The following is a 72,089-nucleotide window of genomic DNA, read 5'->3' as shown; positions in this document are numbered from 1 at the left end:
GCTCCTTTATTTGTAACTATGATTCAAATACTAGGGAATTAGCCACCCATCAACCAACTTTTAGCCTCTCTTTATAGGTTTCAAATTAGTCCGCTAACCTTGACATGTAAGATAGTTATCTCATCAATATGCCTAAAGATAATAAGGTTTAATCTTATTTAGATTAACCTTATTTTTAAACTCCACTCCCTACAAAACTTCTAGCCACATGCTCTGGACTTTATTTTCTTGATTCTAACTATTTTGTAGGGGCCATCCCACTTAGGCTCTAGTTTCCTAGGAAACAACTCCCTACGTGCATCATAGTATAAAACTAACTGCAATTTCTTCAAGGTATACTTCTTTGCTTTTAAATCACGAAGTTGCTTCATTCGACACTTAGCTACCTCCTGATGTAACAAATTCTTTAATCTAAGCTCATCAAGGTGTGCTAAATTCATAAAGTGCTCAAAGAGTGCATCTTCGTTCCCCAAAGAATGGTTAATAGCAAATCTTATAGTCAATAGCTTGATTTCTAAGGGTAGTATGCACTCCTTATTGTAAACTAACTTGAAGGGGGTGTGACCAGTAGCTTGCTTATAGGTTGTATTATAGGCCCGCACAGCCACATATACTTCTTATCCCAATCTCATTTCTTCTCAGATACTATCTTCGATAGAATAACCACAAGCTGTTTATTTGGTACTTTCAACCTGCCCATTCACCTATGGATTATAACGTGTCATTTTATCATGTTTAATATGCCATGCATCAGTCAGGCTCTTAATCACCTTATTCAAAAAATGGATTCCGTTTTTTGACACTAACTCCTTTGCCAAAACAAATCGGCAGATAATCTACTCAAGCAAGAAGCTAGCAATCTCCTTTGCATCATTTTTCCTCGTCAATTATGCTTCTGACCCCTTTGTAAAATAATCAATTACCACTATGATATACCTCTTCTGTGCAGAGGATGACAGGGTAGTAGGACCCATGAAATCGATGCCCCTCTTCTTGAATAGTAGTATAGCCATAGTAGGAGATGGCAAGCAGTCCCTATTCTCCCTATTATCATGTCTTTGACATACACATCTCTTGACATATGCAAATGCATCCTAGAAAATGGAAGGCTACCAATATTTGGCTCTTAAATCGTTTTGTGTAGTCAACTTTCCAACAAAGTGTCCTCCACAAGCGGAGTCATGACACTCTTCCAAGATAAACAGAACCTCATTAGGCATAACACATCGACAATAATCATCATTAACCCCCTGCAAATATAATATGTGTGCAATCAAGGCAAATTTCAAAGCTTACTATTTAATTTTCCTATTCTCAACCTTTGACAAAGCAGCTCTAGTCTCTCCTATAGATAGATAGTGTGATATGATAGTATACCAGGATGGAATGGACACCGTATCAATTTTGAATAGACCCTCAAGGTCATTACCTTCAGCCAAAATTTGCTTTGGCTCCCCGAAATCCACAAGATATTCAATGATGCCTTGCAAGTTCAGTGGCTTACTCTTGATTTCATAGTCAAACTCCTACAAAGGGATTAACCACTTTGCCAGGCAGTTAAGCAACTGCAACTTATTCATCAATAGCCTCAATCCCTCCGCCTTCATATAAAATACCACCTTCTCATAGAGAATGTAATGCTTTAATTTCTTTATCGCAAATACCATCCCAAGGCACATCTTCTCCATGTAGATATAATTAATCTCAGATATCCCCAATTTATAGCTAGCAAATGCAATTGGATGATACCACTTCTTCTCCCAAATCTAGGCTAAATAGCAATAGAGTTGATGCTATGCATTGTATTGCCGAAATTATATAGAAGACCTCACCTCTTTTGGGTGCTTTCAAGGCTGGTTCTTTTACTAATTCCTACTTTACATCCTCAAAGGATACTTCACATGGGTCTTTTCAAACAAACCGACAGTTAAAAGATAGTAGATTCATCAGTGGCAATGTCCCCTTTGCCAGTGCATTGATAAATCTTTGATAGTATCCCAATGATGATAGAAAACTATGGACTTCTTTAGGAGTACATGGCGGACTCATAACGACAATAACATTTAACTTTTCAAGATCAATCACAATACTAGCCGAGCTAACCACATGGCCCAATAGTAATCCATAGGGCACTCCATAGATACACTTTCAGACAAGATTGTGGGAGAGAAGGAAGGAGTCTCACTTGTAGCTTTCTTGCTTGCACAATGGGGGAATACACACAAAGGTGGAGGCTGAAAACAGTTTTTCTCTTCTTAGTTGTGTAAGCCAAAAAGAACTCAAATACAAAGAAATAGAAGAACCCTATATATGGGTCTCAAACCAAACTCAAATAACTAAGGTGGCATACTAACTGAGCCACGAACTAGAGTAGATAAGGATAGCTGTCATCTAGCTATTATTCATGGGCGGTGTACCAACCGCATCTGCAAACTGACAAGTGGTGACATAAATGCACAACGGTCACCCTGGCATATCACGAGTGGAGCTCGATATCTCAACACTCCCCCTCGAGCTCAATCCCAATTCCTGCACACCAAGCAAGTCTCTGAACTTACGTAGCTTCTCTGTGCCCAATGCCTTCGTAAATATGTCAGCTACCTGATCCTCTGTGCTGACATAAACTAGATCAATAAGACCTAGTAAAACCCTCTCCCGCACATAGTGATAATGCACCTCAATGTGCTTTGTTCTAGCATGATAGACTGGGTTATTTGCCAAGTGTATACTACTCATGTTGTCACAATAAATGACAACTGGCCCATCTGTAGGTTGATGCATATCATAAAGTAGCTTATGCAACCAAGCTACCTCACATGCAGCCATTGCTACGCCCCTATACTCAGCCTCTGTGCTCGACAAGGCAACTGTAGGCTGTTTCTTGCTGCTCCAAGTGACTGCAACACTCCCAAAAGAGAACACATATCCACTGGTAGATCGTCTATCAGAAATACTACCAGCCCAATCAGCATCAGTGTATCCATGCAACTGTATCTGAACCCCAGTCTCATAAAGTAGTCCATACTGCAATGTGGACTTCACATACCTGAGTATGAGTCTAGCCGCATCCAAATGCGGTTTCCTTGGAGCCTGCATAAACTGACTTACCAATCCAACAGCATAGCTCAAATCTAGCCTGGTAATAGTCATATAAATCAAACTTCCTACTATGCGTCTGTACATAGTAGGGTCTTCCAAAAGCTCACTTGCATCTGCGCTCAGCTTCACATTCTGCTCCAAAGGAAGTGAAATAGGCTTACAGCCTGTCATCCCATATTTGGACAGCATGTCCAATCCACACTGCCTCTGTAAGAGCCATATCCCACTTGGTGATCTAATCACCTCAATGCCCAAGAAATAACGTAGCTCTCCCAAATCCTTCATCTCAAAATTCTGCTTCAATAGCATTTTCACATGAAGGATATCTTCATCACTGTCACCTGTGATAATCAAATTGTCAACATAAATGACAAGCAGCATAATACCTTTCTCTATTTTTCTCACATAAAGTGAGAAATCTGCCTTGGAAATCTGAAAGCCAATAGTGACAAGATACTGTCCTATCTTGTCAGACCATGCTCTAGGTGCTTGCTTCAAGCCATACAATGCTTTCTTCAACCTGCAAACAAACTCAGGATGAACAGCATGTACCTAACCTGGTGGCTGCTCCATATATACCTCTTCTTGCAAATCACCATGCAAGAAGGCATTCTTTACATCCATCTGATGTAAAGACCATTCCTTTGATGCAGCCATAGCAATGACTGCTCTTACGGTTGCCATCCTTGCAACCGAACTGAATGTTTCTTCATAATCAATACCATATGTTTGTGCATATCCCTTGACTACTAATCTTGCCTTGTATCTATTCACAGAACCATCTGCATTGTGCTTCACCTTATAAACCCACTTACAGCTAATTGCATTCTTACCTTTAGGCAAAGGTACCAATTCCCATGTAGCATTTGCTTCCAAGGCATCCATTTCTTCATCCATGGCTTTCTCCCATTTTTCTTTTCCCATAGCTTGCTCAAAAGAAGTGGGTTATGGTTCCTGTATCACTTTGACCATATAGGCATAGTGAATGGCTGTAAATCCATCATATTTCAGCCTATCCACAGGATACCTAGCTCTAGTAGATCTACGCAAAGTAGGTTCACTCCCAGGTGCTCTCAAAACATCCCTGGTCTTCCTTACTCCAGGTGTAACAATAGAAGGAATACCCAACTCATCATCAATGCTCTGTTCTGAGCCACTGGATTCACCATCCACATAAGAGTGACCTGCATTCACATCAAACATGGGCTGATCTACCTTCTCTTTTCCTTTTCATGATACCTGAATACCACTATCTACATTGCTTTGAGAAGATTCTCCTGATCTCAATCTGCCTGTCCATGGCGAAGAATGTGAACCATTGCTAGAAGACGTTCCAGGTCCACTAATATTTTGTGACTGCTGCTGTGAATTATGTGCAGCATTACCATTTTGTGCATCTACATCATCAATCACATTTACTGGTTTATACCAGCTACTCATCTCATCAAAAACAACATCTCTACTCACTATAAACTTACGAGTAGAAGGGTTATAGCATCTATACCCTTTCTGCTGTAGAGAGTAACCAATAAAGATGCACTTCTCAGCTTTTGGATCCAACTTGGATCTCAACTCATCTGGCACATGAACATAGGCAATGCAACCAAAGATCTTCAAATGAGAAATATCTGGTTTCCTACCAGTATACCTCTCCTCTGGAGTCATCCCATGTATTGCTGCAGTGGGAGTCCTGTTCATTATGTAGACTGCTGTAGCAACTGCTTCAGCCTAGTAAAAATCTAGCAAGTCTTTTTCATTGAGCATGGCACGAGATACCTCTCCAATATGCCTATTTTTCATTTTTGCAATTCCATTTTGTTGTGGGGTATGATTGCATGAATATTGCTGCTTTATGCCATGCTCCTGCAGGAACCTTGCAAACTCATTTGAGAGGTACTCTCCCCCTCCATCTGACCTTAGGCATTTTATTTGCAGACCTGTTTCTTTTTCAACCATAGCTTTAAGAGTTTTGAAATGCCCAAAAACTTCACTTTTCTTTTTCATAAAATACACCCAAACTTTTTTGCTATAGTCATCAATGAAAGTGAAAAAATAATGACAGCCTCCAAGAGATACAGCTTTAGTAGTCCACACATTAGAGTGGATTAATTCCAATGGCTTCTTACTCTCTTGAACATGTCTAGGAAATGGTTTCCTTGCCTGTTTTCCAAATTGACAGGCTTCACATACCTTATGCATTTCTGCAACCTTGAATTTAGGCAATCCTGCAACAATATTTTGGGCTTGTATTGATTTAAGTCGCTGTACATTAACATGACCAATGTGTTTATGTCAGATATCAATATTTGCAACTACATCAGTCCCATGTGCAAACATTGCTGCACTCAATTCAGACATGTCTGCATCCAACGTAAACATTCTGCCCTTCTTCTTTCCTTTTGCTATCAAGCGACCTTTATTTTTCATATCCTCAACAAAGCATCCATGAGGATTAAATCTGACCTGCAAGCCCTGCTCAACCATTTGACCAACAGAAACCAGATTCTTGGTGATATTCGGGACGTGAAATACATCGGACAGGTATTTCTTTTTCCCATCCTGCATAGACAAAGGAATTTTTCCAATCTGCACAATAGGATGTGCAGTATCATCACCAGTCTCCACAAATCCTGGTTTTTCCATTTTCCTTGCATCCTCCATCCATTCTGCATGACCTGTCATGTGGTTTGATGCACCTGGTCAACATACCATACATCGTTGCTTTCTTCTGCACTTGTCACAGAATTGTTCATGTGCTGCACCATAAACAAATGCTCATTTATGTCATCACCATGTCTACTAGAAGATGCATAATTCCCTTGTTGCAGTTTTCCATTCATGATGCCATTCTGCTTTTTATAGCAGTCTTTAGCCATATGACCCATTTTACCACAATAGTAGCATTCAACATTACTGTTTGCATTTTGGCCTCTTTGCCATCCACCACGAACTCTTTGGCTCCCCCTGCCTCTAGAGTTACCATGTCCTCCTCCATAGGACTGGTTTTCTTGAGTTTGCTGCATATTCTGATTTCTACCATGGCCTCCAGATCGGCCTCCTCTACCTCTGCCTCTACCTCTTCCAGCATTTGAGTAGAAGATAGCTTCTTTTGAAGTTCCTCCTGAAGAAGATGCACCACCATTTCTCTGCTCCTCAGAAATTAGAAGAGCAATCAACTCCTCAAAATCAGGAAATCTTTCATGGATGGAAATGGATGTTTGGAACTGTGCATAATCCTTTCCTAGACCATTCAAGGTCACAGAAACTAAATCATCTTCCATTGGCGACCCAATGGAAGCAAGTGCATCTGCAATCTTCTTCACCTTCATGTGGTAGTCATTGATGCTCATATTTTCTCTTTGCACATTGTGCAACTCTTGCTTGAGCTACATTTTCCTGGCTTGCGTATTTGTGCTATACATTTTTGATAGAGTATCCCATGCCTCCTTTGGCGTACTTGCATCCTGAATATGCACAATCATAGAGTCTGAAATACTGATAGACAGCCAGTACATAACCTTTCTGGCTCTCTCATGCCATGCTTTAAATGCCTGCATTTGCTGTTGATTGGGAACATTAGGAAGAACTGGTTCTTCTTCATTTCCTGCAACAAATTCCCAATATTCTTTTCCCATAAGGAAATTCGTCATTCTAAACTTCCATGCTTGGAAGTTGTTCTTGTCAAGCTTTTCAGTGACAATCTGTGAAAGAGAATCAGACGCCATTACAAAACACTGCAAAAAATTATGTCACTGGAAATAACACAGCTTCAGCCTCATAAGGGCAAATCTGCAAAACTGACGAAAGTGGTATTTGACCACACAGTCACTTCCTAGTTCGATTTTGCATCAACAGGCAACAGGGATGATTCCGTAACTCCCAATGTCTCTGCGCACAAGCATACGATGCAATTTCTACAGTAACTTTTCACCGACCTGTAGAACAGTGGTTGCACATCATAAAACTGGGCCTTTTCCTGAGTGCGTGCAGAAAACTTCCGCCTCCAAAACAGGCCCCGAAATGGCCTCAAATTAAAAAAACAGGGTCACCCAGGGGGCCTAAAGCCCTTTCCCGCAACATATACTGCCCTCTTGCTTCACCGCGAAGGGCGTCTCAACCTGAGACAATGCACTCTTGCAATTTCCGACTGTGCTACCTGCAGAGATCTACTCCCAAAACAGAAAATGAAAGCAACACTGCTCCTCTTACCAGAACACCGCGAACTTGGTATGCTTTCTTGAGCTCCTTACCACGAACAAGGCTCTGATACCAAGACAAGATTGTGGGAGAGAAGGAAGGAGTCTCACTTGTAGCTTTCTTGCTTGCACAATGGGGGAATACACACAAAGGTGGAGGCTGAAAACAGTTTTCCTCTTCTTAGTTGTGTAAGCAAAAAAGAACTCAAATACAAAGAAATAGAAGAACCCTATATATGGGTCTCAAACCAAACTCAAATAACTAAGGTGGCATACTAACTGAGCCACGAACTAGAGTAGATAAGGATAGCTGTCATCTAGCTATTATTCATGGGTGGTGTACCAACCGCATCTGCAACTGACAAGTGGTGACATAAATGCACAACGGTCACCCTGGCATATCACGAGTGGAGCTCGATATCTCAACACTTTCTTGGATTACGAGCAATGTAGAACTGCCTGCAACGCTCAAAATATTTTCTTAGAATAACTAGCTATCTCTTCTTTGTGGTGACTGTCCCGAGATCGTCAATGAAGATTTTCAACTCCTTTGGGAAAATATCACCAAAAGTCTTATCAGCTGTACATTGCCAAGAACCTGGCACATTGCATAACCCAAATGCCATAACATGATATGAAAAGGTACCAAATATAGTGATAAATATCATTTTCAACTTGTCTTCCTTTGCAATAGCCATTTGGTCATATCTAGCAAAGCAATCCATGAATGAATAGATATCTCTACCTACCAACTAATCCAGAATTAATCTGGTCAATAAATGGTAGCAGATAGTAATCTTTAACCGTTTGTTTATTGAGCTCTCTAAAATCTGCAAGGCTAGATTTGATTACTCTTCTTTTTCATAATAATTACTGGAAAACGCCACTCTGTGTGTTGTACAAGAAATATAAGGCTAGTCTTACACAATTTCTGCAGCTCCTCAATTAGTCTATCCCTTAGCTCAAGAGGCATACACTTCACTTTATGTCACATAAGGCAGCTACCTTCCTTCAAGGGAATGGTATGCACATCCAAATTGGGAGGAATACCCCTCAGCTCATCATAGCTCTAGGCAAAAATGTAACGAAATTCTTGGATCAAGGACATGTAGTCCTTTCTTTCTTCCAAATTGAGCATAGACCCTAATTTAATTGGTCATGGATTAGCCACAACGTACCAAGGTCCCAGGTCAATCACATCCGTGTCTCTTATTCTGACCTTCTATCATTCATTTAGAGTCACTTGGTAGACATCCTCTCTGTAGTAGTAGTGGACCCCTCTTTTGCTTTGTCACTTGACAAAGTCCCACTATTAGATGGCTCATCTAATGCATCTAATTCTGATGAAGATAAGGCTACTCTCTCACTTTGAGGAGGTTGAGAATATGCATCCATTATCACATGCCGGGCACATATGCCAAAAATCAAATGACCAGTGGGTATATCAACTTGATTACAAGATCCATGGCCTTCCTAACAATACTTGGTAGCTTGGCTGTCGTGCAAACATGATAACCCTAAAGTCCACAATGCATTCCACATTAGCAACAGTCACGTGGACTTTAGTAATGTAACCTTCAGGTTGTCTTAAACATTCATTATCCATTCGGGGAATTGTAGAGGCATCCTTTTGGATTTCCAGTCCTAATCTTTCCATCAGTTCTGAACTCATAATATTGATAGAGAATTCCGTGTCCACAATGGCATCTTCCACTAATATATGGTCAATATATGCAGCTACCCTTAGGCAATACTTTTCAATATGCTCAAACCAATCATTTTCCACTCGAGTTATTTCCAAGGGCTCAATAATATACCCAGTGTAAAGAATATTCTTGAACTCTTTACCCACTCTTAGAGATAACTTTTTCAACTGTAGGCAATTCATATCAGGTTGCTTTACCTCACAAAGAGAACTAAATCAAATTCATGATAGCTAGCAATGGTTCTCTTCTCCCACTAGACCATTCTTTCTCTTGGTCATTGAATAGGCTTTAATACTTCTTTCTTGGCTTTTACCTTCTTCTTTAGCAACACCTTATTGGGATCAACTTTGCTATCAATAGCATTAGGAAAAAAATGAACTCACAAATGGGCCTTTTAGCCCCCCCTCTCTCCTCCTTAAGACAAGGAAAAGATGAGAGAAGAATAGTAAAATAATCCTCCTCTCTCTCCACTTTTGCAATCTCATTTTGCCTTTTTTATATTATCTGCAAATATATACTCAGATTCCTTCTCTCTCCTCATTCAAGAAGTTTTTTTCAACCAAATTTTATATTAAAAAAGGAGTTAGCTACGGGAGTGTGGTGCTTTGTTTTCAATGCAAAATGATTAGTAGATACAAGGTAATTGATTTTTAATCGAGAACAAGGAAAATGAAATTTCGGAAGTTTTTTTAAAGATATTTTGGGGATTTTTTATATCCTAGCTTTTGGTTTTAAAAAAAACCAACTGGTCAAATTTTGTGTTTTTTGGAGATGTTTTTGGAGGCAAAATAGAAATATCTAAAATACGAAAAGACTTGGACATCCCTACCCTCTGATCTATTTTCCCCCATATCTATACTCTCTCATGGCTCTATTTGACCTCTTCTCTATGTTTATGCAACATTCATTAACATAGTGAATTACTTACACCCTCCTTTCCCTTGGCACCTTTGTGTGCCTCTCTGTGCATCTCCACTCTACCTCTTGTGACAACCAAGTAGGCTCCCCGTTTCTATTAATAGTAAAATGAATATAGGAAAGAAGGAGATGCATATTGAGGTAGAGATTGAATATGCCCCATTATTCAAAAGAACCCAGCATACTAGTGTCAACCCTCAGGTTTTGCAGAGTTACAGGCAAATGGGATTGAAACATGTGGATTTGTGGGTTGATGGGGGAATCTACCCAATTGACCGCTTAAAAACAATAGACCTCCAACTTTCTCAGAAATCACAAATTTGCTGAAGTATGTGTGCGAGGGTGAAAATGGGTTACTTGGTTATACTAGGCGGCTCAATGATCAGGCGTTCAAAGTATTTACAACTTGCCAAGCAACCATAAAAAATTGCCATGATGTGATCGTTGCACATCAACTTCATATACAATAGCTCATAGAACAAGTGGTACAATTGAATGACACTGTAATTCAACAAAATAATCAAATTATTTCAATGTAGGACACTATCCATGACATTGGTATCTCATATGAGGAGGCAAAGGTACAATTGGAAGACTTGAGAAAATCAATAGCAAGCTAACACATGAGCGCAAATGAAAGAATAAGCCAATCAATGAGTTAATTGTGAATAGTGGCCAGTGGAAGCGACGTATCAAAGCATGTAAGGTAGCTCAAAAAGAGAACCTAGGTGAGAATAAGGTTGGATCGTGTATTAGTAGATTGCTGAAGGCAAGTACACATAATATCTCATGCAATGTGTACCGAAAAGAAGTAATACGTATGGATACAAGTTACGTTATTGCTTATGCACAATCATAAGTACAATACTACACGTTGAATTATGTTAATATATGCGGATGTGTCATTCACATATCACACATTATTGTCACACTTACACAATCACAAGTGCAGTACTACACATTGAATTATGTTAATGTACGTGAATGCGTCATTCACGTACCACACATTATCGTCACACTTATACGAACCACACATTTATTTAATAAATATTTATTTGTAGGGACAAAGTAAAGTATCTTATATTCATCAAGAAAAATACATCTGATGGTTGTTAGTGATGGTAGATGCAAAAATCCGATAGCCAACAAGAACTCTCAATTGTTCCTTGGCTTTTTCATCGATGGAGAGGAGAGGCCAACTTCCGATGAAAATATAAATTCGTTCTTTGCTTCAAAAATGATGCGCTCCCCCTTCAACTCTTTCTCCAAGAGAAACGGATCCAACACTTTAGCGAGGTCGCCTAATATCACAAGCACACACATTGCTCCACCTCGCGTTTGATCAAACAAGTAAAGAAGCTTTGACCACTTGATTAGCACCACCTTCTCCAAGCTAGATGTCACATGTATCGCTCGAAAAGATCCAAACTTGGTCAAAGCTCCAATTTTCATGATTATTTCTTGCCCTCCTGATGAGCACTTCTTATGGAAGACCACCGAATCTGCAACAAGGTTACTGATATACTCCTTAAGAGCTGAATCCTTGCGTCGATCCACATGTCGAGCTCCTCCTTGCCTTGATGCAAACTCATGTATATATAGTATGTCCTGAATAACAAAGTCAAATCAAACAATATATTTAGCGACTAACCTAGAGTTATCAAAAAGTGATGAAACTTGATAGTAGGGTGCGTCAGGTCCCCCGGAGTCCACTGGAGTCCACCGGTGAAATCTTGGCCAAAAATCTTCGGACAGGAAAGCTGCAGGCATCATTTTTGGCCAAGATTTCACTGGTGGACTCCAAGGGACCGATGCACCCTACTATCAAGTTTCATTGCATAAAAATATATGGTAGTTAGAAATCTCACCTTCTCCAAATCATCTTGTATCTTCATTTCCTCGTGTGTCAGGGAGGCATCTCTTTGGGCAGAGGGATCTACAAACTCCTTGGTAGGAAGCTGGGGCCTTGGTCCGAACAAATCATGCTATAGTGCTTCAAATTCAACATCGGGCACAAGGTAATCTTCTTCAACCAAGGTAATATGCTCCTGTGCTACTATGATCTCACTCATAATATCTAAGCTTGTGCCATCATATCTTCCAATCTCTGCCATTGTTGGATGCACATCCATGTAATTAATTATAATCGATCATGTCTTCCATTGAATCCCTGACTAGGATACAAAATAACTCTTCTTCCTTCATTTTCGAGTATTGTAGTACATCTGATAGAAGTAAGTATTGTACATCATCTACTTCAATGGGTGTCAAGGAGGCAAGGTTGGGTTTGTCGACTTGTGGCTGTTCTGAAGAAGATGGCACCATGAGAGCCAACCCTTGCTCTGTCACCACTCGATGTTCCTCTTCAACATTTATGAGCTCTTCAATCGGTTCTTCTCCCGTGTATGTGATAGAAACAACCTATGGAGTTGTATCTTCATCACTCTCCTCCTCTAGGGGTGTATCCAATGCAAGGAAGTACATTGCCAATGCATAATCACACTCCACGAGATCCAAAGGTGATGTACCTGGTGCACTTCCCATGGGAACTGTGCATACTCTATGCAAAGGATCCACATGGGCCAAACACCTATTCACCACCTTTTGGTGATTCTTTCCTCGTGCCTGAAACACCATGAGCTGTTCCAGAGGCACCCAAGTCATGTCCAATCCCTCGATGGAGTATGTGCATGTAGCAATGGTGCTCATAAATTCTTCCAAAACCTGAAGGGGGGATCCAATGATGAGAGCACGCTTTCAAGGTTGAAGTTCTTAGAGAAAACCTAAAATATCTCGTTACCCTGGTTGGCAAAGATAGTCTCGTGGATCCACTCATCAAAGTGTACACGAGCATACATCGTAGTAAGGTAGGAGGGATGTGGTGGATATAAAGAGATGAAGAGAGAAAGTGTGAAATGAAACAATGAAATAAGAACTAAATTAGTTCCATCTTAAAAACCTTAAGTTTTAAACCATTAAGGGTTGTTCACATATGATATTTAGTTATGACTTTACTCTTTGTAAAGTTTACATGTATATGTAAATGTGTTGATGTGGAAAGTGTATAACAAGTGTATGATTTTGCATAAATACCATAATTTTTAAATATTACAAGTTTGTAAGCAACAATATTCTATTGGCCAAAAAAATCCAAAATTTTACAAGTGTTGGATATTACAACTTGTGGTGTTGGGATTTTTAGGGAGACTCTACAATTTTTAAAATATGTGGAGCCACACACTTTTCGCTAGTAACAGTTTCCTCAGATCGGCTTCCAATTTTCCTACCATCTAGTTTAAAATAGAAGACATCCACAGCTGCACTTTCACGCATGTCTTGATCAAGGCACAAACATTTACCCTTGAGTATCCTCCATCTACGATACTTGAACACTAGGCATAAAGTTTGTCGTGCAACAAAGTACCTATAATTGGAAAGGAAAGTTAGCCGATTCATCCCAAAGTAAGATAATAGTCAACTAAGAGAGAAAATTTTTACCTAAGAGCCATGTCCCTTGTTGTGACTCGACACTCCACTATGTCAGGACTGTGAGTTATTTTTTATGTCCAAGTTTTGCCTAGAATCCTTGTCACATAATCCTCTGATGTATTTTTTATGATGTACGTGCTTTTGGTACGTCTCAAACCCTTACATTCCTTGAATATGTGTGCAAAAATTGCAATTGGTATGAACTAGCTTAGATGTACATTCTTTGAGCCGGTGCTTAGCTTCATAGAATTCAATATGTCTGCTAAAATTTTTGTGCTACACATGTGCAAAATGTCGCTACTACACAATTGCCATTCTATGCTATTGAGATTTGATATGTGCATAGACTCAAGTGTTCCATATTCTCAACTCCCCTTGGGTAATATGTACTTGGAGTCATAGAAAAAAACAAGGTCCTCTACGAGTTGCTTAGTTGTACACCCCTCAAAGAGCAATCTACCAATTTCATGGTGGTAACACTTAAAAGAACCAATGAAACTCTCAACATTTTGCCACTCACAGCAATCCAAAGGGTATACTTCTATAAATACAAGACAAGTTGTTACATAGGTATCATGAAAGTTCTCATTCTCAATGAGTTGCAAATACTTACTGTTTGCAATGTTTCGTTGAAAGGGCACAGTGGGTGCAATGTGTATTTGTTTTTTCATGAATACATGTTGTACAAATGCATACATCAACACAAAGTATAGATTTAATTTCAAGACATCACTTTAATCATACCATTTACATGAAATATAATGAAAAGAATAGCACAAGAATACTCAGAGAATTTCGCCAAAATAAATTTTATTATAATGAAGAGTCTGATTTAACTCAATACATTGTATGAAATGTGGGTATTATAGAGTAGTTGTTACAAGGATAGCAGCCACATGGCATGCAAATCTTAATAGGCACATTGGATTGACACCTGAGATATTCTAAGACTCAACACATTGTGTGTTATATGGATGATGTGATACAAGAGTTTCATGGATCATTGCCAATTGGCATGGAGATACAAATGGACACATAGGACCAATAAAGCAAAGGATTTTTGAACCATCAACTTCCAACAGATCCATATCATCCGACACAAAGGAATCACTCACCACATCAAAATAGTTGATGGAGAATTATATGCTTCACCTAAACCTTGTATAATACCTGCATGTACAAAAAAACACCTGCATGAATCCCTTTTAACAAAAATACTTACATGAATCCCTTTTAGCAAAAAAGATCTAGATAACTGCATGAATAGAAGCAATACGAAATAGGACCAATTTACCTATAAGTTGATTTGCTGAAGATAAGATTGAATCATTGCTAATCAAAACCCATTGCAAATGATGGACATAAGAAAACATCAATCCCATCAAATATAAAAGTCACTAATTAAATGAATAAATTTTGGCACCACAAAATATGGTAGATTTACTTGTAAATTGAGCTATAGAATCTTTGCTCTACCTTGTGTTAAGTGCTGCAATAACAATTGATCCTTAAGTTAGAACTAGCATCAAACCCTATTGTAAAGATACTAGAAAAGGGATAATGCAGAGAGGAAGAAAGAGAGAGTTTGTGTGAGTACACAGGAGAGAGAAAGAAATGAGCACCTATCCAATCTTGCCCAAATTGATCTCTGCAAAAGACAATTTTGCAAGAGTTAGTATTTACATGAAGGTATACTGAAAAAATAGTAGAAAAGCGGAAACATAGATAGAGAAAGAGAGAGTGAGAGAAATATAAGCACTTATGCAATGTCGCCTAAAATGATCTCTGTAACAAAACAACAACAAGGGTTAGAACTAACATTGTGTTGTATTGAAAAGATATCAGCAAAAAAAAAAACAAACAGAGAGAGAGATTAACACCTTTGCCTCTTGCTCCAAATAAACTCTGCAAGAAAACAACAATTAGAACCAACATCAAATTCTATTGAAAACACAATATAAATGAGAAACAACACATAGAGAGAGGGGGGAAAGAAAGGAGAGAGAGATGAGCACCTTTGTCTCCTGCCCCAAACAACCTCTGCAATAAAACAACAATAGTAAGAAACAACATCAAACCCTATTGAAAAAATAGTAAATAAGAGAAAATGCAAAGAGAGATGGGTACCTATGTTTTGCCCAAAATCTGAGCTACATGGAGAAGAAAGTACAGAGGTAAGCAGAACGCTTAAATCCCTAATTACTCTCAGCAGGGAGCTTCAATGGAGACGAAAATTCACATAGAGAAGAGAGGGAAAGTGGTCTGTTGTCCAACTTTTGGGTCAAACTGATTTTGTGAGAGGGAAAAAAACCGAAATTGTAAATTCTCCAAAAAAAAGGAGAGAAATACGAGGTGAGAGAAACTCAAATTTTATGTACTATTCATTCTCCCTTTTTTTAATAGAAAACCCAAGATTTGGAGAGAGAAGATTCATTTTTTTCTTAATGCTTTTAGAGGACCGGCTTCCACACATCAAGGTTAAGGGATTGCATCCCCTTATCATCCTATTTAGGGATTATCTCAACGTGCTTTACATTATCCATGTCACCTTCTTTAACCTTTTGTCCTCTTGTAATAGCTCGCAAATTGGAAACCTCAGTAACGTTAACATGCACAGCTTCGATAAGGCTAACACCACTAGCAACTCCTCTACGATAGCTTTTCCTCTTTGTAGTATTTATTTTGGTCCTTTGTCTCGCTGAAGGTTCTTCTCTTGTACTCGATGATTTATTGGACATGTCTACTTACTCCCTTACTGAAGAGAGCTAATATTACTCCAGTAAGTACTAGCTAAATGATCGAACTTCCCACATATGTCACATTTGATATTAGGGGAATTTCTTGAAAAGTGCTGACTACCACACAACTTACAACTAAATCTTGATGGAGGACCCTCTTTTCAGGGCGTCGACTTCCTATCAAGTTCTGTTGCTTCTTTAGAAAATTAACATCTATGACTATTTGTCTATACTATTCCATTATCATATTGGTATAATGTGTCATCGTCCTTAACTTTGCCAATAATATTTGATGCACTAAACTCATTGTTGCAATTATCTACTTGTTGCTCAGTTGGTCTAACCAGAAGCTGATTAGGGATTAGCATGTTGCTGATTAATTGGAACGACATTAGGGTTTATCATTTGGCTTCCATTATTTATTTAGTAAGGCCATTTGGCTAGCTATCGGCATGGTCACATTAGAAGGAGCTGGCAATATGGGCATACTTTGCATTATGCTTCCTCTCCCATTCAAATTGGTCATTGGTGTTCCTTGACTTCCTCTGGCCAGCACCAAATTATTTCCAAGCTCTAGACTCTAGGAACATAGGCTACTTGTAATCACGGCTCTACCTCCTCTACTCGTGTAATAGTAGTGTCGATGTCACAAAAGCAACACTACTCAATTGCACCTAGATATTAAAGTCCAACCCATGTAAAAAGTACTGCAATTTAGTAGCAGCAACTGAATGCAACCTCAAGCCCTCTCCGTCAAGCTCCATCCTCCATAGCCGTGTGAGAAAAGAGAAGAGAAGATGAAGAGAGAAGAGAGAAGATGGGGAGCTTCTTCTCCACGATTCCTCACTCTCACACACTCACTTCCTCACTCCCTCACACTCCCTCAATCCCTCACTCAAGCACAAGCAAGAAGGCAAGAAACAAGAGAAGAAGAAGAAGAAGAAGCTTTGACCACACACAAGAATGATCTTCTCATTCACTTTTGAACTTTATATACATGCCCTACCTTTTGGATGGTCATCCCCACTTTTTACATGGCCGGCCATTAGCCTAGGCCCTCTTTTCCTATTTCCCACTGTTCTAACTTATCCTATTCCCAACTAGTACATACAATTTGCACAGGAGTGAGCCTAGCTCTCTTTTACAAGGATTCGGGAGCGCTTTCACAATTAATGGTGTGCTTTTACTCTTTTCTTTTCTCGAGGCGACATTGAGGCCTTCTGGAGAGGTCATCATTCAAAATTTTCAGGGTCTGACTTCCATTCGGGGTGCCTTTTCCTTCCTTTCTCCTATGCCCTTTCGGTTATTTTCTTTTTCCATTTTCCTGCTCCTCTGCTCCATTTTCCCTCTCCTCTATGCTGCGGTAAACACAAACATATAATACATATGGTACATAGTCCTCTCTTTATAAAAATCATTCCAAGAGATAAAGTAGAATCCTCACTGACTCGATCCTCAAAGAGACGAATGTACTAAACCTAGAGCTTGGGACTTCTCACACTCTCAACGTGGGTTCAAAATTAGGAAACGAAGTGCTATGCAATCCAAAGAGTTAATACTCGTTTGATACTATGTATATGGAATGCAATGCAAAGGTGAATGCCCACGAGTGCACAAACAATTTATTAAATCAAATCAATAATGTGGATGTACACAACCAATTATTTTCATGATTTTCATACTAGTGTATTTACTTTGTTGCGTAGGGGACAGCCTCATACTACTGAACCCTTTAACTTTTAAAATAAATGTATCTTATATATAAAGTGCATCATAAAAATCAAATTTTAGCCTATATTTAGCACTCATGACCCTCCCCTCCCTACCATTTAATGTTATGCTTGTAGTGCTAGGTATAGAGAATGTTTTCATATCATTTTCTTATCAAAAAAGCAATAAATCACTCACTATAATGTGAAAATGGGCTAAAATAAGGCTAAACCTCATGCCTTAGGTCCACCATACATCCACAAGCACATTTATAAATTTTTGTAATTTTTTGGTGCATAAAATCTATTTTTATTTATTTATTTATTATAAATTACTATTATTTTCTAATTTTTGGTTAAACCTATTTAGAATTACTAAAATTGACCAGTATGTTTCATTTCATCCCACAAGAACATGATTTTCCCACCTAAAATGAAAAAACCCCTTATTTTCCTCTTAATATTGCATTTTGAACTTTAAATTATTAACAACAACCACATTTAACTACAAGTTATGCATATTATCACTCGCAACCCTCAAGAATATGTTAAACAATGTTCATGAAAAAATTTATACCATATGCACTTCATTTGGACCATAAAATATCAAAAATAAGCAAATTTTCTTCATAAAATGTATATACTGCTAAATTGTGTGTTTGCGGGTCACAAAAATTGAATGTTGGACAGCCATCGAACCCGCCATCGATCTCTAGACAGTGTTGGACATCACTTCTTAGTGTGCTCTAAATCTTGCATCAATCATGTGCACACTAGATAAACATTCTTCATCTCGTTCTTGTCTTTCTATTTCCTACGTGAATGGTCTCTTGGAGGAGAGAGATGGAGGAGAGAGAAACACTAGATTTGGAACTCCACAACTAGGCAACCATTCCTCATGCAAAGACAAGTGATGGAAAGTGAAAATTTGGAGAAGTAGGCATGCATGATGAGAATAGTGGGTTGTTTGTAGGCCCCAACTCTCCCTCAATATGAAGAATCGCCATGGCACCCTCTCCCTGCTCACACCATTTCAAAAAAAGCTCCCCCCCCATAATCATTATTATTTTTTGGGCGCCAAGAGCCCCCAAAGGCCCAAAGGCCATGCCCATTCCAATCTTACACTTATTTTGATCCCTCCAAAGTCCAATCTCCAATTTCTCCCACGTCCGAAAACTTCTATGTGTGTGTCTTTAAGTCCTAAACTGTTAAGAACTTGTCTTGCTTCAATCTAGCACCTAGAAAAATTATGAAAATTTTGCAACCATTACAAAGATCCATCTTTTGAAATAATTTGAATTCTCTTCTTCCATGGGTACTTAAAATTGTCAGATCCATATCTTTTGCTTCCATCGAGCTTTAAATTATGCCTTAAATTTACGTCATTTGGCACTTGTCTCTGACATTTCCCGGTGTTTAAATTCCTCTCTCAACCATAGTACCATTTCAGCATCCTAAAGAGTTAACTGAGTCCGCATGGAAAGAAAAAGTCACTTCTAGCGGAGTATGATACAAGGAGGATACTCCCTTGAAGGAGTCGAATCTATATGTAAAGGCAATCCGTGGGACCTTCATTCGTTAAGTGGAAGGTGAAAAGTAGTTAACTTTTGTGGATATAGATGATGGTACTGAACATCACTTGAAGGTGGGTAGTAGTCTTCCAAAAGAGGAGCTATCAATCCCGCATGACCTATTGAAGGAGAACTTAGATTTGTTTGCATGGTCATATAGATATCTAAAGGGAATTGATCCCACATTGTGTCAGCATCACATCAACCTCCAACCTCATACCAAACCTGTGAGGCAAAGACAAAGGTGCATCAATCCAAATTACTCAGCCTTGGTGAAAGTCGAGTTGTTGAAACTCCTTAAAGCTCAGTTTATATATCCCATGGCCAATAGTGAATGGGTTTTGCCCATTGTGATAGTACCCAAGAAAAATGGAAAGCTGTGATTATGTTTGGACTTCCACAAGATGAATTCCAAGACAAAGAAGGATCAATTTCCTATCCCTTTCACAGACCAACTATTGGACACAGTGGTTGGGCATGAACTTTATTCCTTACTGGATGATCTCCACCTACTCAACCTTGGTGAAAGTCGTGTTGTTGAAATTTCTTAAAACCGATTTTATCTATCCCATGACCAATAGTGAATGGGTTTTGCCCATCATGGTGGTACCCAAGAAGAATGGAAAGCTGTGAATATGTTTGGACTTCCATAAGCTGAATTCCAAGACAAAGAAGGATCAATTTCATATTCCTTTCACAAACCAACTATTGGACACATTGGTTGGGGATGAGCTATATTCCTTAACTGGATGGATTCTGTGGATGCGATTTAGTCCAAATAACAAAAGAAGATCAATCCAAAACAATCTTCACAATAGAATGGATGACCTATGCTTATAGAGTGATGTTGTTTGGGCCCTGTAATGCCCCTGCTACCTTTCAAATATTGATGATGGCTGCATTCCAAAATCACCTATATAATTTTATTGAGGTATACTTGGATAATTTTTGTGTTTACAGCCTAATCCCTAAGCATTAGGGACCCTTGGAGCAATGCTTTGATTGATGTCAGGAGTATAGTATTCCTCAAGCTCAACAAATGCATCTTTGGAGTCTCTTGAGGAGTTCTTTTGGGCCACATTGTCTCTACACAATGGATAGCAATAGACCCTGCCAAGATTGAGAAGATTGCAGCTCTAACTGCGCCGATCAACCTCAAATAGTTGAGGGGATTCCTTGGTCATTTGGGCTACTACAGACAGTTCATTGAAACTTTGTAACAAAGGCACTCCCCTTGCATAAGCTACTAAGGAAAGATGCGATGTTTACATGGATTTTTGATTGAAGTGTTCAACACTCTAAAGGAGTGTCTGATTGAAGCACCCATCTTGCAACCTCCTGATTGGACGAAGAAATTCCATGTGCACACTGATGCATCAATGGAAGGGTTAGGTGCGGTCTTATGCAAAAAAGGTTCCTCGAAGTTAGATTAGTCTATCTACCATGCAAGTCATAAGGTCACTAATCGAGAAAGAAACTATACAATGGATGGAGCTTGAGTGCCTCGCAATGGTGTTTGCCTTGGAGAAGTTTCGATACTATCTGTTGTCAATGCACTTCAAGTTTTATGTGGATCATGAGAGATACTATACTTCCTAATGAATAAGGCACATGTGAAAGGCCGAGTGATGAGGTGGCTCCTTCTATTCCAAGAGTTTGATTTTGAAGTGGTTACCAAACTCGATCACTCCCATGTTTTGGCCAATCATCTATCATGTATCCGTCCGACTAAAAAAGAGGACAAACTAATCCAGAACTCCCTAATTCTTCCCTATTTTTGGTCGAAACAATAAATCCATTGATATGCAAACATTATCAATCTTTTGGCTACACAACAGTACCCTCCTAGCATCTCCATCTGTGAGAAAAAGAAGCTTTTGTTGGAATCAAGCCCCTACACTTTACTAGGTGGTGATCTCTATATAAGAGAGGTAAAAATGAAGTGCTGCAGATATGTGTTGTAAGATATGAGATTGGGATAGTGCTAAAAGCATGCCATGTCGAGCCCTGTGGAGGACACTTTGTAAGAGAAGTGATAGCCAATAAAGCTCTACTCGTAGGATATTGACGGCCTAATTACATAAAGATCCCTACGACTACTACAAATGATATGATGTCTATCAATGGATGGGAAAGCCTACTAAATCTAACGCTATATCACTACAACCCATCCTTCCCCTAAAACCGTTTGAAAAGTGGGGCATCAATTTCATGGGGTCAATCGATTCGCCAACCAAAAGGAAGCAGAACATATACATTTTGGTCTGTATAGATTATATGATGAAGTGGTGTGAAAAGATGGTAACATCCTATAGTCCAAACTAGCTAATTCCTCAGTCGAATTTCTAGGATGCAATTTCGTAGTTGCCTCCCTTGCTGCACTATATCTTGTGATTCTACAAAGCATCCATCTCCTTCAGTAGATGACACGTTCCTATATTCCAACATAAGTTCCTCCTCTATTAGCTATCTCCCTTGGTATGCCTCTTCATCAAACATATAAAATTTGACGTTATCAACAAGTCCAAACTAATCTTCATTGAAAACCCCTTGAGTGATGTGAGCTTTCATCATAATCAAATGGGGATGTGAGTATGGGTTGCCTTTTGAATTTCTGAATCGAGCACGAGAGACAGAGGGTGGGGTGAGTGACCAGTCCTTGCCCTTTAAATCCCATTGAGAGATGAGATGTATGAATGGAGTATTGCACACAGGGTTTGGACCTCTCAATGCATAGAGTAGGATATGTTTGCTGGCATAGGGCAGAATGCACTGTTGTACCATCATTCGTACATAAGGCATATAACCTTCGCACAAGTGTGGTAGTGGGGATTCTATCAATGGGCGTTAGAATAAATCGAGTTGCCCATGTGTACCTATCAACAAAGTGTGAGACAAAGGAGAGACTGAGTGTGACTAATTTTTCCTTCAATCATTAATTGAGAGGTCAGGTTCGAGGGATGTTACGACACTAGCAATCATGTACATTTTCATTTCCCTATGCACACATGGGATGGGCCTCTACTATCATCATCGGACACATTGACACTTTGTTCTATGCACTTCATTATAAAGTTCCATGGCCTTCCTTCTTGCACTTATGCCAGACGGGTTGAGACGCACTGATGCATACTTCCTCTGCATCATTTCCCTTGTCGATTTCTAAAATGGGTGTGAGATATGGATTCTTTTTCCTTCCCCTCTGAGCAATGTGAGCCATGGAGTGAGCAACTACTCTATCATCCTAACACGAGTGATTGTCAAGATTGAGTGTACATAAACAATTCAAGAAAAATTTGAGAAATCTAATCAAAATTGGTAAAATTCACGAAAAATCCTTAAAAATTCTCAAAAATAACCAAATTTTTTCCTAAATTTTTCAAAACACTCCCCTACATAAACTCCATCCATTTTTAATTCAACCTTTCTTTATACCAATACAATATTATTTTTTAAAAAAACAAACACCAACCCAAACATAACAATCAATTTATTTTTTTTCTTTTTTTTAAAATCCAATAAAACATAACCCAACTGATATACAATTTACTTCAATAAAATAAACCAAACAAACAAAATGAAAGCACAACCACATCCTAAAAATCACAAATGAAAAAGAAAAAAAAACATAAACGCACACTTTCAAATAAAAGAAAAATTAAAATTAAAAAATACCACAATTAACAAAAAAAACCAGACACTCCTATTTTTTTTCTTGTATGCATGGGTATTAGCCATCCTTTTTTTATTTCATCATTGTTCAGGAGATCACCGGATCCATGCTCTCCTATTTATGGATTTTTTTGGACTTGGAAGTCACATCAAACTTTGAGGGTGGTTCACACACAGTACCAAGTTCCATTTTATTTTTCTTTTTTAACGTGCTCTCTATAACACACCTTTAATTTGTAAATTGAATTAACCTAATCGTTGCACCCACATAATTAATAAAATGTACTTCGTAAATTTCAATTTAAAATCAATTGATCATTAATTTGTAAAAGGAAACCCTGGCATTGTACGAGCACATGGCACAATCACCCACATAATTTTGTAAATTAAAATTCACCCCTGATGTTCACCGTGCACGCGTACATGTGGTGCTGGAGACACATTTAAATTGTAAATCAAAATGAGCCCCCCCTCCCCCCCCCCCCCCCCCCCCCCCCCCCAACTATCACCCTTGCATGTGCTTTGCACCAAACATCATCTAATTTATAACAAGGAAGTACATTTGTGGAGACCATTGTCCAGTCATGTCCAGTCTATATGGATTTTGGGTTGCGAACTACGACTCATTATGCATTAAGGACATAATTTAACAATGAACTGTTGGTAATATCAGTTGTTATTAGGAATTCATATAGTTCTCACCCACCCACATCATTACATCTTAGGATGACAACATGTGCTTATGGGATTTGGGACTATCAATTAAATGGTAGTCTTGTCTGTCATATTTGTTGTTAGTTTGGTTATGTCATAATGAGTTTGTTATGGTTTTTTTGCTAAATTCCAAGTCAAGGATATGGTGTGACTTGATTATATTTTCTTTGGATTGCTTGATTAACGGGGGATCAAGATGTCTGTTTATCTACATATCATGAAGCTATCAGTTGCACGTGTGTGAAGGTCATGTCGAAAGTTTTTCATAGGAGGCAATAGTTTGCTTGGGGTTTTTTGGTTTAGTCTTGTCGGTCTTGTTCTTTTCTTTAATTTTTTTTCTATCTCAGTTGTGGTCTATGTATTGGTTTTTTGTAGGAATTCCCTACTTTGTTTTCTTGGTCTATGTGTTTTTCTTGAATAATTTGAATGGCACGCTCTAAACCCCCTACACTTGTGATTCAACATCTTTCTCTTTCGGTCCATGATTATTCTCTCCTACTGGATGCTGATTGCATTTGTAAGGCTAGTCTTCTCTTCATCTTTTTGTGGCCTTGAAGTTCCTTCCAGTGGATGCAAAACTTTGTTACTCTTTTCTAGAAATTTACAAGAAGCTTTCGAGCTTGGTTTATGGATGTTGTTTCTGTTTATCCCTTGCCACTCTCAATGAGGCCATGTTCCTACCCTTTACAGCTTCCCCTGTGCCTAGTGAAAATCATTAATTATCCACTACAAAAATTCTTGCCTTGTTTGTAGAAGGAGACCTCTACTCCTTTGGTAGTGAATAAGATTATCATCAGCTCAGGATTATCGATGGCATATATATCCCTCTCCCTATGGAAGCAACTATGCCAGTTTCTCCAAGACCAGGCAAGCCTACATCTAAGTACTTGTCCACGGAACTATTCACACTACATCTGCCAAAAATCCTTGAGGGGGTTAAATTTAACTGGACACCACTTCTATTGGCTAAAATGGATTAAAATTTTCAGCGTGTAAAAAAGGTTCAACTCAGTATTATTTTCTATGGGATTTTTCTACAAAAAATAATTCAATTGTCACCTGCATCTACCAAAAATCCTTGAGGGGGTTAAGTTTAACTAGACAACACTTCTATTGGCTAAAATGGATCAAAATTTTCAACGTGTAAAGAAGGGTCAACTCAGTACTATTTTCTATGGGGTTTTTCTACAAAAAATATTTCAATTGGCACCTCCCCCAGGTAGCATTCCTGTGCCTAATCCTATCCCACTTCCTCAACAGTCTCCTCCTTATGTTTCTTCTCCTCCTCCTATGTAGCCCAACTTAGATTTAGTACATCTTCCCCTTGTTAGGTTCATTCGTAATAAGCACTACACGGAAGGTCCTCTTGATCTTGCCCCTGTTCCATCGCCTATGGTACAGTCTCCAATGCTTGAGGTTTCTACTAGCTCCCTTCCTCCATTCCTTGCATGTCCTAATTTGTTTGTAGTACAACAGGAAGGTACAGTGGATTCACAAATTCCATCATGCCTCTAGGCATTGATTTACTGGCACCCTGTTTTTCCAGCTCATGTTAAATGCCCAAATTACAATGGAAATAGCTTTGAATTCCAGTCTCCAATCTATCTATACAAGAGTTTCTACTTCTTTATAGGACAAGGTGGATTTCTTAACTTGTCAATTGAGCAAGGCACTAGAAGATTTGACTTCAGAAAGGTCTGCCCTAAGTGACATACATAAGCAAATGCAAGGAGCTATATGTTTTAATGGATTCTCAAGAAGCTACTATTGGAGAGTTGGAAGTTAAAGTTACAAGCTTAGAGGTAGATAAGGTGTCCATTACTAAAGAGAAGGATGATGCTTTGGTAGAGATGCTTACTTTAGCCATGAAGCGTAATGTTTGTGAGGGTGCACTAAAACATGCCCATGTGACTGTGGAATCTCAACATGAGCATATTGATGAGTTGCAATCTAAAATAATTGCCCTCTCTATTCCTCCTCCTACTCCTATTATTCCCTTTGTTGTGCCTTCTAAGGAGTAGTTGGAAAATTTACAAGAACAGGCTAGGTTGTGTGATGCCTTTGCCAAGGTGGAAAGGTTACATCATCATATGGATTGTGTCTAGGAAGCTTTTACTCATTATAGTTAAAATGTCTCCCCTCCGCCCTCTTTTTGTCTTAAATATCATCAACAAAGGTTGGCTTTATATATCTTTTTGAGTAATCTGGATTTACAGTCTTTAGAGGATGGTTGGTAGGATCTTTGGTCTAGTGATTTGCTTAAATCAATGTTTGACAGAGCCTTGGATGATACGCATTATCCTCAAGTCAAATTTCTCCCTTTCATATATATTAAAAGGGATTTCCAGGTTCCAAATGAGGAGGATTTGAATATTTATGTGGGGGATGTGGTTTTGCGAGCTATATTGTATGTACATTCTGTGGAGTTTGATCTTGTGGATGGTCTGCAAAATTTTCATCGACGCATATCATGGTGTAGAGGAGTTGATTGGCATCCTCCTCCTTTGGATGATGTTGTTATGGGTCCACGTTGTCAATAGAGTACTTTTTATAAGTCTAATATCTACCAGTTGCGTGCTAAAGTGTTGCAATACATTGCTGATAATCCCTAGTTTACTGAGGAGTTCTTCCAAAATTATAAATTACGTTGTTCTATTTATCCTCATGATCTCATTTCCTATTCCCTCATTACTACTCGCCTTCCTTCTTATATTCATCTTCTTACTACTAATCGTGATTCCATTCCTATTTTATCTTTTACCCTTGCTTTATCCCCTCATATTCGAGTTTTTACTTCATGCTCTTTTATTGTTGCTAATCCTACTACGTCTTCTCCTCCTACAGATCCTTCTCTTGTTGTTCCTCCTATTCCTTCCACATTTTGTTACGAATCACTATAAGCCTTTTTAGTATTATTTCCAACATCATTATCCTTACACTTTTTATCTTTCTATGATCTGTCATATCCACCTCTTCAATGTTCTACCCTCATTCCTATTCCACCTCCTACATAATATATCAATCTTCCACCTCAATATGTATTAGATACTCCTAGATTTGATAATGACATCCTTCATCAACAATATTGGACTTTACATGATTCAACAAACTAATTTGAACGCTCAGAAGACCATTCCAAATCTGACTATAATCCTAATGAGGATGTTACTATTCCTCAAATGGATGTGCTATATTACTTTGCACAAGCATTTCCCACTAGACTCGTTATCTTGTTGGAAAGGATGTGTCGTTTGCAATTTCTTTAAAATGTACCTCTCCGTTTTGTGGATGAAAGAAAAACCCTAGAATGTCTCAAGCTTAGCAGGAAGTTTAAGAAGAAATAACTTCATCCTACATAGCAATGGTGTAGTCTTTGGATGTATCATCTTTTTGATGAAAATTATCCTTCTCTTTAGCTCTCCATTTTTGGGAACCACTACTATTCAAACTACATTTTGTTGTGTATTTGTGGGTGTTGTGTTCTACATTCTATGTGTGTGGTGTGTATGTTATCCTTGTCATGAGGAGATGATGAAGTCATTGTTGAAGAAGATTGAAGTTGATGTTTGATCAAAGCAGGTTGGATGTTGAAGTTAAAGATTGCTTGGATGACTATGTGCTACCATGTAGAAAACTTTTATATCCTTTACTAATTTGTTTGATTCTCAGTTGACATACTAAGGATTTATCTATACTTTAAGATCCTTTCTTTCATCAATGTGTTTGCTAAATCCAGGTTATTTTAAAGAATGGATGGAGTCGTGATTTATTGTTACCTACCGGATGATTGCTGATGAAGATAAAGTGATGAGCTAGTATTTTGAGCTTTTATTCTCCTTTTCTAAGGTCGCAAGGACGCTCCTTGATTAAGTGCGGGATTATGTTGAGTGCTAAAATCACTGTATTTTTAGCTATTTTTTATTTTGGATGGTTTTTGGTTAATATGAAGTGTGTTGATTGATTTTGGATGACTTTGGAAGTGCTTTGGGATAGTTTTATTATGTTTGGGAGAGTCATGATGGGTTTTGGTTGAGATTTGATGATTTTAATAGGTTTAGGATGTGTCTTGATAGGATCAGTTTTGCCTCTATTTTGATATGTTTTCTTTCTATCGATAAGGTTGAGATTGTGAATGAGTTTCTTGAGGAATGATTGAGAGCATGTTGAATAGTTTTGGATCATTTGAAATGGTTTTGATTTGAAGTTGTATGGTTTTATGCCTTCTATTGAGACCATCTTTGGTGTTTTGTTGAGCTTCTGTAGAGCCTCTATTTCTATTATGTTTGCCATTGTGAATATTTTATGGGATGGATGTTCAACTTCGAAATTTTTGTAATCTTGGAAAACGAAGAATAAAAGCTCAAACTAGATCAAAGAAGCAAAAGAAGTAGTTGAAGAAGACTCGAAGTGAAGACTACAATGATAATGATAGTAGTGAGCTCTCAAGAGACATTATAGTGGCTCTAGTGACTCTCCATATCAAACATACCTCTTGGGAGGGATATCCACAACCAAGAGAGGGTTATTGATTGTAATTCCATTGTACTATTGAGTGAGGATATGTGTGAGAGAGATAGAGTATAAGAGATAGTCATTCTATGATTAAAAATATTGTATCTACATGAGAGATTAAGAGAGGACTATGAAGACAATGAATATGAATACTATGTGATGAAATTCCATTCAAAGCGAAGCATTCTTTTGTGTTTTTATGGTTCTTTGCTAGATTCTATGAAGAACGTGAAAAATGTGATCAATTTTGTTAAAGATAAAGCCGTGGAGATTCTTTTTATGATGTTGCGTGAAGATTTGTTGTGCGTGGTGTTCTTTTTCCTATTGTGGTTACATAAATAATGAAAACAAGCTTGTTAATGAATATAAGATAGATTTTCTTGCAACAAGATCCTTGTCTCCTTGGTGTTCTCTTGAGAGCTCCATAAACAACTCTCACATGGTGGGAATATAGATCATTGGAAACTTAGAGGACTACAAGGATTAGAATGGTGTGCGAGTCATAAAAAGTGATCAAGCTTATTTTTGAGAGGGTTGTGTGGAAGGATGATATCAAAAATATCTTTGGTGCCTTTTTCGAGTTGTAAATGGGGACCAATTTTAGTAAATAATGTAATACTAGCGTTCCTGGCGCGCTTCACGTGCAAGGAACGCTATCCCGCTTCGCGGCAGCTTCGCTGCCGCGAAGCGGGGTGCGAGGGAAGTGAAGCTGCCGTGCTATCGCACGGCAGCTTCACTTCCCTATCGCACAGTGGATAATGCTATCACAAAAACATCACATGCTTTACTCTCCTCTACTCACGACCCCTCTATCTCTCATCCCATTTACACCTCCCCCCTCTGTATCCACACTCACTCACTCACTCAATCACACACACACACACACACTCTCTCTCTCTCTCTCTCTCTCTCTCTCTCTCTCTCTCTCTCTCTCTCTCTCTCTCTCTCTCTCTCTCTCTTACACACATGTATAAAAGGCCAAATATGCATTTGCATCAAAGAGTACACAAACTCATATATACATGCAATGACCATGCACCAAACTTATAGACTTGTATTTATACTTGCTCTGCACAACAATTAGAAACAACTTGTATCCTTGGATGTTACATGAGAAACAACATTCCTACAGTGAAACGAACCACAAATAAAAAGATATATGAGCCACACCACAAATTTAAGTTTGTCCAAGCATTGCATGCAAACTCTCAGTATTAATAACCCACACAGGTGAAGCAAAGCCCGAAACCAAAGTTTCTTCTAGAGACTGCACCAATAACCTTGCACCACAATTTCAAGTATCAACAAACCACAAAGTGTCACTCCTTGATTGTGCCTATGCATGCACATTCAAATGTGACAAAAAAATTTACAATTCCCATAGGGTCTAACCAAAACGAAGCTTTCTTTTCTTTGAGAAATAACTGGGAAGTTTTCCACTCTCCAATATAGCATGGCCAGGTGAAGCAAGTTCGTTTGCCACTCTTCGTCTTGTTGATAGTACAAGGGACATAATAGTAAAGCAAAGCCTAGAACCGAACCTTGCCCGAGAGCCGAAAACTTTGTACCATAAATCCAAGTATCAACAAACCATGAAGTACCACTTCTTGATTACACCTATGATAAATAGATATAGATACATCTACATCCAAACACTACAAAGATGTTGAAACTTTCCATCGGACCTAACCAAAATGAAGCTTTCTTTTCTTGGAGGAACCATTGGGAAGAATTCCATTCTCCAACATAGCATGCTCAGGAGAAGCAAGTCCCATTGCCACTCTTCGTCCTGGTGATGGTACAGGGGACATGATAGTCTTCCCTCTCTTTCTTGCGCCTAAAATTTTAAAAGCTCACAACGTAAACATGAACGCATCCAACAATCGACAAAGATCACTTAATAGTGGAATAACAATACCTGGCTTAATATTTGCAAACCACTTGGCAGGCATTGTCACAGCTTGATGTAGCGTCACAAAACAACTGAGGTCCTTAAATTCATATGCCGGCCACCCCCTCGGTATCCTATCAGTATGAGATCGCCGAAACCTCTTGTCCTGCTCAGCTTCACCCATATGCACTCGAAAGCACTGAGTATACCCACAATGCACCACCTCAATAAAGACTGGAAGCAAAATCTCTATGTTGGCATCATCATACAAACGCTCGATGACCCTTGCAAGCGTTCTTCTTATAATATCATCCGTTGTCACTGCGCGCAAGTCACACTGCAGTTCCTTCTGATACTCAGAAGCTGGATAATAACCCCAGCTTGGAGTAGGCATCTGCAAAAGTCAAGCAAACACTTATATACAATGTAGGGAATATATACTCAATTACCATCGAGCATATGCCAACCGAATACAGCTTTGAGGCCATCTCACATACACACTAAGCAAGGACTATAAAGCCATCAAAATTCAATAGATACATCTCTAAAAAAATGCAAGCATATCTTCTACTCTCCAAAAAATTCATCTCCGTATGCATCTTTGCAAAAAAGCAATGCACCTCATTGCATCTTCTGAAGTACCTCCTTGTACACAATGTTCGTCGTGACATTCATAGTGCTCCCATCCTCATCCAATAACACCCTCACACCGCATGAGGATTTCACCCTTGAAAATGCAACATACAACTGTCCATGTGTAAATACTGGTGTCTTTAAGTAAAGACCAACAACAGACAATGTTTGGCCTTGCGACTTATTAATCGTCATAGCAAACGCCAATCGAACAGGAAATTGCCTCCGTCTCATAGCAAATGGAAATTGCAAGGTGCTAGGAATAAAAGTGATCCTAGGAATAAAAACTCGTTCCCCTACATTTGTCCCTGTTATTATTTCAGCATCTATCACCTTTTTATTGAATGCCTTACACATCAACCGTGTACCATTACACAAACCTTTTGCTGGATTTAAGTTCCTAAGTAGAATAATAGGTGCATTCATCTTTAGCAACAATAGATGGGGAGGAAATCCACCTCCAAGGTCCAGTGTATTCAAATACTCTATAGAGTACAAAAATGAGCTATCACCCGTCTCTGCAATTGAATCCGCACTATAGTACTGTATAACTTCTCCTGGCATCGATTGCAATGCACAATGATTCAAAGAAGCCACCTCTGTATTCCGCGCTGCAAGTATAGCACACTCACTAAAATATGCCCCAAAGTCTCTCACCACGGGCGCTTCACCATACACACTATTAACCAAGGTTTCAATAGAGCACCCTTTCAATACCATGCTAGATGGAATATGTAACTTATCACAATTCTCTGTAATACCCACTCCATCCCCTATCCCTTGAATCCAAGCAACAAATCCATTATCCATTACACCACCAACGATTGACATCCTCATATTCCCAGACAACCTTAGCACCTTAACGTACTGCCATAAATGAGAGCAACATAGTGCCGCATTAGCAATATCTTCACGGGAACCCTTCATCACGACGGGCAAGATTTGCCTAAAATCACCCCCAAGCAAAGTAACCTTTCCACCAAATGGTTTATCACAGCTCATAATATCTCTTAAAGTTCTATCAACAGCTTCAAATGCAAACCTGTGCATCATGGGAGCCTCATCCCATAAAATAAGACTCGATTGTCTGAACAGTTGAGCAAGCTCGCTCTGAACAGGAATATTGCAGGTGGATCGATTACATAGATCCAATGGAATTTTAAATCTCGAGTGAGCAGTACGACCGCCCTGCAAAAGCAAAGCAGCAATGCCAGATGATGCCGTTGCCAACGCTATATGACCATCACTGCGCAACCTAGCAAGCAAACACTTGTAAAGAAATGTCTTTCCAGACCCACCGGGACCATCCAAAAAAAAAACATCCCCAAAATTTCCACCAATGGCATCTATAACTGCATTATATGCAACCCTTTGTCCATCATTCAACATTGCCTCCATACAAACACAAACTCTACGTTGCTCTAGTCTATCATATGCATATTCATATTCTAAAAGAGGGTTAGCACACAACTGAGAATCTGTTCGATGAGGTTCTGGCAATCCATCAAAGTCAGATAATCTTCGTCCATGTTGTCGCAAAAGATCCTGAAGATGCAATAAAGCCCTGTTTGATGCCTCTTGTTGTAGAATTGCAGAAGATATATGCACATGCTCTAGCTGTAACTTATACAAAATATCCTCCACCATCGGTGACATAAACCTGTCCCAGAGCTGACCAGGCCGTACAGGCTCACAGAAGACCAAAATTGCAACAAACAAAGCACGCAATTGGGCACCAATGTGTATAGATGCAGCCTCTTCCAAGCACACAACACACTCATCATCACCCTCTAACATGCCCTTTGCAATGCAAGCTTCCTTAAAGGTGTTGTACACCACGTTGCCAACAGTACGCAAATCATCAAAAGACATACATCCTGTAGACACTGTCAAGAGCATTCGCAAGTAATAACGCTCACCAGATGTGGGCGGCACAAAGTATACTCGACCACACGTATTTCCACGCTTTCTCTTCGTCCATACCTTTCGTTGTGCATTCCACACCCAATACACTGGGAAGTCTTGATACCGAACAGCTCGAGCCTCTGGATGAATACGATTGCACACAAACCATTCCGTAAGAGTAGTTTTCCTGATATCTTCATTCTGCATAACATCTGATATATTGTCTGTATCTTGAAATACCACATAATTCTCATCAGGCAAGTGCACCTGCAACCGCTGTATATCAGGCTTCTCATTGTGCAATGCATAGTCATATATTCGCCAACACGCTTCCGAAGCAAAAACATACCGTGCATCTAAATAACTCTCGATCTCATCCACTTCACGAATGGTCGTACCATTTAACCCTGAGTTTCCAACAGAAAATTTAACCGTTGCACGATCATGTCCCTTGTATATATACTTATACAAATACTTAACAGCTGCCACCGTTGAGCATACCTCAACATTTATATGTGCATTGTATTTTTTACTCAAGTACGAATTGTATGGAACAATCCATCGATTATCAATAGTATTACCCTTTATTGTGACTGTATTTCCATCATCTCGTCTTCTATAAACAGGATACCCAGAGCTATCAATAGTTGTTACATTCACAAACCCCCGAGGGAATTTTTTAGTGCATCGACCATTGCGCATGCAAGGGCTCTTGGGATTCATTACACCGCAAGGACCATGGACATTGCATTTTGAGATAGTTTCAAACAAAGCTGAAAACTTTGCTCTATCAGGAAACTCAGCACAAACAAATCTATCATAATGGCATGCTTCAGAGGGTTTAAAAGGCTCCTCCAAAATTAGCAAAGTATGAGAATGTGGTAGCCCCCGCTTTTGAAACTCAATCACACTAACATAGCCTGCAACATTTCCAAACAGACTCCTCTTCAACAATGTATGCATCATATCAGCATGTTTTTAATGGAATACCCGAGCAGTCAAATCAGGACGATCATAAGCAGTCTGTCCAGGCAACAAAGCATTAGTTATCTCTAACCACTTTGGATTACATGTCATCGTTATAAACAGATCAGGTTTTCCCTTACTTCGCACTATAGCCATGGCATCTTGATACAACTGATACATGTGTCTTGGCCCACCAGTAAAAGAAGACGGCAAAACCACCCTTTTTCCAATAGAGGCACCAATAATCCCCATCGACCCATCATCCATCACTCCCACCATATCTGCTAAACCCCTATAAACTTCCGAGCGTAAAACTGATTGATTTTGACGACACCAAGCTAACCTACATTGCTAAATACTACAATAAGCATCAACAATAAATTGTTGCAACAATCGGCCACCCCGCAACATGCACACCTCAGTGTCCTCACGCACTTGTAGTCGAAATGCATAAAATTGCATCTGAGTAACACAGTCCTTATTAGACAATCCATGTATATTAATTGGAACATTAAGACCACTATAAGGTACCTTTACATGCCAACCATCATCACCCATAGGAAAAAGAAGAACGTATAACATTGGCATATATGCCCTATGCAAGTTTGAAATAACAATACATCGTCCATCCCGACTATAAACATGTATGTCTCGACGATCAAGAGTATTCTCATCGCCTTGTCCTGGCATGATAGCTGCAACCTCAGTTGCCACTGGAGCTGAGTATTGTCTATTAGCATGTTGAACCCCAAAAATAGTCATTCTCAAATCATGCAAGGGATTGTTTTGCAATTGCATACCCACGGATCTAAAAGCTTGTGCATATGCATTGTGTTGATGCATCATAGACTGAAGCTCCCCAAGCAAGCTTGGCAATAAATTAGGCATAGCATCCAACCGATTAGATAACTCATGCTCACTATCATAAACATAAAGTTGTGCAAATCTTGGCCTTTCTTGTCGTTGCACATTAGGAATCAAAGGGCCTATACGATGATAAATGGAGCCATGCACTCTAAAGGTATAAGAATTTCCCACAACAGGCAAAAGGTCATCAACATTGGCACCAAGCGACACAAATGCAAGAGCACTATTATATGCTCGTATATTATTTTTAAATACTCTACTTTGAGGATGCATACCATGCAACAAATCATGCAATAGTTGTGGTGGATATTGCAACTGTGGTAACATTACTTTTCCATTTCGGCAACAATGTTTACCAAACAAAACTGACCCCTGCACTTGAGCCTCACATCTCCACAATTTAGCTGAACATCGCTCACACATCTCAGAAAGACTCCCCATGGAATGCATAATCGGGTCTTGAAATAGCAATATTGTAGTTGCAGGATGAATATCCATTGCAGGCAAAGCATGTAAAATGGAGCAAAAACCCCCATTTCGAGCACTAAAGGTTGGAGCATTATTAACACGTGACTCATTAATCACAGCATTCCCTAGGTTTTGGTGATTTTCAGCATCACAATCATAATCATTAGCAAATTGCTGCTCAATCAAACTGTGAAGTCCCTCACGAATCAAGCTATCATGATTTAGAGCCCCTCCTTGCAAAACATTCTGACACTCAACTATAGTAGAACACATCTCTTTATACCCCCTCTGGTCATGTCTTGCGATTTGAGCCCTAAGCCTAGCAATCTGTCGTCGTCTATATCGTGTAGAGTTGAGTCTATGCCTATGAATACGCAACACATAATCCCTGCTAGTTCTCTGATTATTTAATTTTAATTTTAATCCCATATTGTTTGGATTCTCACAAAGCCTGCACATCAAGAGAAAACATGCATTATTTCAAGCAGAGACTTGATTGGGATTAGTCTTTCCAAAAAGACTTAAAAGCAGAATCAATCTAGAATCACATATTTACAAACTCTTGAAAAGAGAAAGAATACACAATCTTATTCCAATCCATAGCAAGTACCTAGACATTGAAACGTATTTTATAGAAAATATTACTCTTTGATACGTACTACATTGCAAGACATAATAATTATATCTATAAATAAACTACTATAGATCAATGTTTACAAACACTTTAAAAGAAAGAAGAATGTATCACCTCCAATAAATTGAACCAAACAGTGGAGAAAGAGAGAGAGAGAGAGAGACAGGGAGAGAGAGAATATTACAATTAGACCATAGAATTAAAAAATACTACTCACATGCATTACACCATAAAAATGAATAAAGTTATATATCCACATTGTTTGATATATGATATCAAGCGTCAAGAAACAGACATCACACCACACTGTAGATACCCAATACAGTTTACTTAATATAGCCTCGTTACAAAAGAAGGGAGCACACATTATCACAAAAAAAGCAATGGCCCAAGCATTTCATATCTTCATAAGCGAGACAACAATAGATCATAACCTTCATCCAAATGTTGAAGAGAGAGACAAAGAGAGATCAAACCTCAAAAAAGAGATATCACATCACATCGTTACATTAAAACCAATATACAATATAAGCTTCACAAAAAGGAAGCACACATCACAAAAAAAACATTGGTCCAAGCACTTTCAAGATATAAGCGAGACGATAATAGATCATAAGCCTCAGCCAAGAAAATCCTCCTCAATTGGGATCGTTCATTTGACGACTCAATTGTTGTAGCAAGGCATTGAACCTATTAACATTCATTTGGAACTGCAAAAATGGTAGTCATCTCCAAGCCCCCAAAATGATGCCCACATATCATTCAACAACAAATTCATCAACCTACTTGTCTCAGAGACAATTGCTGAAAGTTCCCTCACTTCACCACCCAAACCACTCGAGACTTGTTGAAGAACACTCTGGGTGTGCTTTGTCTCGCACACAACACCATGCAAACCCTTAGCTTGTTCATGCAATTCTGCAGAGTAAATAGCAAGTGCATGATCGACAAGTGTAGTTAAATTCGTCTGCAATTCCATCAATTCATTCATCTTGGTCTCGAGGCGTTTAAACTCCAAAGAACTTGAAGTAGCCTTTGGGTTTCTTCGCATCGTTGATGTCCTTGTGGATTTACTAACATGCCCTCCCTGTTGCCTCGCCACTTCTTTCATCTTTCGCACATTAACTTTATTGACTCCATTAAACTTCACATTTTGGCTGCAACAAAATACACAAATGACTATCTCCCCAACCAGAACACAATACCTTGGTGAAAATACAATTATTAGAATAACTATCTCCCATACCCATGCGAACGGCTCCAAGCAGGCAAGCGTCGAAGAGATGATGTGGTGGCTATTTTCTTTGATTCAACCAAATCAATTGCATTCAATGGAGTCGAATACACTATGTCTGGAACATCGTCCATAGCTTTGCTTTGTTCCATAATGACTACACGAAACTTTCAATAGAGTATAAGAGTCCCAATAGAGAAATCTCAAAGCCTAAATCAAAAGCGTATTGGACTCAAAGACAAAAGAATATCATTATTATATATATCTTACTTAATATATCTATCTAAGCGAGACAATAATAGATCAACCAATAAACTATTACTATGATAATAGATCAACATTGGTCCAAGCACTTTCAAGTAAGATGCAAACTATTAAAATGAGATTAAAAAATCTTAATAATTTGAAAGGGATAAACAATGTTTTTTAAAATAAAATGGAGATTTTCATCAATCGAATATAAGACACAACTCATTTAAAAAGTCTTACAAAGTAAATATATATATATATCAAGCATGTGGCGATTTTCAATTTGAAAAAGATAGACAATGATTTTCAAAATGGAGATTTTCAAGGACGTGCTTACACAGCGACGACTCATCCAAGTTAACATTGCCAAAAACCTATCTAATCTAGATAAACTTTGAAAGAAGCAAATTGCACATCAAGGGCAATGCTCTCGAGTGAAAGAAAATGACCCCACACGGTGATTCATCTGGATTAACATTGCCGAAAACCTATTAAGGGAAACTTTCAAAGAAGTAAGTTGCACATCAAGGGAAACATTTTCATTCTTGTGAGCAATTAGCTCACATACGCCATCCTCTATACGACCAGCACTGTCAATAAGATCTTTCATCTTCTCATCATGATCCTCCAAGGATCCAATACGTGGCCAATACTTTCCGACGTGTTCATATATCTCCCCTATGTAACCCTTGATTTCTTCCAACTCATCCTGTATCCTCACCCCATCACAAAGGTTTCCTTCGTATTTCTCCTCCAAAATTCTCTCAATCCTTTGTAGACGGCTATCAATGCTCTCACCAAGAGAAATTGAAGCCCTTTGACGTCGAAATAGTGCCTTTACTTGCTTCTCAAGCCCCTCCAAGCGATGAATGACTCTAAAAAAACGAACAGAACTTTCATATCCTCCAACATGCCTAAGTGCACGACGAACTGTCTTCTTCCTTACAACCTCTTTCCCTTTACACACATTCATTTGCACACTGGGAGCGCACTGCACAACATTTGCTACAGACACATTTATTTCCTTCATGCTGCGCAAAACACATGCGTCGACATCAAGGTGCATATCAACTATCCTTATCTTATATTAAAAATAAAGATAAAATAACAACCATTAACAAAACTATATAGCTATATAAGAATAATAATAATAAAATAACACAATTTGTTAGTAATAACAACAACAACAATAATAATAATATAATATAATATATTAAACAATCTTACATCTTTATCTAAATCTAAATCTAAATAAAATAATACCACAACAAACTATAAATAATCTACAAACTAACAATAAACTAATAAACAATACAACAACAATCATCATCATTATATTTTATATTATATAATATCCAAATAAAAAACAACAATATAACAACATTATTATATCATATAATTATAAAAATCATCATATATTAACTAATATAGATATAATATCTATCTAAACAATAATAAACTATATAAGAATAATAAGAATAATAATAATATCTAAATAAAAAACAATAAACAACAAACAACAACAATAATAAAATAAAAATAATCATAATAATTACTAATAAAAATAAACAAATAACCTTAAATCTTAAATCTTAATCTTAAACTAACTATTAACTATCTAAATCTAATGTAATCTAAATCTAAATCTAAATTCTAATTCTAAATATAATAATATAATATATGATATGATTATGATAATAAACTAACAATAACATCATAATCATATCATAACATAACATAATTACTAATAAATAATAATTACTAATAAATAAATAAACTATAATAATCATATGATAATGATAATAATAAAATAATAAAATAATAACTATTTAACATTAACATTCACATTAATAAATACACTAATAGTCTTGTTTATCTAAACAATAATTAACTATAACTATTTAACATTCACATTAATAAATACACTAATAGTCTTATTTATCTAATAATAAACTAATAATGTCTAAATAAAAAACAACAATAATATAATAACATTATTATTATTATATTATATCATATAATTATAAAAATCATCATATATCATCATCATCATATAAACAAACCAATAAACTAATAAACTAATATAAACTAACTATCTATCTATCTATCTATTTAGATTTAGATATAATATCCATCTAAACAATAATTAAAATAATAATAATAAACTAACTAATAATATCTAAATAAAAAACAATAATAACATAATATATGATAATCTTAAACTATAACTATTAACTATCTAAATCTAATCTAATCTAAATCTAAATCTAAATTCTAATTCTAAATATAATAAAATAAAATAATATATATGATATATGATATGATTATGATAATAAACTAACAATAACATCATAATCATATCATAACATAACATAATTACTAATAAATAAATAAATAAATAAACTATAATAATGATAATGACAATAATAGTAAAATAATAATAATAATAATAATAATAATGTTATGTTAACTATAACTATTTAATATTTAACTATTTTTCATTATCATTATCATTCACATTCACATTAACCATTTAATTATTTAACATTAACATTAACATCACATTCACATTCACATTCATTCACAATCACACAACAATAAATAAATAAATAAACTATAATAATGATAATGACAATACTAGTAAAATAATAATAATAATAATGTTATGTTAACTATAACTATTTAATATTTAACTATTTTTCATTATCATTATCATTCACATTCACATTAACCATTTAATTATTTAACATTAACAATAACATCACATTCACATTCACATTCATTCACAATCACACAACAATAATAATAAAATAAAAATAATCATAATAATTACTAATAAATAAATAAAAAATCCTAAATCTTAAATCTTAATATTAATCTATAATCTTCTATCTTCTATAACTATTAACTATCTAAATCTAATCTAAATCTAATCTAATCTAAATCTAAATCTAAATTCTAATTCTAAATATAATAAAATAAAATAATATATATGATATGATTATGATAATAAACTAACATTAACATCATAATCATAACATAACATAATTACTATTACTAATAAATAAATTAACTATAATAACGATAATGACAATAATAACAAAATAATAATAATGTTAAGTTAACTATAACTATTTAATATTTAACTATTTTTCATTATCATTATCATTCACATTCACATTAACCATTTAATTATATTTAACATTAACATTAACATCACATTCACATTCACATTAACCATTAACATCAATAACAATAAACAACAAACAACAATAATAATAAAATAAAAATAATCATAATAATTACTAATAAACAAATAAATAATCTTAAATTCTAAATCTTAATCTTAATCTTAATCTTAAACTATAACTATTAACTATGTAAATCTAATCTAATCTAAATGTAAATCTAAATTCTAATTCTAATTCTAAATATAATAATATAATATATGATAATCTTAAACTATAACTATTAACTATCTAAATCTTCTAATCTAATCTAAATCTAATTCTAAATTCTAATTCTAAATATAATAATATAATATATGATAATCTTAAACTATAACTATTAACTATCTAAATCTTCTAATCTAATCTAAATCTAAATCTAAATTCTAATTCTAAATATAATAAAATAAAACAATATATATGATATATGATATAATTATGATAATAAACTAACAATAACATCATAATCATATCATATCATAACATAACATAATTACTAATTACTAATAAATAAATAAATAAATAAACAATCATTCACAATCACATTCACATTCATTCACAATCACAATTCACAATTCACTAATAAATAAATAAACTATAATAAACAATAAATAAATAAATAAACTATAATAATGATAATGATAATAATAATATTATGTTAACTATAACTATTTAATATTTAACTATTTTTCATTATCATTATCATTCACATTCACATTCACGATCTAACATTAACATTAACATCACATTCACATTCACATTCATTCACATTATAATAACGATAACGATAATGACAATAATAATAAAATAATAATAATGTTAAGTTAACTATAACTATTTAATATTTAACTATTTTTCATTATCATTATCATTCACATTCACATTAACCATTTAATTATATTTAACATTAACATTAACATCACATTCACATTCACAATCACATTAACATCACATTAACATTCACAATCACATCCATTCATTCACATTCATTCACAATCACAATTCACAATTCACAACTATTACTAACAATACAATCACATTCACATTGACATCCACATTAACATTCACATTTAACATTTAACATTTAACATTCACATCCACATTAACATCACATACAATCACATTCACATTTAACATTTAATATTCACATCCACATTAACCATTTAATTATTTAACATTAACATCGCAAACAATCACATTCACAATAACTAACAATTCACAATTCACAATTCACAATAACCAACAATAACTATTAATTAATAACAAACAATAACTATTAATAACTATAACTAATAATAACTATTAATAATAACTATAACTAACAATAACTATTAATTAATAACTTTAATAACTATAACTATAACTATTAATATAACTATAACTAATAATAACTATTATTAATTAAATTAAACTAACAATAACTAATAATAACTATTAAACTATTAATAACTATTAAACTAACAATATAACTATTATTAAACTAACATCTATTATCTATTTCTATTATAATTATTAAATAAACTAACAAAACAATTATTAATTATTAATTATCATTAATTAATCTATTAAACTAATTAAACTAATTATTATAATAACGCGGGGGGGGCACCGGGCGGGACGCAGGCAGCGGGGAGGGAAGGTGGGACAGCGAGAGGAGGAAGAATGCCCGCGCGGGACGGCAGGGGGGGGGGGGGGGGGGCGACAGCGGCGGGCGGGATGGCGGGCACCAGGCGGGACGGCGGGGGGAGGGGGGGGGGGGGGGGGGCGTGGGGGGGGCAGCGGGCGGGATAGCGGGCACCGGGCGGGACGCAGGCAGCGGGGAGGGAAGGCGGGAGAGCGAGAGGAGGAAGAAGAGGTGAAGGCAGCGGGAGAGCGCGAGGCGGCAGCGACAGGGAAGGCGGGAGAGAGAGAAGGTGGGAGGAAAGGCGGGAGAGAAGGTGGGGGCATAGGCGGGCGGGATGCCGTGGGAGGGGCGAGCGAATTGGGGGGGGGGGGGGGGCGAGATGCCGTGAGAGAGAGAGAGAGAGAGATGTACCTCGACGGCAGCAGCGATGCACCTCGATGGCAGCGGGAGGGAGGGAAGCCTGAATATCCTCAACGGCAGTAGACGAAGCTCCTCAACGGCGGCAAGACGGAGGGAAGCTCTGAATCTCCACCTCAATGAACGCAAGCCTTCTCCACCTCAATGAACAGAAGCCTTCTTCACCTCGATCTCATCTATCTAAAATAGATCTAAGTAATCATGAGAGAGAGGGAAGACGTGGAGACGTGGGGTATTAAAGCCACCCCATGCATGCAATTCAAATAAAGCCACCTCAATGCATGCAATTCAAATTCAAAAAAGGTTTGGAAGAAAAGTGCAGGCTTGGGAGCAAAATGGAGGTTCGGGAGATAACCGAACCTCCAGCCAAGATAATAAGTAAGATAGATATGGTAATGCACTTAATGACTTTTGTCAATCAATAGGGGATTCTACTCAAATATTTGTCCTGTTTTTTAAAGAAAACAAAAACAAAAACATAAGATTCGTTAATTTGGGCTACTAAAAAGACGACATCATGACCTCTTTTATTTCAAGTACTGGCATTTACTATGCATAGTAAGATAAATGCCCAAATTTTTCCTATAAATGGGGTTGGTCATTGACATTGAGTTGACACCATACTTATAACTACATTATTCATGACTATACCACTTCACATTTATTATTGTGTGAACCTTGAATGAATCCTTTCCTCTTCTATTACATGACCTCACTATCCTATCTAATTTTGATCCCACTAACACCTAGTCAATCACACCTCTCATATTGTTTTCTCTCAAATTGCACCAAACTTGAGACATTCCCTACCTTTTATAACCTATTAAAAAAATGTAGATATCTTGAAAGGGATAAGTTCTAATTACAAAGCTTTCTTAAAAGCGTCCCAAAAGTTGCCTCAAAAGCATCACCAAAATAACTCATGAGCACTAGTTTTAAGGTCTATATACTCTAGCTTGAATCTTTGCAAATGAGTTTATACAACTTTAGGACATGACCCTATGCAAGTACATTTAAATTTTGGAGCCTTTTCTTGAAGTTTACTTAAACCATATTGATGAATTAAGACAACATTTAGCAATTTACTATCTCATAGGTGTTCTCAAGTACAATGCAAAACACTCACAACTAGATCAACTTTTGCAAAATTTGATTACATTTTAACCATATATATTAGATGGATTCCTTGTGGTGGTGAATGAAGATAACCTTCACCATTTATCTAATCATGGTTTATATTTTGTTTACATGAATTTTATGAGAAATATGATAAAACAAACAAAGATTATAAATGGCCTTAGTCTTGAGCAAAGTACAATTCCTTGAGCACACATCTAATGCTTTTAAGAAAAATAACATTGAAGTGGTTTTCTATATCTTGTCATGTGTTAGTTACCATCACAAAGGAATATTGCTTTTGAGCCTTGGCTTAAATGTTGGTTTGACGTCCACAAGGTTATGGTTTTTTGAATTTGTGATCATTTCTTTGCCAGTAAGCCTACATTGAAAATATATCACTTTACTCTAGGATGCTTTTGAACATCATTTCTCTTTCAGTGGCATCTTTTATCAACGTCAATTTATCCACAGACATTGGATGCAATTATTTTACTTGTAATAATATTCAAACGTGCCTAGAAAACAAACTTATGCACTTCCCTTCCTTTAGAATAGATTTTTGTGTAAAGAAACATGGTGGCAAAGTTCAATCCTTTTATTAAACATTAAAACTTCAAAAGCAATTTTTAACATAGTTATTAACATAATGTGGACGTGCTCAATTTCGAAAACTACAAGATTCTCATTGTGGGCACATCAACTATTGTACCAACATCCAAAGAAAGCATTTAAAAAATATGACATGCAACTTGTGGTTTTGAATGACAAGGAAAATTTTAACAAAATTTATCAATTGAGTGCAATCAAACATTGTGATTACAAAGTGCACAAACAAAATCTAAAAGTACCTAAATTACTTTCTTCATGATAATTGTCTCAACAATTGACGGTTACAATTTCAAGAAGGTGATGTAGATTGAGAGGGCATATTCTTCATTTTGCAACTTATTTTTCCCACAAATTATGAGGTTAAATTGTTGATGATTCATTATGAACCAAGTCTTTTCAATGGGCCATGATTGATGCAATGGATATTTTACTTATACATTCAAAGATTTTGGCATATACAAAAACAAAGGACTTGGCATTAAAACATATTTAAAGTAAAACATATCTTGAACATGTTGCATGTGTGAGTGCACAAGGCTCAAGTGTGGGTGGGTGTGTACATGTGTGTGTGTGTGTGTGTGTGTGTGTGTGTGTGTGTGTGTGTGTGTGTGTGTGTGTGTGTGGGCGCGCGCGCGCGTGCGCACGCGCATGCCATGAATGCACACAAGTGTGAGGGCACACACAAATACTCATGTATGTAAAGGGCAAGTGGCTAACTGTGAGTTTGAAAGCATAGATGAGTACTCCATTTAAAGCATGTATGTGTTCTCAAAGAAAAGATCCCAAGTTCAAATCATTGCAATTGTTTACCCTAACTTGAGAGACACTCACAAGTTGTCATTGTGGACCTAGGAACGATAATGCACCTTTCATATGTGGATGTCTACAAAGTACTTTCATCAAAGGAGGCTTTCCTATAGAGATAATTATTCGCTTCCTATATTAACTAGCTCTCTCTCTCTCTCTCTCTCTCTCTCTCTCTCTCTCTCTCTCTCTCTCTCTCTCTCTCTCTCTCTTTGTGCACCTCTGCCTTGAGGTGTGATGAGTGACTTGTACAAACCTGTTTGTTACGTGATATTTACAATGCTATATATTCAAAGGGCAAAGAAACTCAAGATAGTTTACAAACCAATGCTTTGGAAAATATCAAGCAAGAAGTTGCATGTCACTTATATGTCTAGTGTTGTTCATTCCAAGAAAACTTTTAATGACATGCACACACATAACACCATGAGATGGACACTTCAAGAAGAAAAACACACACACGTATACAGATACATAAACCAAATTAACACCATGAGATGACACAATCAACTTCACAAAGTGGACTAGGGAAGTTGGTGAGACATGTTAAGTGGACTTTAAAAACTATAAAAATTTTATCATCCAATGTGCAACCTTTCTTAACCACTAATTTTTTATAAAACCATAGAAACACGCATGCATACATGCACTTGTATGTGCAAACATACTCTGTGTGTGTGCATGTGCACATGCACATGCGCATGTGTGCTCTCACATGTGATGAGTGACTTGTTCAAACCTACTCTTATGTGACCTTTATAGTGCTATGTATTTGAAGGGCAAAGACATTCAAGATGGTTTACAAACCAGTGCTTTGGAAAACGTCAAGCAAGAAGTTGCATGTCACTTGTGTGTCTAGTATTGCTCATTCCAAGGATACTTTTAACAACATACACACACATAACACCATGAGATGGACACTTCAAGAAGAAAAACACACACATATACATACATATCACAAAACAAGATTACCACCATGAGATGACACAATCAATTTCACAAAGAGGACTTGGGGAGTTGGTGAGATATGTTAAGTGGACTGTAAAAACTACAAAAAATAATCAAATCTTTATCATCCAATATGCAACCTTTCTTAAGGAGTGAATTTTTATAAAACCATAGAAACACACACACACACACACACTCTCTCTCTCTCTCTCTCTCTCTCTCTCTCTCTCTCTCTCTCTCTCTCTCTCTCTCTCTCTCTCTCTCTCTCTCTCTCTCTCTCTCTCTCTCTCTCTCTCTCTCTCTCTCTCTCTCTCTCTCTCTCTCTCTCTCTCTCTCTCTCTCTCTCTCTCTCTCTCTCTCTCTCAAAATGGAAATAGCATCCTACAAAGAGACATAACAAACAAATCTATAATAGCCACCACTAAAATACATGTAAGCTTGTTTATGAATTTAAATAGTTTGATAGTTTGAGATAGAAATAACTACAAGTCAACATGGAATGGAAGAGTATTGTAATGAAGAGTATTATAATGAAGTATTCTATCCACTTTGGCCACTCAAAGAGTGGTCATTTAATCCACTCAAGACTAGCATGGATGCATATGGAATGGGAGAGTAGCCTCAATTCAAAAGCCATGACTCAGGGAATATGCATATGCAAAGAGGACCGCTACCTATGGATAAATTTTAGTCTACCATTCAATTTACCAATCATTCTACCATTCATCCCATAATTTAGCCAAGGTTGGAATAGCAAGGCATCATTGTAGATTGTTTAACTATCAAAAGTCAACTTCAACTAGCATATGAATTGTAATAAATACTTCAATTTTACCTAAACTCCAATAACATTTTCAAACAAATTTAAATCTTGTTATTATTATTATTTACTTGGAAATTTCAACCCTTGTAGATAGACCTAGACTACTTGATCACCGAAATTGGAGTTATATACCAAAAGTTATGGCTGTTTCCCAAGTAAGGTATCTAGCTTATCTAGTCACAATTGAAAGCTAAAATCAACTTCAACTCTCCCTTCTCACAATTGAATGATTTTTTTTTGTAGATGTGAGATATATATATACATATGCATATATATGTATATATATACATATATATATGTATGTATGTATGTATGTATGTATGTATGTATGTATGTATGTATGTATGTATGTATGTATGTATGTATGTATGTATGTATGTATGTATGTATGTATGTATGTATGTATGTATGTATGTATGTATGTATGTATGTATGTATGTATGTATGTATGTATGTATGTATGTATGTATGTATGTATGTATGTGTGTGTGTGTGTGAACTATTTACAAGTAAAAAGATAAAGAGATAGAAGTTTTTATGAGTAAAGAGAGAACTATTTTTAGCAACACCTTTCATAATACAATATAATATATATTCTATCTTTTTGGAGTGCTCACACGAATTATTTGTGTTGCAAATGAGAGAGAGAGAGAGAGAGAGAGAGAGAGAGAGAGAGAGAGAGAGAGAGAGAGAGAGAGAGAGAGAGAGAGAGAGAGAGAGAGAGAGAGAGAGAGAGAGAGAGAGAGAGACAGACAGACAGAGAGATAGAGAGAGAGAGAAGGTTTTTATATGTAGCTGATATACTAAAGAAGAGATATAGAGTTTGGAGAAGGGCGTATTGAGAACATTAAGACCTTTATAATAGACATTCATCTCATTATTTTGTTTGAGCTACAATGTATAGTTACAGTGAGCCGGCTCATTGTTTACTCATGGTAGACTATCAATTCAATTCATTTATACTTCTCATTGTTTTCATACATATGAGTTTTCCTTGCCTTAATTCTCAATTGTAATCATTCTTGTTCTACTAATCTAATCTTTGTTCACTAGCTTATCTTGAGCAAATGGATCTTGCTTCTACTTAGTTGCCTAAAGGCACTTCATATAAGTTAGTTTTTTAGGTTGGAAAGTTTTTCTTAAGTGCATTGCTGAGCACAAGCTTAATGCCATTTTTGGTATTGTTGCATCTATAAAAATTCTTTTGTATATAGATCAAAGTGCTTTTGTATCTTAAAAGCACATTTACCTCTTTAAAAAAGAAGCACTTTTATCAAAGGACTTTTGTTGCTGTACTAGTATTATTTGCTCCCCTAAATCTCACTAGATTTTTCACATGGTATCAGAGAATTCAAGATCTTGATAGCCTTCTTTTCCATTTATATAACTATATATATATATATTGAGTGATCAATGAGGTAGAACCCATTGTTCTTCTAGAAGTAGAGTCTACCTAAGGGAAGCATAGATTGATAGACTCACTACATCAAACTACTCCATATGGAAGTTCAAATGAAATCATTACTCATAATTCATGATCTTTGGGATATTTTTCAAGGCAATAAAGATAGGCCCAATCAACTCAATGAGCAAACCAAGTATGATAGGCAAGCAAGATTAGTTGTTGTCAACATAAATGTCTCCAATGATCTTTTGAAAGAGGTAAAGAATGCTACCCATGCAAAGGCTACTTGGAAGTCACTGAAGACCATTTATGAGTCCAAGAATACTTCTCGAGTTCTCACTTTGAGGATTAAAATCAATCAAAGTTATATGCTTGATCATGAATGAACTCATGTTTACTTATTAAGAATGAAACACCTTAATCGTGAGCTAACTAACATTGATAACAAAATGGAAGAAAATGAATTGGTGAAGTTCTATTAAATGAATTCAATGGAGGCTATCAAAAACTTTTCCAAATTTATGTCATCCAAAAGGAGCTTCCATCACTTGACTCGCAAAGTGTTCTACTTACTGAAGAGCATATAATTGTCCGTGAAAAGGCAAGAATACGACAAAGTAGCAGTCGTAAGAAGTCCAATGCAAAAGCTTTCTCAACCTAGAGGAAGAGGCTCACATAATAGAGGGGGAACATTTACATCCTTCCCACAAGCAAATAACAACCAAGAAGACTCCTCAAGCAACTACAACAAGAATGATAAATCAAAATTCAAATGTCATTATTGTGTTTTATCAAGCCATTTTGCTTCAAAATGTCACAAGAAGTAAAGGAAATAACTCTTATGAATGAGGTAGAAGAGGTGGTAGATATGAACTATGCACTCTTTGCTCAACCCTTGTACAAGCTATTGATTTTTTTAGTGGACTAAGGAAGACAACGTGCGTATGAAATGTTGAAAAAGGCACTAACTATGACACCAATTCTACAAGCCCCAAGCTGGAACATAACCTTCCACATGCATATTGATGCCTCAAAGTTTATTGTGGGAGCAATGTTGTGCTAGCCTGACGAGAGCACAAATTGGACTATCTAATGAGCTTCACTAGCCACCACCAACTCACAACCACTATGCCAACAACAAAAGTGATCATCATGAAGATTCCTTCTTAGCAAATGAAGGTTCTACTCCAATTGTGGTTCTCCATGATGAAAACTTATGTGAATGTAATGTATTTGAGAGTGAAGGTGCAGCCTTCAAAAGCACTATTATTAATGGCCAAGGCAGTGCATGTATTAATCCACAATGGATCAATACATACTAGCGCAAGTAGCCACATGACAACCAAAATGAGCTTTTGAACAAATGTCTCCATATGAAGGCTCAAATAATATAATATATACAAAAAATGACAATGCTTGTGCTATCAAAAGAGTTGTCACAATTCCAGTAACAATGCATAATGGTGAAATTTCCCAAATGAAGGATGTTTTGCATGCTCCATTTCAAACTAGGAATTTGTTAAGTGTTGGGAAGATTATAGGGAATGGATATAAGGTGGAATTTGATGATGAGAAATGCCTCATAAAAGGAAAGAGAAAGAACTATAATGTTGCTTGTTACTTATGTACCTTCTCTTGGACAAGCTATGAATGCAAGAGGAGAAAGCAAAGACACTTAAGTCTCAAACTTGAGATAATGGAGTTCAAAATTCTTCACTATATTTTGGGGATAGAAGTATGGAAAAACAAAGACTCTACTTTTATCTCTCAATAGAAGTATGGTACTTCTTTGTTTCTCAATAAAAGTATGGTGCTTCTTTGCTGAAGGAGTTTTGGATGGACAACTATAAGTTAGTTGTGACCCCAATGGAAATCAGTTACAAAGCCGAAATACAACTAATTCAAAGCCCTTGAAGGATATAATATCGTATAGAAAGCTAATTGGGAGTCTCATCTGCCTTTCTATCATAAGGCTAGGCTTTTGCTATGCAATTGCCAAGATGAGTCAATTCATGTAGGTACCTATGAAAATCGATTAGACTATCGCCAAAAGAGTGCTAAAATATATCAAAGGGATATACGTATGAAATTGAGTATAGAGGCAAAACCCTATGTCTAAGAGGATTCTTTGATTCTAATTATGCAAATGATGTAATGGATGGCAAGCCCACTACTAGTTATGCCTTATTTCTAGCAAATGGTGCAATATCTTGCCTTTCAAAGAAGAAAGACACATTTTCTCTCTCTTCCACTAAAAATGAATATAAGGCTCTTACACTCACATTGAAAGAGGATTTATGGCTACAAAGATTACTTGTTGAAGTTAGAATTCTAGATGAGAATACTCCCGCAACGAACTCCAATGACATTCAATTAGCTGGGGCATTGGCGCACAATCCAATTTGCCATGCAAGATTAAAAATTATTGAAGTGGCACATCACTTCATTAGAGAAAAAAATCTCTCTCATGAAGTAATTTTGAAGCATGTGTCCTACAACAATTGTGTGAGGTGCCCGCCCATCGGCTTTCCAGGCACTCTTTTAGCAGTCTATCAAGAAACGAATCTAAGTGTCGCTGTCCGGCACTCCCAGGGAATGTTCCGAGTTTTGTCGCCTAGGGTTTCCCGAATCTGCCTCGCAACGGAACGTTCACGACCGAACCCACTAGGATCGACCTGAAATTTGGGTTCCTAGTTATCAAGGTCTCCTGTTAGCATTCTAGCATCGGGTATTGGACATCCTACTTTACGCAGAGATACCCAACCCGAAGCAGATCTATGCCGCACTTGGTTCAAAGAGAATGGGAAACGAGAGGGATGCGTTGCTCAACCTCTCTGCCCATAGGGCATAGTCCCATTCCGGTCCCCTAAAACGGCATGAATCAGGTTCTAACCTATCAATACCTAAAGGTCGAATGACGATAAAAACTTGTGAGAAGCCTCCCAGTTCTCTGGGACCAACCTGCCATAGGACGGACCCGTCGGGGGTTCCGCCCACCCACTTCCCTTAATAGCTTTAGTTTTCTAATTAGGTCCTACCACATTTATGTGTGACACTTAAAATCAGCTTCATTAATTAAGCCTTTTAGGGAACAAGGTTCGTTCGCGTAAATTATAGCACAGACACGAAAACAGAGCAAAGCAATCTATTGACAAACAAGATCAAACAAGTTCCTTAACTTATCTTCAAGTTAATCTTTGTCTCCCGCCCATACAGGAGAAATTATGTTTCGCTTCTGTCCAACAGAAGTATCCCTTCTGCCCTGCAGAAGTAACTGGTCCAATTCACATGGCACCAAAACTCAATCCTTTATCTAGAATAGGATCTCCCAACATGCCCAGATGTTGGGGGCCTTCAGCTAGGGTATATGTTAAGGGTTCAAACACTATTCATGATGTAAGTTCTATAGGTCACTTACCTTGATTGATAACCCAAACCTGAGTTTGGATTAGCAAAAGTCATCGTTATCCGACGAATCTCAAGATATCTTAGTTTTAACCCTTATGATTAATTTCTTGTACTAGCTCTTAGTCAAGTCATGAGGCAAATAGAAATTTATCCTCATATATCAAACATGTTATAGGCATAACATATAAATACTTGATAAGATAAGTGCGAGATGATCTCAAGTAATTAGACTCCAATAGGCCTCGCATTGACCTAGAATCTAGTTTTTCTTAATATTTGGCCTGTTAGGCTAAGTACTTTTGAAGTATCTAAACTTTAAACTAGTACTTTTCCATTCATGATTCTTAATGTCATATTCCTTTAGCAATTATGCTATCTATAACCCTTGACTATACTTTAATCTAGCACTTATATGCCCAATCTTTTAATATCGTTCTTTTGACGACTATAACATTCATAACGCTTGACTAATTCTTCCTTGTAATTGCTCTACTAGCAAATAGGTCATATGTTACTAGGTGCAATTATCTTCCTTTGATATATGCACTTCACAAACTCCATCTTTCGAGTAAGCGAGATGAAATTTATCCTTTCCCATGACCTATACTCGTGCAATAGTATGGGCTTAACGTATCTCATACGAGAATCAAAGCAAGCATCTATCAACTTGAAAATACGTTACTTACAACTGGAACTATAGTTGGATTAACAGTGATGCCCTTGCTCGAAGCCTTGTTGTTGGTTGCGGGATTGTCATCCGCACGCAACATTCTTCACTTGGAGGCCATCGTCCGCAGGTAGACTCAAGAGATTAAGAAGGTGGATTAGATTCAAGATGGGAGAGCGTAAGAGAAGATGGTTAAGTCAAGGATCGAGATAGAGGGAATTGAGCCAATTCTCTTCCTTGCAGCCTCTCGGGGTGACTCTTCTCTCTCTCTCTCTCTCTCTCTCAAGCTCTCTTTCAAGCTCTTCCTCACAATCTCTTGGAGGAGTATCCTCCTCTCTACCTCTCTCTTGCAGCCTCTCGGGGTCTCCTTCTGCTTTCTATGCCTCTCCCATGCCTCATATTTATAGTGAATTAGAGAAGAGGACTTGTGGTTGAGAAGTAGAGCTCTTTATGGAGGGGGATCTTGGAAAGATCAGTGATCTGATGCTCAGATCATAAATCTGATGGTTCCATTGGCTCCGAAAGGGGGGTAAAACCCCAAGACACTTGCTTAGAAAGCTCTCAGTTCACTCCTTCTTCTTTTCTCTGTTCAAAGTGCTATGTACTGCCTGTAAACTGCGATCGCGGCGCGCGCGATTTTGCCAGTCACTTTTCTTTATTTTTCTTTTTATAAAATCTTCAAACTAACTAAAATATCACTTGTCTTTTCTTTTAAATGACATCTAGTTCCATATCGTTTTTTTAGGATAATATCTAAAATATACTAGCTTTGCCCAAAATCTAATGTTTTTGGACCTTCCAAACTATACACATGAACTTAGTGATTAATATAACTCATAAGTCTCGTTCACGTTGTAATTTACGTGAAGGGTAGCTACAGTCTTTGCCAATTCGAGAAAAATATCGAATTTACAACTCTTGATTTTTCTAAATAAAATATTTTAAATTAAATAAAAATTATTAATAATTAATGTTAGTTAGTTTTTACCTTAGTTAGTCTTTAGTTAGTAATCTTACTAACTTATTAATTGACTAACTAACTTACGAACCAACCAACTAACTTTTATTGTGCGGAGATATTACATCCTCCTCCCCTTAGAGAAATCGAGATGTCCTCATCTCGAGAGAAACATGGGGTATCATCTTGGAATATGTGGGTTATGGAACACCACGCTTCTGTTGCGCTACTCTGATCGCTCACAGACATACGGTCTTTTGAAAAAAACAACCTATGGTATTTGATATATTTGAGTCTTGGTTACAATAGAAAATTTATTGTAGTTACATCTCATGGATATCTTCTAGGTTTTTCCTAAGCACTTGGTATATTCTAGATCATTGGAGCTTGTACGGCTTATTTCTTGTAAGCTCAAGTTCTCTTCGAGTTCCATTGGGACAATTGATATAGTTATGTCCAATGTTGTGGCACTCAGAGCATCGGTGTTTAGGGTGCTTTGGACATTCCCTTTTGAAATGACCTAACTCCCTGCAATAGAAATAGCGCGGAGCTTTATCACTTGTGGTCACAAGATTTTTGGTTGTCCTTAGTAAGATTTTCTTCTTTAGACCAAAGTGTTCTAGGATTCTTTTAGCAGATTGGAGTGGTCCTTTATCTTGGAAACTACATTTCCAGATTGTCCTGCCCTTAGTTCGGGACTGAGCTCCATGGACAATTGGCTTTGCTTGTAATACTAAAGAATACTTCCAAGCTTCGACATTCTGGTAAGACCCAATCTATATTAGTTGAGAAGAAATGACTTAAGAGAAATTCATTGCACATTATGACTATCATTCCTTGCTAGAGTATCTCTAATCATTTGCAAGTTCTAGGCTCAAAATAGACGCAACTCATATTACTCAAGTTAACTGTAGTTATAAGAGTAAAGTTTATTCCAATACAAGTTGTATTTCATGTCGACAAAATTTCTAGGATTTCTAATAATCCTAAAGTGGTGTAGTAGGTTCTAAGTATTCGTCTTCATCTGATTCCTCTATATATCCGAAGACTACACTTGTGTAACTTCGTTTCCTTGGAGACTCTGTATCTTTTGGACTTAAGTCAGGGCAATCTACTTGGACATGTCCTAGCTCATTGCAATGGAAACATTGATGGTAGGGACATCTCCTACGGATGTGCCCTATCTCTCCACATGTATGGCATCTCTTACCCAGATCTCGGGAGTCATCTTTACTAAAATTTTCCGATTTAAATTCTTGGACGATTGGATTCGCTCGGAGTAATGCATCTTGCAAGTTTGTTGGACGCATTGCTTCAAGACGGTGGTTCAGAGGAGTGTTTAGGCCATGGCAAAACTTGGATACTTGCTGCGCAATATACATAGGTGGTGCGTATTTTAGTAGGGTTACAAACTTTGAGTAGTAAGCTTCCAAAGTTAATTCTAGTTGCTTTAGCCTGAAGAATTCATTCATCTTCAAAGTCTGGTAGGTTGGCGGAAGGTATCGTCTGCGTACAGCATCTTTCAGCTGAACCCAAGTAACAGCGGCTTCAAAAACACCTTCATCTTTGCACCATTGCTTCCACCATAATCGAGCCTGGCCAACTAACTTAAGTTTGGCTATCATTGCTTGATTGGTAGAGGCAGTTTCCGAAGCAAAGAAATAGTCATCCATCGACTCAATCCATATCTCTACCTCTGCTGCAATGTCTATCCCTTCTCCATCAAACTCGGGTACCTTAATTTGCTTGAGAAGGAATTTCTTCTCTTGCATGTCAACATTCGTGGGTGCAGAAGGTGCCTAACAATCAAGCCATACTGCTTAGATTATTTTGTTTAGGATATGTCTACAAACCATACATTAATCAATCACGTATCATTACAAAATTTCGCTCTGATACCAACTATGAGGTGCCCGCCCATCGGCTTTCTAGGCACTCTTTTAGCGGTCTATCGAGAAACGAATCTAAGCATCGCTGTCCAGCACTCCCAGGGAATGTTCCAAGTTTTGTCGCCTAGGGTTTCCCGAATCTGCCTCGCAACGGAACGTTCACGACCGAACCCACTAGGATCGACCTGAAATTTGGGTTCCTAGTTGTCAAGGTCTCCTGTTAGCATTCTAGCGTCGGGTATTGGACATCCTACTTTACGCAGAGATACCCAACCCGAAGTAGATCTATGCCGCACTTGGTTCAAAGAGAATGGGAAACGAGAGGGATGCGTTGCTCAACCTCTCTGCCCATAGGGCATAGTCCCATTCCGGTCCCCTAAAACGGCATGAATCGGGTTCTAACCTATCAATACCTAAAGGTCGAATGACGATAAAAACTTGTGAGAAGCCTCCCAGTTCTCTGGGACCAACCTGCCATAGGACGGACCTGTCGGGGGTTCCGCCCACCCGCTTCCCTTAATAGCTTTAGTTTTCTAATTAGGTCCTACCACATTTATGTGTGACACTTAAAATCAGCTTCATTAATTAAGCCTTTTAGGGAACAAGGTTCGTTCGCGTAAATTATAGCACAGACACGAAAACAGAGCAAAGCAATCTATTGACAAACAAGATCAAACAAGTTCCTTAACTTATCTTCAAGTTAATCTTTGTCTCCCGCCCATACAGGAGAAATTATGTTTCGCTTCTGTCCAACAGAAGTATCCCTTCTGCCCTGCAGAAGTAACTGGTCCAATTCACATGGCACCAAAACTCAATCCTTTATCTAGAATAGGATCTCCCAACATGCCCAGATGTTGGGGGCCACGGAGGTCTTCAACTCCATTCTAGACCTAGCAAGGGGTGTCCAGAGCTCCAACTGAGCCGCAAGCTGTCTAGGAGCGAAACATCATTCCTGTGGTTGGCCTTTTCACCACTCAACCTTCGGCCCATGAATCGAGCAGTGCCCTCTCGGATTAATACGCGGTGCGACCATGGAGGTGATCCACCCGTACAATATATCCTTCCTTAATTAAATCCTTTAAGAATCAAGCACAAACAAGGCATTCAACCTAATATCATTTTCCAAGAAAACATTCCTTTAATCCCATGGCGACTTGTCATCACAGACCCTTGCCATGCATTTACCATAAATCACAAGCACTTGAAATAATCATCCAAACAACAACTAACAACCAGTTGAATGTAAAAGCATTTAGGATATTGTTTGATCAACCAACAAAACCAATTGCATTCTTTCTAAAACAATGCAAGAGTAGATGAAATAATATTTCCCATTGCATAATTGCTCTTCCCCTTGGGATCTAAGAGCAATATTATGCAAAAATATTCTTAACACTTCCTTCCTTCAGCTAGGGTATATGTTAAGGGTTCAAACACTATTCATGATGTAAGTTCTATAGGTCACTTACCTTGATTGATAACCCAACCCTGAGTTTGGATTAGCAAAAGTCATCGTTATCCGACGGATCTCAAGATATCTTAGTTTTAACCCTTATGATTAATTTCTTGTACTAGCTCTTAGTCAAGTCATGAGGCAAATAGAAATTTATCCTCATATATCAAACATGTTATAGGCATAACATATAAATACTTGATAAGATAAGTGCGAGATGATCTCAAGTAATTAGACTCCAATAGGCCTCGCATTGACCTAGAATCTAGTTTTTCTTAATATTTGGCCTGTTAGGCTAAGTACTTTTGAAGTATCTAAACTTTAAACTAGTACTTCTCCATTCATGATTCTTAATGTTATATTCCTTTAGCAATTAAATTATGCTATCTATAACTCTTGACTATACTTTAATCTAGCACTTATATGCCCAATCTTTTAATGTCCTTTTGATGACTATAACATTCATAACGCTTGACTAATTCTTCCTTGTAATTGCTCTACTAGCAAATAAGTCATATGTAACTAGGTGCAATTATCTTCCCTTGATATATGCACTTCACAAACTCCATCTTCCGAGTAAGCGAGATGAAATTTATCCTTTCCCATGACCTATACTCGTGCAATAGTATGGGCTTAACGTATCTCATACGAGAATCAAAGCAAGCATCTATCAACTTGAAAATACATTACTTACAACCGGAACTATAGTTGGATTGACAGTGATGCCCTTGCTCGAAGCCTTGTTGTTGGTTGCGGGATTGTCATCCGCATGCGACATTCTTCGCTTGGAGGCCATCGTCCGCAGGTAGACTCAAGAGATTAAGAAGGTGGAGTAGATTCAAGATGGGAGAGGGTAAGAGAAGATGGTTAAGTCAAGGATCGAGATAGAGGGAATTGAGCCAATTCTCTTCCTTGCAGCCTCTCGGGGTGACTCTTCTCTCTCTCTCTCTCTCTCTCTCTCAAGCTCTCTTTCAAGCTCTTCCTCACAATCTCTTGGAGGAGTATCCTCCTCTCTACCTCTCTCTTGCAGCCTCTCGGGGTCTCCTTCTGCTTTCTATGCCTCTCCCATGCCTCATATTTATAGTGAATTAGAGAAGAGGGCTTGTGGTTGAGAAGTAGAGCTCTTTATGGAGGGGGATCTTGGAAAGATCAGTGATCTGATGCTCAGATCATAAATCTAATGGTTCCATTGGCTCTGAAAGGGGGGTAAAACCCGAAGACACTTGATTAGAAAGCTCTCAGTTCACTCCTTCTTCTTTTCTCTGTTCGAAGTGCTGTGTACTGCATATAAACTGCGATCGCGGCGCGCGCGATTTCGCTAGTCACTTTTCTTTATTTTTCTTTTTATAAAATCTTCAAACTAACTAAAATATCACTTGTCTTTTCTTTTAAATGACATCTAGTTCCATATCGTTTTTTTAGGATAATATCTAAAATATACTAGCTTTGCCCAAAATCTAATGTTTTTGGACCTTCCAAACTATACACATGAACTTAGTGATTAATATAACTCATAAGTCTCGTTCACGTTGTAATTTACGTGAAGGGTAGCTACGGTCTTTGCCAATTCGAGAAAAATATCGAATTTACGACTCTTGATTTTTCTAAATAAAATATTTTAAATTAAATAAAAATTATCAATAATTAATGTTAGTTAGTTTTTACCTTAGTTAGTCTTTAGTTAGTAATCTTACTAACTTATTAATTGACTAACTAACTTACGAACCAACCAACTAACTTTTATTGTGCGGAGATATTACAAATTGCATTGAACACATCTTCACAAAGCTACTTGCAAGAGAAATTTCCTAGTACCATAGACTCAATCTTGGAATCAAAGAAAGACCTTTACATTTAGGGAAAAATGATTGATAAATGTTTAGATATTTTTCAATTATTAAGGAAATATCTAAATTTGATTTTGAGGGGGGAATGTTCAAATATCAAAAGCCAACTTCAACTAGCATGTGAACTAATCTTTACATGCTATAAGAAATAGTTTGATTTTACCTAAACTAAAATAACTTTTTTAGATGACCTCCAAATATTATTATTATTATCTATTTGGAAGCTTAGCTCTCTTAGATATATTTAGAATCATTAATCACCCAAATTGGAGTTTTGGACCAAAAGTTATGGCACCTACAAATTAGGATGTCTAGCATGTGTAATCATGATTATTAGGTAGCTAAAAGTTGGGAGTAACTTCAACTCTATCTTTTCATGACTGAATCAACTCTACTTATAGCTCATATACTAAAGAAGAGATCCTTGAGAGTATTAAGAGGTTTGTAATAGAGATTTAGCTCATTTACTTTTGCATTTGTAAAATTCTTTTGTATCTAGAGGACTGAACTACTTTTGTATCTAAAAAGCACTTTTATCAAAGAAAATTTTCACTTTTATCAAAGTATTTTTGTCATTTTATTTATATTATTTTCTCCCCTTACTCACCAAAATTTTTGCATAGATCTAGGCCCATTTTTCAAAAAGTAGGTGGAGTTACCTTATCAATAAGTAGCCCAAAAGCTTTGACTTACCCTCTCTTCAATGCCATCTAACAATAAGTTAATTCAAGAAATACCAATGGTGCTAAAGCAATGAATAAGTAGGCTACATCCAAGTCAACATTAACTTCTAGTCCAACCAATGAGTAAGTAGACTAAATCCAAGTCAATATTAACTTCTACTCCAACCAATGACAAGCATATCCCAACGGAATCTTGGAAAGAGAAGGGTCATTGTTTCACTTGTAAAGTGATGCTTATGTAGGACCACAATTCTAGATCCCATGATTCCAAGCGTGATTCCAAATATGTCAATGAGAAGGCAATAATCCATAGCATAATGATCATGGACATGGAAGGATTAAGGGTTGAAGCTGTGTGAATAATGCACTAAATGTGTCAACCTATGCAACCTCATATGCTTCCAAATGCATTTATGGGAAGGCAAATATTAACAATATGTTGTTCATTGAAGATTTAATGCATAAGTTAATGATTGTTTTAGCCCCACTTGACATGGATCAGTTTTATGAACCAATGGATGGCCTTGATGCTTTCCTATTGATTCATGTGGATAACAGATTGACCTTGAAAAAAACTTTTTTAGACTAACATTAACTATAGAATTATGTCCATTTCTTCAACCAAATTTTTGGAGGAAAAACATGCATGTTTATGAGCTCTACACACACACGCGCATGAAACACTATATTAACAAACGAATTCTATGTATACATATGGTGTATGTGTGCGTGTGCGTGTGTGTGTGGAGAGAGAGAGAGAGAGAGAGAGAAAGAGAATATTTTTCCGAGCACAACTCGCTCCTTGCCCGTCCCACCCCCAATGGTGGAGTGTCAATATGGCATCCCTCACCCAACCCAAGCACAACATGACATCCATCACCCCATCTTAACCACAATATCCCTTAGCCCACCCCAACTATTGGTGTCTCCCTTGAACATGGCAATCCACCTAAGGCTTTCTTGCCTATTTCTTGAGGGAGCCCTTTGCGTTGTGCTTAGAGTCTAAGCTTTTGTGCACCTATCGAGTCCCTTTGAGAGAAACATTTTCCTTCCATGGCATAGCCAATTTAAGCCCTCCCATTCTTTGAGTTTCCATACTAGTATTGGAGTAGGTGTTGGGGGTAAAGGCGTCTCTGCCTAGCCTCTCGTGTATTACTACATTGACAGTCACTGCCACTGCACATTGCAGGTGGCGGGCGCCCGTCACCGTCACTTTATTCTTTATTCTTTTAGTGACAGTTTGAATAAAGGAAGTCCCGATCACACATTGTGACTGTTGGAGTTCCCATTTCTAGTCTCTTCCTTTCTTGCTCTTGCTCTCCCGCCATAGCTCTCGGGTCCAACCTTCGATCCGTCGCTCCCTTTCAATTGGTATCAGAGCTTTGCTTTCCGACTCTTGAGCTTGGTTCGTGGCATTCTCAGCATCCCATTGACTCCCTACTTGCATTGGGTCTCCTTCCCGACAGCCATATCCGACTCCTTCGAGCTCTCGTCACTCCCCGGCTTCACGAGTACCTTCCCGGCATTGTTGGGCACCTTCAGAGCATTAGATCAGAGGTATTTGATTACTTCAATTCTTAGGTCTCACAGGCTGTAAACAAGTTGTGGGCAGCCATAGCTCACACCTCTTGGAGCTTCCTTCACCTAGATCTTGCTTCCAGCCTATCAAGGCTTGCTGAGGCTTGGTGTAGGCCTTCTTTGGCCCTCATTTGTGCCCCCTTCGGGCCCATTGTTGACATAGGGGATAGCAGACCCCCCAGCCAGCTCACGTTTTTTTTGCGCTTGTTTTAAAATCTAGCCCAAAAATCACTCTTTTTGTCATATCTCGGGCATTCGGAACCCGATTCAAGCAAGGTAAGAGTCTAAGTTGGGGTTTTGACACACTCCGGACGCAATGGTGATGTCAGATTTGCCAAATTCTGATGACAAAATCTCCTGCAATAGATTTCAGGTCTAAGATAGCATATATTTGTATGCCTATGCTTGTATTTAGGCATGACTACATAACCGGTTTGATGCCTATTGCATCCCGATTGATTGGGGGATTGAAGCTACATGTAATGCTATGATTTTGGCCTGATTTTGGGGCTGGAAATACACAGTTTATAATAGTAAATGCATGCTGAATACTCTTGGACTGAAGCTATCTTTCATGATTTGACATATGCCTATTGGTTCCGGATGTATGTCTTGGGTTATGCTATGATGTATTGATCCATCGAGGGACGACTTTGAGCTTGTCATTGAATCTGGATGCTTTTGGAAGCTTGAGCTTATTTCAGCCTGCACTTATTGACATTGGTATATGCTTTGACAGTGATGCTTCTTGGGTTTATGCATACCCATTGCCTACGGCTAGATGCTCATGTCACGGTTAATTACCCTATGCATACATTGAGCTTAAGTACTCATTGAAGCTCCACCTTGGATGCATTTTGGATTATCTGGAGTAGTCTTGGATGTTACTTGGCTTGTCAGAGTTTGGATTGGGATGTATTTGATGCCTTACATGCTTACGGATGCTACATATGGATGCTCTACCGCTTACATGTTCGGGATGTACTATTGATGTATTGTCTTGGACTTATGTCATTGGCACTGTGTCTTGCCTTGGCTTGAGCTCTTGAGCTCGTACGTACGACTTTTGTGCCAGTGGGAGCATTCTTGAATGCTTATCAGACATTGAGCAAGCGATACTTTTATGCATTGAGCCATTACATGCCATTGAGCAGTTACAGACACTTGAGACTTTGGGACTTCTTACCTTTTGGGATGATACATCATATGTCTTGGTTCACTGTATGCTTATGAGCTAAGTCTCAGTTTTGGATCCGTATATTTGTGAATTGACACCTACTTGTGTCAAGTTTTGGTAATGGCAGGAACACTTTGCCCCGTTGACTGGGGAGTGTGCCTACTCACTGGCAGATGTTTGTATGACATACTTGGGTGTTGGATTCATGCTTATCGACCATCATATGCTTATGCTATGCCCGCATGATGCCGGCTTTGGTCTTGGCAATATCTGATTGCCTTGGGATCCGATTTTGGCACTATTAGCTCTCTTTTACTGAAATCTGAAATTTATTACAGCAAGCATATATGTATGGAATGACATGGATTTTTCATGCTAAAACAATCTGAAATGATGTACTTTCACTAGTACTTGGTGGGCAACATCTTTGGTTCCACTTTCCTCTCCATTTTCCCTCGATTTTGGTGATTTTTTAATCATTTTCTACAGTAAACAGCAAGCAGTTTTGAACTGTCTACAATCTTCCAGCCTACATTATGGCAAGTTCGTCCACTGATCATGCTATTTTCAACATCACTAAGCTTGATGGTACGAATTACTCTTATTGGAAGAGCCAGATTTGGTAGGTGTTGGTGCAGAAATTGCCGATCAAACCTTTGAGGTTAAGCAGGCATCCGCCTGCAACTATGCCAGATGAGGAATGGCTTGAGCTTGATGAGTTATGCAAGTCCACTATTGTATTGTTTCTCACAGAACAGGCTCACTATAATATCTTTGAGGAAGAACAAAGTGCATGGCAGTTGTGGGAAAAGATCAAAAATCTCTATGACAAGAAAAGTCCAGCGAGTCAGATGTATTGGGCTGAAGCAGCTTATGGATCTGCGCATGAAGGAAAATGTGACTATGTCTGCTCACTTGAGCCACTTCCATGCTATACTCAAGAAGTTGACTTCGCAGGACATCACTTTTGCAGAGGATGTCACTCCTCTTTTCTTGCTTGGTACTCTTAATGAGTCATGGGATGTATTCCGCACTGCATTATGTGCCTCTACTGCTACCTTGAAATTATCTGATGTTGAGAGTGCTCTTCTGCAAGAAGAGGTTAACCATAAGAATTTGGATGCCTCTCGTGTGTTGCATGCTATGACAGTTAGAGGAAGGAATGATGGATATGGAAAGCATGGCAGTGGCAGTGGCCGTGGACGGGATTCTCAAAAATCTCGGTCCAAGTCTTGTAGGAAGCCACATAGCAAATCCCGTGGCAGGAATGCAGATGTTACTTGTCACCATTGTGGGAAAAAGGGCCATATTAGGCCACAATGCCATGAATTGCACAATGAAAGGCGCAAAGATAAGGGGAAAGACAAAGTGCAGGATAAGTCTTCTGATCGCAGCATAGTGCTTGCAAAGTCCAGTGTTAAAATTGAAGAGATCAATGTTATGCAACCTAAGGATGTTGATGATGATGATTATATCCTTGCAGCTTCTTCTAGTGCTTTGCAGATGACAGAGATACACTCTATGTATGCACAATGTTGGCTCTTGGACTCAGGTGCATCCTTTCATGTGACACCTTGACGATAGTGGTTTCATTCATACCGTACTGTTTTGGGTACTGTGCGCTTGGGTGATGACAGCTCTCTTGATATTGTGTGCATTGGTGATCTTAGGCTACAGTTTCCTTTTGGCAGCAGTTTTGTTATGCAGGATGTACGTCATGTACCTGCTTTGACACGCAGTCTCATGGCAGCGGGACAGCTTGATGACGCAGGTTATCATGTATCTTTTGGAGACTCTGCATAGAAGATCACTCGTGGCAGACTTGTGATTGCGAGAGGTGCCAAGTCTGGCAGTATCTACCCCTTGATTTTATCAGCTTCTTCCCTTGATCATGTTTTTTCTGTGGGTTCTATCCCACATGTATCTCTTTGGCATGCCCGTTTGGGCCTTATGTCTTTGAAGGGAATGAAAATGCTTTCTGGTTTGCAGTACTTACCGCCCCTTGATTATGCATGTTTTGATTCATGTGAGCATTATCTTTATGGCAGGCAGACTAGGTCTACGCATAAGAAGTCTGGTAGGCCACGCATGAGTGAGCCCTTGGCATTGGTACATTCGGATGTCTGTGGGCCCATGCCTTGTTAGTCTATGGGTGGCGCAAAGTATTTTGTTACGTTCATAGATGATTTTTCACGGAAATTTTGGGCTTATCCCATTAAGCTGAAATCTGATGTCTTCGCTATGTTTCAGAGATGGCTTGCATTGGTTGAGAACCAGTCTGTGTATGGGCTAAAATGCCTAAGGACAGATAATGGGGGTGAGTATGTCTCACATGCTTTTGAGCAATTATGTGATGAGAGGGATATTAAACATTAGTTGACCGCCCCCTACACCCCCCCCAGAATGGTTTGGCTGAGCGGATGAATAGAACCATCCAGGAGAATGTACACAGTATGCTTAGTCATGCAGGCCTACCACAGAGCTTTTGGGCTGAGGCAGTTAGTACAGTTGTGCATGTCATAAATAGATCACCTTCTAGTGGTTTGGATTTCCAGGTTGCAGAGGAGGTATGGACTGGAAAACACCCCTCTTATGCGCATCTCCGTGTCTTTGGATATGAGGCATTTTGCCATGTGCCCAGGGACAAGAGAAGTAAGGTGGATCCCAAGAGTGTCCAATGCATTTTCCTTGGTTATGGGGATGCAGGCAAGATGGGTTACCATCTCTGGGATCCGCAGGTGCAGAAAGTCATCCGCAGTCATGATGTAGTCTTCCATGAAGACAAGATGCATAGGCAGCCTGAGAGAGTTGTTGAGATCCGAACGGTCATATTTCAGGAGGAGCTGAGAGCTCCCGCACAGCCAGTTGGATAGCCTACAGTTGTAGCAGATTCTCATGGTCAAGGTGTTGGGCAGGTAGCTGGGCAGGCAGCAGAGCCTGCCGTGATAGAGACAGACGTCCACCAGATATATTTCAGCCCTCGATGCATTATGTCTTGGTTACAGATGCATGAGAGCCTTTCACTTATGATGAGGCTATGCACAGGGGTGACAGTCACTCCTGGGAGAGGGCTATGCAGTCTAAGATAGACTCCCTGCATAAGAATGACACTTGGGATTTGGTTTCCTTGCCTACAAGCAAGAAGGCTTTGCCATGCAAATGGGTGTACAAGCTAAAAAGTACCCCTGGACACCCCAAGTTGGTGTACAAGACTAGATTGGTAGCAAAGGGTTTTAAGCAAGAGCATGGTGTGGACTTTGACGAGGTCTTTTCTCCTGTGGTTAAGATGACTACTCTGCACTTAGTCTTGGCTTTGGTTGCTCAACTTGACTTGGATTTATACCAGATGGATGTCAAGATGGCTTTCTTACATGGGGACTTGCATGATGAGATTTATATGGAGCAGCCTAAGGGCTTTGCAGAACCTGGCAGGCAGCACCTGGTGTGCAAATTGAAGAAAAGTCTTTATGGCTTGAAACAGGCACCTAGGGAGTGGTATCATAAGTTTGATGCCTTTATCCAGTCACAGGGCTACAAACGGAGTGCTATGGATTCGTGTTTTTACACGAAGAAAGCCCGTGATGGTTCTTTATTGATTTTGGTACTCTATGTGGATGATATGCTGATAGCAGGGAAAGCTCATGATGAGCTAGATGCTCTTAAGGCTCATCTCAAGAAGAGCTTTGAGCTGAAAGATTTGGGAGATAGGCCGCTCACATACTTGGTATGCGCATTAGATGCAACAAGCATCAAGGGCTCCTCTACTTGTCATATAGAGGGAGTACATTCATAAAGTCCTTGAGCGCTTCTGCATGCAAGACGCAAAGCCTATTGGCTATCCATTGCCTTCTTATGTGAAGGTATCACAGGCTGATTGTCCGCAGATAGAAGAGCAGAAGGCCGAGATGGCCAAGATTCCCTATGCATCCGCAGTGCGCAGTCTTATGTATGCCATGATAGCCACTCGTCCAAATATTGACTTTGCAGTTGGTATTGTGGCACGATATATGGCTACACCTGGCAAGAAGGATTGGGATGCCGTGAAGGGTATCATGAGGTACCTGAAGGGCATTGCAGATATGTGCATATGGCAGCAAGGATACAGGAGTCATGGGGTACACTAACTATGATTATATAGGACATGCAGATAGTAGAAAGTCCACTTTCGGCTATGTATTCACATATGCTGGAGATGCTGTTTCTTGGATGTCCAGGGTGCAGAAATGCACGGCCCTTTCTACTACAAAGGCCGAGTATGTTGCAGCCCCCACTGAGGCTTGCAACGAGGCCATTTGGTTGGGTGGTTTGGTTGCGGACCTTGGTATTGATGCTATCCCTACACTGCATTTGGATTCTATGAGTGCTATTCAGTTAGCCAAGAATCCGGTCTTCCATGCGAAGACGAAACACATTGAGGTGAGGTATTACTTCATACGTGGGGTAGTTGAGGACAAGTCTGTTGATCTTGTCAAGATCTCGACTGACCAGAATCTTGCAGATCTACTCACAAAAAGCCTCTCTACATAGCGCTTTGCCTTTCTCAGGAGGTTGATGGGCGTGGGATGAGATAACGTCTTTCCTCATCCTGTTGTACATGTGTACATGTTGTACTGCCTTTTTTTCTTTTTCTTTTCACTCCTCACTGGGGCAAATTCGCCTTTAAGTGGGAGGTTTTTGGGGGTAAAGGCACCTCTGCCTAGCCGCCCGTGTATTACTACACTAACAGTCACCGTGGCAGGCGCCCGTCACCGTCACTTTATTCTTTATTCTTTTAGTGACATTTTGAATAAAGGAAGGCTCGGTCACACATTGTGACTGTTGGAGTTCCCATTTCTAGTCTCTTCCTTTCTTCCTCTTGCTCTCCCGCCATAGCTCTCGAGTCCAACCTTCGATCCGTCACTCCCTTTTAGTAGGAGGCCTCTACTATTATGGGATCTCCCTTAGTTTGGGAGCTTGCATGTTGTTGGGCTTGTTAGTATCAGTAGACTTCTTTGGAGGGCTTTTGGTGGCCTTATTTTTTTGTTGCTCATCCATCTTCTCTAGGCTTGCAAACTCACCATTGCTACTAGTTTCTCCTTACATGGTTTTCTTGGGGCATGATTGAGCAAAGTGCCCACTTTCCCTACACCATATAGCACAAATCATGGAAAGGAGAGAGCTTACCCTCAATCACAACTTTAAAACCTTGCAGATCAATGATATCCAATAACTCTAATGGTTTTGCACCGATCCCATAGTGTGTAAGCTCCCTTCTCCATCTTGAGTTTATGAGTAACAAATAGCAAGAGACAAAACATAAAGCACCTTTCCCAGTGCTTGTGTGATTTTGTCAACCTCCTCATCAAGCCATGGGGGCAAGTCGAGAAAGGACACCCAAGCAAGGCACTCATGTTGAAAGACTCCATCAGACAAAAAGGAGGAGCACTAGGCGAGCTTGTAAACAAGTTCACCTTTATGGCCAATAGTACAAGCTATTGGCCATAAAGGCGAACTTGTTTACAAGCTCCTACTATTGGCCATAAAGGTGAACTTGTTTACAAGCTCCCCTAGTGCTCCTCCTTTTTGTCTGATGGAGTCTTTCAACATGAGTGCCTTTCTTGGGTGTCCTTTCTCAACTTGCCCCCATGGCTTGATGAGGAGGTTGACAAAACCACACAAGCACTGGGAAAGGTGCTTTATGTATTGTCTCTTGCTATTTGTTACTCACAAACTCAAGATGGAGAAGGGAGCTTACATACTATGGGATCGGTGCAAAACTATTGGAGGTCTTGGATATCATTGATCTGCAAGGTTTTAAAGTTGTGATTGAGGGTAAGCTCTCTCCTTTCCCTGATTTGTGCTATATGGTGTAGGGAAAGTGGGCACTTTGCTCAATCATGCCCCAAGAAAACCATGTAAGGAGAAACTAGTAGCAATGGTGAGTTTTGCAAGCCTAGAGAAGATGGATGGGCAACAAAAAAATTAGGCCACCAAAATCCCTCCAAAGAAGTCTACTGATATTAACAAGCCCAACAACATGCAAGCTCCCAAACTAAGGGAGATCCCATAATAGTAGAGGCCTCCTACTGAAAGGGAGCGACGGATCGAAGGTTGGACTCGAGAGCTATGGCGGGAGAGCAAGAGCAAGAAAGGAAGAGACTAGAAATGGGAACTCCAACTGTCACAATGTGTGACCGAGCCTTCCTTTATTCAAAATGTCACTAAAAGAATAAAGAATAAAGTGACGGTGATGGCCGCCCGCCACCTGCAATGTGCAGTGGTGTAGCTACAAACTTGGTCTCTACTAAGAAAGGAGAAGAAGTCCCTTGTAGAGACCAAGTTTGTGTATCAATTCCTAGCTTTGTCAAAGGAAAGTGTAATGGCAACTCTCTCCACACATTTGCCTAATTCTAAGATAATTGCCTTCCTTGAGGCATTGTACCTAGCTTGGTCCTCAACCAACATCCTCTGCACTACACGCATGTCAACATTTGACAACTTAACTACCTAGAAGCAATCCATGCACTTAGGCTTGTCTATAGAGCTAGACCTGACTAGCTAAGGCCATTAACAAAAGGCACATGTAGGTTAAGGTACTCCCCCAACTCTCCCCCAATAGTCAAATATACCTTAGAATTCTTGGATGCACTACCTTCCATAGGTTGCAAGTTTTCTAGCTTCACTGGATATTTCAAGATGATCGTGTTGCTAAGGTTAAAATATAAATACAAGCAAATTAGCATTGGTTGAAACATGAGCTTTTCTCAGCATCTTACTATCTATTTCTACAAGTATGAATTAGTTCTAGGAACTTGAAGACATTGGTGAGCTCCATGAAGATTCTTCCATGCATTAAAATTTGAAATATATTGCTAATCTGTAGAATTCAAATATGCATACATAACATTAAGTTTGTTATTCTTAGTTCTCTAAGAAATGTTGTTTTTTAATCTTAGTTAAGGGACATGAAACCTCATATATATATATATATATATATATATATATATATATACGTTGTTTCTTATTCTTAGTTAAGGAATGTGAAAAGACACACACACACACACACACACACACATCTATGTGTGATATAATGGTTGATAAAAGTTTTGATCAAACCATTTATTAATGTTTAAATTCAATTTTTACTTTTATTTTTTATTTTCATTTTTATACATTATTGATGTTTTAATAGTGCCTCTCTCTCTCTCATACTACAATATACCATAATATTTTTGTATTAATGTTAGTTAATCCATTTGAATCAGTGTTAGATATCTATTTGGAAGGACCAAATAAGATTCGTCAACTTTGTGTATTATATTGAAAACACTATTTTGCTAATAAATTCTTTCATGTCTATCATATTAATGCTTTCTCTCTATGCGTGCGTGTGTGTGTGTGTGTGCGCGCGCGCACGCGCGTATGCGTGCATGCATGTGCACGCGTTGTTTTTTTCTTGTGGAGTTCTCTCACTTTCACATAGTTATAGTTTTCATATAGGAATGGAAAATGTGAGATGTTTTGGTGTTAAAGATATTAATGGGGTCCCAAAAGATATTATTTCCTCTAAGCAAGCATGAAAACATGTGCGGAGGATTTGAAAGTCTGCACACAAGGGACTATTAACAATCAACGTGACATCTAGTTTTGTGTGCTTAACATCACACAATGACAAGTATCTCAACTGTCTAAAGCGCTTGAACTTGCTTTTAAAAAATAATAACTCCTTAGCAAAGGACTATGGAATCTTGAATGCTTATGTAGAGACCATATATACCATGTAGTATTCTGAACTCCGATGAGAGCTAAGGGCCCTATGAACAATTCATATAGAGACCAATTTTTTTGCACACGTCTTAGCTGATATGTGGAAAGTCATCTGGGGAGAGGACTCTCCTCAAGGGCCCACCATATACGAGTGGTTACACTCTTCCTTTTATATAATTGAGAGAGAATGTAGCCATCTTGCATGAGGTGGCATCTTTGTAAATATGTGTGCATAGGTTCAAGAGTTTGCAGTCCCTAATGAGCCATAGATTGTCTTGATTCTTGATTGTACTTGTAGTCCCCCTAACGAGCTACAAATTGCCTTGATTGTTGATTGTACTTGCAATCCCCGATGAGACATAAATTGTCTTAATTATTGATTGTACTTATCTTACTACTTATATATGTAGCATGGAGTGTTTTGGAAACAAGAGATGGCATGTTCTTATTTTGGACTATTATATGCAAATATATCCTCTAAAATAATTTTCCTTTTCTATTTCTTTTCAATGGTTTTTTATTTGATTTTTTATGATAATATAAAATTTTATACATTATTTTTATTAATTTTCTTGTATTGTTGCATTAGTATTGATGTGTTGTACATTGTTTTGCTATTGTGTTTTTCAATGTTTTTAATTGTTTATTGTTTGAGATGGCTTGCATTAGCATTAGAACAATGGACTATGATGATGTCTTTCCAAACATAGTGTTGAACATGCCTATAGCAAGCATGGATGTTCAAAAGTGCCACAACTTGATTGCACACAGAATAGTGAAGTGCAATGCATGTGAGCATGGGTGGGTCTATGAACAAATAAAAATATTTGAAAGGCCTCCTTCATATGTGTAGTATTAAAAGAACTAGTTTTACTTTGAGGAGGAGCTATGTTAGACTAATATAAATTTTGGAAATTTTTATGGGATAATGGACTTTTCAATGGAAAGAAGTGAATCCATGCTCTTAATAGCTTGTAGTGCAAGAGATAAATTATATCTTCTACAATGATGCAAAGAATGTAATTTGGGAAGAGACCGTTGAGAGGTCACCTCTTTAATGCAATAATGCATTTTATGCTCCATGGCAATTCATAGGCTTACTTGCATCCATGAATAGAAAATTGTGCATGTCAACTCCTTGCCATTAGGAAATTTTTACTCTGAAGTGTTTGGTATTCCAACTACTATGACTATGATGTAAGGTCATTGTTGATATTAACAAGTTTTTCTTAATTGCATATATATATTTTTCTCTTGCATATATGCATGCACGCACGTGTGTGTGCGTGTGTTTTTTTTTTTCAATAGTGTTTCAATATTTATTTGATGCCTATCATTTTCGTAAAACACATCCTTTTGTATTGTTCACAAAGCTCGCTCTTTTTATTTTCGTTTTGTAAAATGAGGAGCATGCTAAGAATAATGTCTAAGAAGTCCATACGAGACTTGTAGAAACTATAAAATTAATATGTGGACTCCAAGCAAGAGTTTAACATATACAAAGGGTATTTTTGGCTATAGCTCCCTTTTTGCACCTTTGCATGTTCTTAGGGTCTATAATGTAATGTCTCCCTTCCCTTATCGACATCCATAAATATATTTGGCTTATACACCTTCATTTCATGCTTTGCATGGCAATTTGCATACATTGCAATATAGGAGAGCAATTGGTATGATTTTCCTTGCAACATGTTCATGTAGTAAATGATGAAATTTCCATTGTGTATCAAAGCCTCTTGGGAAACATAGGAAACCATAGTGATGTGCTTATTAAAGATGCATTGCATCAAGATCCTACAGGTGATTCTCAATTCAATGGAACCACTATTATGCATGATGAGCAGATAGACGTCACAACCTTCTCTGTTGTGTGTCTTGTGCATCACAACCTCTTGGGAAATATAAGAAATCATAGTGCTATGCTTATTGAAGATGATTGCATCAAGATCCTACAACTGGTCCTCATTTCAATGGAACCATTGGTATGCACAATGGCAAATAGATGTTACAAATTTCTCTATTGTTCCTCTATTGTAGCTTGAGGAAACTGTTGTCATGTCATTGAGAAACAAGTGTGAGTAGATTATGTGGGGCATTCCCTTCTTGGCATAGATGCAATTCAAGAAGAGTAAATGATTGGGAATGAAGAGATACATGGATTTGAAGAGAAAGTATGACATGGTTCTTTGTTATTTTTGCAAAATGGAGGATGCAACTAACTTTTGCATGACTTGCTTGAGTTGAGCAATTGTCTTGCTATGAGTATATCAGTGTTCAAAGAACCAAATGTCCTTTCTATCGAGAATTGTGCATGGATTTCTATGCATTACTCTGGAGAGTGTGGAGACTAAGATTGTGTATTTTGACAAATTTGGCAATTGTTGTTGTGAAAATGGTAAAGTTATTGAAGGGGAGCTACAAGCTCTGCCCCGAGACCTACGGACTGCTTATTGATCAAGCATTTCAAGCCGAGCGGCCATGGCTACCTCTCACATAGCCAACGCGCCATGCCTACCTTACGAGTGTAGTGAGCTTA

At 37.9% G+C, this 72,089-nt stretch overlaps 1 protein-coding gene across 2 annotated transcripts; it reads right to left on the bottom strand.

Moving 5' to 3' along the window:
• Window positions 1-36,682: 36,682 nt before the first annotated feature.
• Window positions 36,683-42,778, bottom strand: LOC148015320 (uncharacterized). 2 transcript variants are annotated; one of them, XR_015688454.1, is made up of 3 exons: window positions 42,434-42,778; window positions 36,935-37,079; window positions 36,683-36,845 (listed from the first exon to the last, which is right to left on the bottom strand). XR_015688454.1 is itself a non-coding variant. In XM_087665927.1 (2 exons), the coding sequence occupies exon 2, from the start codon at window positions 38,199-38,201 to the stop codon at window positions 37,587-37,589; it is 615 nt and encodes a 204-aa protein (XP_087522053.1). In that variant the 5' UTR covers window position 38,202; window positions 42,434-42,760; the 3' UTR covers window positions 37,492-37,586. The 2 variants fall into 2 exon arrangements, 1 of the variants encoding a protein (XP_087522053.1); XM_087665927.1 differs by lacking the exons at window positions 36,683-36,845; window positions 36,935-37,079 and adding an exon at window positions 37,492-38,202 and having other exon boundaries at window positions 42,434-42,760.
• Between the last annotated feature and the right edge of the window lie 29,311 nt (window positions 42,779-72,089).

The sequence above is a fragment of the Lygodium microphyllum genome, chromosome 24, assembly GCF_053477565.2.
Source record: "Lygodium microphyllum isolate KBCC chromosome 24, Lygodium_microphyllum_v1.1.10, whole genome shotgun sequence".
NCBI lineage: Eukaryota > Viridiplantae > Streptophyta > Polypodiopsida > Schizaeales > Lygodiaceae > Lygodium > Lygodium microphyllum.
Note: the sequence above shows the minus strand (reverse complement) of the source record. Positions and strands in the feature narration are given on the sequence as shown.

Excerpts from the sequence above, each read along its gene's own strand:
- LOC148015320 (XM_087665927.1), bottom strand. The coding sequence starts at position 38,201 with ATGAAGGAAATAAATGTGTCTGTAGCAAATGTTGTGCAGTGCGCTCCC.